At 41.2% G+C, this 56833-nt stretch overlaps 1 protein-coding gene across 1 annotated transcript; it reads right to left on the bottom strand.

The window, feature by feature from the left end:
* Positions 1-9495: 9495 nt before the first annotated feature.
* On the bottom strand, positions 9496-49826 carry C13H11orf53 (chromosome 13 C11orf53 homolog). Its single transcript, XM_031936667.1, has 5 exons — positions 49691-49826; positions 39336-39445; positions 14463-14505; positions 11523-11824; positions 9496-10249 (listed from the first exon to the last, which is right to left on the bottom strand). The coding sequence occupies exons 1-5, from the start codon at positions 49698-49700 to the stop codon at positions 9848-9850; spliced, it is 867 nt and encodes a 288-aa protein (XP_031792527.1). The 5' UTR covers positions 49701-49826; the 3' UTR covers positions 9496-9847.
* Between the last annotated feature and the right edge of the window lie 7007 nt (positions 49827-56833).

Below are 56833 nucleotides of genomic sequence, written 5' to 3'. Positions count from 1 at the left end.
ATTTTGTCCTCCTTCCCACAGATAGAGCAGATGTCCTCAAAGATGCTCTGTATTTCAGCCTTCAGGGCAGCTAGGGAGCCATGAATGACTTAGGCTGCCCTCGCCATGAAAACCAGAGCCAGACTGGCTGACCAGACTGATTCCCGCATCCCCCATCTGTGTTTTGAGGGAAAATCTCAGGTTTTGGGGAGTGAACATGGCAGCTAGTGGGTGTGGCACAGCAAGAAGTTGCTCTGGGCCCAGGTGGGAGGCCAGCGGCCTAGCAGAGGCCTTCGCTCTGCATCTCCTATTTTTCTGACTCCTCCTGGCTACCGGTGGGCTTCCCTACCCCTTTCATCCCGCTCTTTCTGGGCCGGACAGTCTGGGGTTTCAGCTCAGAATGACTGCCCATTAAGACCCTTTGCTCCTCCCCACAGAGCTGGGGATGCCAGGAGCCTCGTCCTTTGGAGACTTTGTGACTCTGGGTTTCACCACTGCACTGTGAAGTGCCCTGTTTGCTTTCTCTCCCTCTAGAGCCACCCCTGCTTTTTTGCTGTGGGAGCACATGTTAGGAAACAGTGACAGGTTTGGCTCCTGCTCATTTTAACTGAAAGGATGTGGACTTGGGTTCAAGCCTTCTTCCCTTGGTGTGAGAAGGGGGAGGGACTTGGAATCAAGCTTCCCCTTGGTCCAGGCCCAAGCCCCTCGCTAATGACTTGGGATTCTACTGGGTCGTCTTCTGTGAGTACTTACTGTGCCTCTTCCATGTGATCTGGAAGGTGAGGGGACAGGAATGGTCCACAGAGGGAGAGGGCGCCAGGCCAAGTCCTCTCATAGCCACCCACCCCCTCCACAGAAGGGGACAGCAAGAGAAGACAGAGAGGCACGGTGGGGTTCCCTTTGCAAATAACCAAGATATTTGCAGGATTCCAGACCAGGCCATGGTTTTTAGGCCTCTGCTCTTTGTTCTCTGAGTTCTCAGAAATGCAAAAAGTGTAGTTTAGCCCCAAATGCCTCTAGAAAAAGATTGGGGTGCCCCCAAAAGTGTCAAGTACAGAGGGAAGCACACAGAGCTTAGGGAAAAGACAACTGAGAATGATGAGACTGATAGGAATTGCTTGGCAGCTGAAGCCACATCTCTAGGGGAGAGGAACAGCCCTGGGAACACCTGAGGTGGCACCTGGCAGTAGAGGGCAGGATGGATGTATTGAAATCTGACAGCTTCCGGAGCTTCTTTCTACAAATGCCCCTGAGCCTGTGTCCTTGGTTTCCCTGATGGACCAGACCTGAGGAGAGGAAGGACAGTGGGAATGGAGATAGCACCTCCCCTCCCTGCATACCTTCTTCCCCGCTGTGCCTGGGCATCACCCCCTCTGAAGGAACAGTGAACCAAGCAGCTTGGAATCTAGGGATGGTCTCTTGTCCTCATAGCTTCTTCTATTACTTCTTTTCTTTGCTGCTCTCCTCCTTTTTGTTATGCTCTTATTTTTCGGTTTGCTTTTAAAAATCTTCTTTTTTTGGTTGCATTTTTGTGTATTTCTTTCCGTATTTCTTTGTCTCTCTTCCTGTCGCTGCTTTCTTCCATTTCTTGTCTGCGCTACTGGTTTACTCCCTGGTTTCACGTGTGTCTGTGTTCCCCTGTGCTGCGGTGTCCTCCCAAGGCTTTCAGGCTTCATCTCCTTCCTAACCTCTCCTTTCATGTGGAGATGGACAAGGATGGCAGGAGCATTGAGTGTCTTGGCAACACCATTGAAGATGATGCTGACGATCGGCTACCCTGTGGAGAAGGCAGGCCAGGCTGGGTATGAGTGGAGTTCCTTGGAAGTCAGGAGATCTGTAGGGACAGCAAAGATCTCTTTGTCCCAACCTCCAGCCGCCTGTCTGGGTGCTTCTTTGTTGACCTTGTTTCTGGGATGGCCATCTCAGTACTGTTGCTGGCTAGCAATTTCAGAAAACTGGATTTGTCTAGGCCTGAGCCCTGTTTGAGAAAGAAGCTTCCTTCTGGTTTGTAGCCCAACATTAATGAGTTTTGGCTCCTGTTGTTTCTATAATTACAAAACTCCAGCACAGGTATTTAAGAGCCAAAGGCCATGCTTGTGGAAGTAAGGGAGAATCTTTCTAAATGGATACTGAGAATCCTCCTTACAGATCTGAGTGGATGATCAGGCCCAGAGCAACCCTGAGACCCCAGGTTCCCACAGCATTGGCTGTTCTTCATAGGACACTTCACAGGAGACCCACTATTGTTTACTGGACATCAGGTGCTATATTGTATACCATTTGCATTCCACAGGTGAGGACAGGCTCAGAGGAATACGTGGCATGCCAAGATCATCGAACATATCAGTAGCAGAATTAGGATTCAGACTTTGATAGGTCTAACTCCAAAGCCCTGGCTTTTTTTTTTTTTTTGAGACAGAATCTCAGTCTGTCACCAGGCTGGAGTGCAGTGGCATGATCTCAGCTCACTGCAACTTCTGCCTCCCGGGTTCAAGTGATTCCTCTGCCTCAGCCTCCTGAGTAGCTGGGACTACAGGCGTGTGCCACCACGCTGAGCTAATTTTTGTATTTTTAGTAGAGTGGAGGTTTCACCATGTTGGCCAGGATGGTCTCGATCTCTTGACCTCGTGATCTGCCCGCCTTGGTCTCCCAAAGTACTAGGATTATAGGCGTGAGCCACTGCGCCCGGCCTTTGCTCTTAACTATTGATATTGTCTTCCTGATCTTTCCTACCAGAAGCTTTTAAACTTTTTGGACTTTAACCTACAATAAGAAATCTATTTTACATGTTCATGTGTATCTATAACAACATTTGTATTTCTAAAGCAGACTTTTCATGAAACAATGTGTACCTATGTATGTGAGACAGTCTGATATTTTCTATTCTAGTCCACCTTTTCCATTTCCGTTCTATTTATGGAAAATATATGTTGGTTGGGAGTCACTAAGTTAATTTAATGACCCACTTATAGGCCGTGAGTGAGTGGCATTGGAAAAATACCTGCTTGTAAGATATGTGAACACACGTTTCAAGGTTGTTTGTGCATGTGGAAATATTTTGGGGTGCTATCTGTTTTACCATCAGTTTGTACGAGGAGACTAAGACAGTGTAGCTTGCTGACTTGAGAATGTTCTGTAAGGACTGGAAACTCTAGAACCTTGAAGAAATGCCTGACTGGAGGTGAGGGTAAGCTGTTAATTACACTGATTACAGTTTGTGCCTCTTAGACTGAGAACTCTTCCCTCTTGCTGGGGGCATTGCTACCTCTAGGATGTTTGCCCTGAAGTCCTGGTAGTCTCTTTGGGGTTTTAATAAATGACTGAAAAAATTGTTGTGGAGTTTCAACAGGCATTCATAGGCACCCTCGCTTGGCAATATAACATAAGGTTTTGATGTTTGGGTGTTGGAAGGGATCTTTGAAGTGCTGAGAGGGACTCAGAGTCTTTTTCCAAAATCTCTGCTTGTGTCTGTCCAGCCTCTGGCTCCATTGCTTGGCTGAGATCCTGGCCCATAGTAGAATCTGTGTAGAGGAAATGAGAGCTCACTATTTGTGAGGCAGCCTATTCCACTATTGGACTGCTTTAAATGTAGTGGTCAGTGATTACGCTATAATCCAATCGTGTATTCATTGGGCACCAACTATGTCCTAGGCATAGTATCAAGTACCAGGAGTACAAAAATAAGTAAGCCTTGATTTCTGCTATCAATTATTCTTTTCTCCTACTTCTGTACTACTGCTTTTCTATTGTGAGTTTGTTTAGTTCATTAATTGGTTCATTCATTCATTCAGCAATCATAAACTGATGAGCTACTCTGACCAGGTCCAGTACTAAGCCTGAAGAAGTTATGCCCATCCCATCTCCACCCCAAGCCTTCTCTTTTTGAGATTCCTCATTCAGTTTCTCTATTTCTTCGCATATCACTGTTTTTCAGATCTCTGACTATCCTTGCCATTGACCTCAGAAATCCTGTATTTGACCTTGACCTTCTTATACTCAGTCGGCACCCAAAGTGATGGGAATAGATTAGATTTCTTTTCAAAGTTTTAAACTGAATATTTTGACTGAAAATTTTGGCAGTCTTTTGTATGCAAATGACACTGCAGAGCATTGTTTCCCCCCAACAATGTAGGAGATTTTATTCAACTTAGGCACATGCATATTAAAAGACTTTCAGTATAAGGAAAAGGAATAGTTTATTCCCTCCAAATTTGACTACAGCTCAAAATTGTCTTTATTAATGCAAAGTTCTTTTGTCGCCTTGACTTTAGGACACTGTTACCAAACTTTGTGGGAAATACCAAGTTCCAGAAGATTGAATACATGCAGGAAACAAATGCTTTTTGGGCCCTAGAGTGAACATTTGGTCCATATGAAAATGACCAGGAAGACTACTAGGTGAAGGTTTTTTAATGATTTGTGCTACATTAGTCTCTTCCCATAAGACATATTCAAAGTTTTAACTTTTCCTTAAGAGGCTTCCATGTGGAGCAAGCATTTGATAATTCATCCTTTAACTAAGAAAAACACCATCATACACTGCTTAAAGAATTCCTCTTCTATTACTTAAAATGTTTTTATTGTGCAACATTTAAGGCATACAAAAACATATAAAGAATACCATGATGAAAGTCTATGACTATATTATGAAGCTTAAGAAATAAAACAGTTGAGTCATCTTTCATTTATGACTAAATTAACTTATTAAAACCATTAACACTTTTGGATTATCCCTCTTAAGATATTTTCTTAGGGGGAAGTTTAGCAGGGACATCTATCAATTTCCTAATCCAAAAGAGCTAATTCCTAGATATTGTATGTTTGGTCCACATTTTTTTCCTCTTGTAACTTCTAACATTTTTTACTGTTCTTCTTTTTTTTAAAATTGTACTAATAAAGACATTGCATATTGCAAATCCACATATATAATTTATCAGAGGTTATAATTAGAGGATACTTCTTTTTTTTCTTTTTTGAGACAGAGTCTCACTCTGTCTCCCAGGCTGGAGTGCAGTGGTGCAATGATGGTTCACTGCAGCCTTGACCTTCTGGGCTTGAGCAAACCTCCCGCCTCGGCCTCCCAAAGTGCTGGGATTACAGGCATCATGAACTACCACACCTTGTCAGAGGATACTTCCATATCAAAAATCAAATATAATATAATGTCATCATTTGCAAATAACTATAGAAGATTTTAATGTTTATTTAGCTTGACCTTTGAGGATTCTAGTTCTTGATTTATTTGTCATACTTGTTTTAATCACACCAGGGATAATGATCAAACACTGAATAACTTTTATTTATAAGATTTCTTATAAACAGATCATAGTACATGTATACAGTAAATGAATATATCAACATTTTTTCTGTGCTATTTCAAAGGTTCAGTAATTTTACTTCATAAAGGAATCTAAGAATACTAACCCAGTCATCTTAAATATATTGCCGCTGAAGCCCAATATCCACCTACTGTCTGAATTTGGAGAGAGTATGTCTAATGTTAGATGCTAAACATTGTGAGAATCCTCTCAGACACTGGTTTCAGATAGCTGTCACCCATAGAACTAAGGGCTAGAAAGTTATTCATCTTTATGGTATAATTTTAGTTCAATCTAAGAAAAATTTACTGAGCGTCTACAATGTTCTGGGCCCTGAGCCAGGTGCTGGGACACAGAGGTGAGCCATTCATTAGTCCTCCCCATGAGTCCCTTTAGCTGGAGAACCACTCTTTGTCTAGAGTATGTGATTTTGCACTTAACCTCTCTAGAGTCTATGGTGTGTGAGATGAACAGTGTAACATTGTTTTGCATAGAAAGGATACCGTAGACAAGAACCCAATGATGGAGCCTTAAGTAAAGAGTATAATTTGAGTGTGGTTGGTAGAATCACTATAATGTAATGTGACTTAAACCTTAGACATCAATCATTATTTTGGTACGTTAAATATAACTGATGTTTTATTCCTTATGACTATGCTATTTAGATATTTAGATTAAATATTGAAAAACTGATCACAAAGATACTATAATACTTTTATACATGTGTATACGTATGTATATATGTATGTATGTATGTCAATGTGTATTTTACTATTGGCATTAGTAATTATTTTCCCTTTGTGCAATTTCTTTTAGAGTACTTCTGTCTTCTCCCCCTACCCCAGCAGTACCATGATATTGTATTATTAACTGAGCTATAGCAAGTCATAATGATCACTTGAAATCATTTGTTAAATACATGAGGTAAAGATGTAGTTTTCTTCTCTCCTTTTTTGGGTTTGTATAATATTGTAAGGGGAATGCAAATGCCTTCAACTACATACTGTGTGTGTTTCATGGCATGATTGTCTATATTGCAGCTTTTGCATGGGCAAATTGTATTCGATTTCTTTTTGGCATTATCATCTAGTCAGCTTTCTTTAGTGGTTTGAACTTGACATACCATCTCTGATTACTTTAAATCTTAAATATATCCTGTGTCCTTACAAGACCTGAAAGAGATGGAGTGTTGAACCAGAGTTCTTTAATTTTCTCTGACTTTCTTGGGAAGGTTGTAAGTCAGTGAAGAGCAGGTTTAAGGAAGGAGAGGGAGGGAGGGAGAGAAGAATGCACCTATTTTTGTATGTTGGCATGGTGCATTGTTATGAAAAGGTGTGGTTAGTCCCCACATGTTGTAGAAAATTGGCTGGGTGTGGTGGCTCACACCTGTAATCCCAGCACTTTGGGAGGCCAACATAGGCGGACTACTTGAGGCTAGGAGTTCTAGACCAGCCTGGCCAACATGGTGAAACCCCATCTCTACTAAAAATACAAAAAATAGCCAGGTATGGTGGTACATGCCTGTAATCCCAGCTATTCAGGTGGCTGAAGCAGGAGAATCGCTTGAACCTGGGAGGCGGAGGTTGCAGTGAGCCAAGATTGTGTCACTGGTCTCCACCCTCCAGCCTGGGTGACAGAGTGAGACTGTCTCAAAAAAAAAAAAGAAAGAAAGAAGGAACAAAAGGAAAGAAAACAGAGAGTACTTGAAAGAAAAATGGGATGGGATAAGGAAATAGAATTAATTTTCCTGTCATAATTTTGTAGCTTGATTTCACCTTTTAACAAAGTATTCCTTGAACAATAAAACAGAATCAAATTAAAAAATATATAATACAGAGACACATGTCTAACTAAGCAGAATTCTTAAAGATCATTTATTATTTGGAATTATTAGCACCAGCCCTACTCTCCCGACCCCTTTTAGACTATATAACTGAAGTGGACACTAGCAGGCATACATGGGCCTGGGTGTGTCTCTTTTTTATAAGTTAATTTAGTCAAATGCTATGAAAGGGATTGGAAGTTTTAAGAAGAATGTAAACATCATCATGCTCCTTGTATTTCCCTGTGTTCCAAGGTCTGGTTGTTGAGCTGTCTTTGTCTGAGAGCCAGTGCATCTTCAAGTTGTTAGGAGATGAAGGAACGCATGAACAAGCAAAATATTCAGTGTCATAAATCACATGAAAGTTAAAGTCATGTGGACTCATATTTATGATTTATACATCCATTACCGTGTTATTGATACCCAGTAACAAATGGTAAGCAGTAGAGGACAAATTATTTTAAACTTTATGACACCAATCTAGGAAAATGACTCTGAGACCCTTGTGAAGACCTCTATACCTGCAGAGAGGGCCACATCTCTTCTTTCTGATGCACAGGCCTGCTCTTCAAGTATGAGTAACTGCTGAATGACAGATGGATCTGCCAAACATATTGGGAACCAGGACTGAGGTTGCAGTCATGCTGGATTTAGGAAAGAACAGTTCCTTTCTTGCACAGTGAACGTTGCCACTTTTCACTGAAGAGCAAACCACTAAGCAAAGCAAAGTTCAGGCTGTCCAAAGGAGCTGGTGGAGGGGAAGGAAGTGGGGCAGGGGTCCTGGCAGTGCTGCCCAGGAGCAGAGGGCCCCATGCGTTCACTCTTGATCTGCTCCCTGAAGAATGCTCTGCCTGGAGGGAGCCGAAAGGATTTCTGGTGGCACTCCATAAACTAGAAGAGTGTTTGCTTAACCAGAAAATACCCTGAAGGCCTGGAAAAAAAGGAATATAAACTATTTGCTTGTAAGTGTGAATTAATCCCCTTATTGGAATGTCTGGGCTTCTACCTTGCTGAGGTAGAGTATGGAACAGTCACAGAGGATGTGATGGACATTGTTTCAGGGGCTTTGGGCAACGAGAGGGAAAATGAAGGCCTTGGCCTCCAGAACATGGAGAGAAATGGCATTGGATCAGGAGGGACCAGAGGGTGGAAAAGATGTGAGAATGAAGTGCAGAAAGACAGGTGGTAGGAACCTTGGAAGAAGGGTGCAGGTACAACCCGGGGGGCCTCCACTCATGCATCTGCAAAGTCTCAGTGTATACCCGGCATGTATGATGAGCTTGGCCACAGATAGGCATGCTGGAATTATGCTGGGAACCCAATTAGCAAAGGAACCCACACCAATCAAATGTGGACAGATTCATGCTTCAGATGTCAATATCTTCATTGACACATAGTAAGAGCCGTACATTTCCGACCAGGAAGCCACCAAATAGGAGGTGCTGTTTGTCAAGCTATTGGCTCACACATGGCGATATGTTCTTCTCCAAAGCCCCTTTGCTTCTTAGTGTTTTGTGGTCTGTTTCTTGCAAACAGCTTAGTCCTATTTTCTGTATTTTCTTTAAAAGGTATGAGTTTGGTTGGTTGTGGTGGCTCATGCCTATAATCCTAACACTTTGGGAGGTCACGGTGGGTGGATAGATTGAAGTCAAGAATTCGAGACTAGCCTGGGCAACATAGTAAGACATTGTCTCTACAAAAACTAAAAAAAAAAGTAAAAAATGAAAACACTAGCTGGGCATGGTGGCATACACGTGGGTCCCAGCTACTTGGGAGGCTGAGGTAGGAGGATTGCTTGAGCCCAGGAGGTTGAGGCTGCAGTGAGCCATGATTGCACCACTACACTCCAGTCTGGGTGACAGTGAGACTCTGTCTCAAAAAAAAAAAAAAAAAAAAAAGCATAAATTTCCATTTGATTACAGAATGCCTATTTTACTCATTCATGCTGATAACTGTAGGTGTACTCCATCAGAGAGACAATGTCTGCTTTAATTAAGGCCATCACTGATCAAATACAATTTTTGGACTTTTTTGGATTGAACTAATTTGGGGACATCCTGGGCTTTAGGATAGACTCAAAAAATAACTTTGTTATTTACAAGGCCGTAGTTTCCTGATCTCCTCCTATTTTATGGACAACAACGTATTTATAGATTGTGCCTTTTTTTTTTTTTTACTGGGCTTTTACAAATCACTACAATAAGGCATAAATATATGTATATAAAACATATACTTCACTCTTTCAAGTCACATGCTATACAATGAGTTTTGTTTTATGTGGTCATATCTATATTATATCCTATCTAGTGTCTTTTACTGACGAATACACATAGTTTATAACTAAGAAACATTTGACAGGAAAATCGGTATTTTTTATGATCTGCATAAACTTTTTAATGTAATTTAGGAAAAAAAAATCAGTGCCAAAAATGATACTTCAAATATAACAGAAGATTCAGAATGTAATGGGTTACAACAGTTCCAAAAAGACCACATTGTAAGGTTATCTTACTAGAATACAGTCTGTGATACATTTAATTAACGTTCTGTTTTATTTCAGTGGGGCTACGGTGGAGAGGATTACAAATAAATGCCCTCGTCCACTAACAAAGGGCGGCATTGTGGCTTATTCTGAAGATCCAGTCCTGAATGAGCTGACACACCTAAAACGATCTTCAGAATATACTTCAAGTTAAAGAAAAACCCAGAAGTCCTTTGGCCCTCCCCCTCAATAAGCTCTGCGGCATTCATATGACCCCCAGGCGATGCTCCCATCTTCTTTCGCCCAAGGGGAAGGGTCTTGGAGGGAACAGGTGTCTGCTTCCTCATCTGGGGAGAGCGGCCCCACCTTGGGTGGTAGGTCGTTTGACACCGTCATGAAAGGGGTGAAGGGGTAAGGAGGTGGGGTGGGGTACCCCGGAGTATGGTGCAGATCTTCCAGAGCATGCAGCGAGTAGGACTGAGCCCCAGCCAGGGAGGTCCCCCAGCTGGAGCCCTTGTGCTGACCGGTACTCCCAAACTCAAGCTGGGAGAGGCAACTCGTGCTGGGTGGCAAGGTCTGCAGGGCATCGGCAGACACAGGGTCGGGCTGGCTGAGACCGTCAGGCAACGTCTGCTCCCATGAGTCCCTCTGAGAATGGAAAGGCCACAGAGGTTATTCTGTAGGTGACACTCTGATGATACATTGCGTGCTGCCAGACTGTGACTTCAGGGCAGCCTTCGTCCCCTCTCTCTGCTGCCTGAAGCCTGGCTCTCAGGCTGCTCTTCTCTCTGGCTTTTGACACTAGCAGTGAAAGTTTTCCTCCTTTCCTACTCTAGAATTAGATTTGCTATAGATATTGAGATTCTTTTTCCCAGAAGACAACATTGAATGAGTGAAATGTGAGACTAACAAAATGCACATCTATGCAACATTTTACTGTGTACAATGCACTCTGTCTTGGATTCTTTTTGAGTCTCCCATTAGTCTGGGTCCTAGAATGCCCTTTACACAGTGGGGAAGGTCAGCGCTTGGCCCACTCCTTGGAGTAGACCTTCAACTCCATGGTGAGCTTTGGAGGGGACTAAGAAGCCCACTCTGTCCTCAGTAAGGCGGGAGGAAAGAGGTAGGAATCCCTTAAGTTTGGAGCTAGAAAGATGTGGATTCATTCATGGCTCCTCTTGACTCTGAGGCCAACATTGCTCATCTGTCAAATGGGGCTTTCATAAATATATCCTGAGTTGTTGCAAGTATTGAATGAACACATCACATTTTCTGGCACAGAGTATACTTAATAATGTGAATTCTCATTCTCTCCCTTTTGTCTAAAATGCTGTCTTTAGAGATTCATTCCTTTGTGGTAGAAACCTTTACGATTCTCTATGAGCATTAGCATTCTTCAGATCTTTATGAACTCACCTGTTTGGAAGGATTGAGAGAGAACAAGGATTTTTAGGCTAAAAATGTGGGGAAGGGGAGGCAGGGGACTTGGAAAGAAAGAGGAGCCCTATGTACCCTCCTTGGGAGATTAGCACCCATCTCATTACTGCCTAGCAGGTCTGAGATGCAGCTTCAGTGTTCCTTCCTTGGGAGCTGCAGGAATGATGATGACTGGCACTAACAGGGTGGGGGAACATCAGACAGTATCCGCAGAACATTAAAAAAATGGATATAAATCCTGCCGTACGTTCCTCCCAGTTCCAAGCCCTGCTTAGATCCTCCTGGCTGTCATGGCTAACAGGGATCCTTGAACAAGGCTCCCTCGGAGGGTGTCCTGGCATCTCCAGGCAGCTGCAAAGCAGCCTCAGGAGTCTCCAGGGTGAGCCAGACCTGGTTTCAACCCAGATGCCAAGCACAGCGGCTGGGCCAGGGGGTGAGCCTCACCCCTCTTTTACTCCCTCACAAGAGGCCTCTGCATACTCACAAATAGGAAGTGAGTGGGGTCTCCGGGGAAGGGCGGCGGCAGGAGCGGCGGCAGGGTGGAGGCGCTGAACAGAGAGCCCGCATTGGGCGTCAGCGCCGGAGGCCGGTAGTCTCCATAGGGCTCCGTGGGGAAGTAGGGCTCCAGGAGGGCCGCATGGCTCTGCCCTGCGGAGGACTCACAGGGAAACGGCTTCCCCACGCTGGAGGTGTAGACGTCATTTGAAAACTGTTTACTGTTGTGGAAGTCTGAGTCAGATAAGAAAGATCTTCTGACACCGTAGTAACCTGACGTGACCGGTGAACCTGTTGCCAAATGAAAAACACATGGGAAGAAAGTTCCTCCCACCCAGGGCAGGCAAGGCCTCAGTTGCAGCTGAGTCTCTGCCTGGAAAATGATGTTACTAACGCGTGCCTGACTCCAGCGCTAACATGGAAATAGAGAAGTGTCCTGAAAAGCGTGAAATATTCCTGCATTAGCCCAAATAACTAATGTTTGAAAACATTATCGCCTTTAGGGGTGAGTTCATTTTAGATAGTACGGTATCTGTTCATTCATTCACACTTACTGAGTACCTTCCAGGTGCCCCGGCGCTGTGCTAGGAAGAGATAAATAAAAGAATCTCTTGGCATTCACATTTTAACCAAGGAAGCATCTTTTTCACAACATCGGAGCTACCTCTCCATATGCATAGAACTGTTAACAAGAGGCTGCTCCTGGCCTGTTATCTGAGATCACCATCTCTGGATAACGTGACACATATAACCCCACCTCAAATCAGAGGCAGGCTGTACTCTGTCTTCTAATTCTTCGCAAATTGACCTTACACTGGGTCGCACACCTGGCAGACATCAATAAATGACTTGCTCTAAAAGGGTTAGATGGCTACACAGAAGCCAGTTTTAGAGGCCTGTAGTTGCAGGGCTTTGATGAGTTTCATGTTATTTGCTGCCCTCTTGTGGCCTCACGGAATCCTTCCCTCAACTCACCAGGACCCTGCAAGTTTAGGAAGACAGTGCCTGGTACAGGAAGTTTCCCTTGGTGGAGCAGGCGCGGTGGCTCACGCCAGTAATCCCGGCACTTTGGGAGGCCCAGGCTGGCGGATCACGAGGTCAAGAGACCGAGACCATCCTGGTCAACATGGTGAAACCGTGTCTCTACTAAAAACAATACTTATCAGCTGGGCCTGTCATCCCAGCTACTGTAGTCCCGGCTACTCGGGAGCCTGAGGCAGGAGAATCGCTTGAACCGGGAGGTGGAGGTTGCGGTGAACCGGGATTGCACCACTGCACTTCAGTCTGGGCGACAGAGCGAGAGTCCATCTCAAGAAGATAAATAAATAAATAAAAAATTTCCCTTGGTGGAGAGAGGAAGGGACAGAAACTGATAAGAGCTTCATTTAAGGTAAGCCCAACAGTGAAATGGTTTCCAAAGAAAAAGATGTGTTTGCTCAGCACTCAATAGCTCAGTTGTAGCAGAAAACACATGACCATTCAGAACATGTTTGAGGGCATAGACTTGAGGTCTATAAAACTTATGGTTTAATTGTTCCAGCTGGCCTTGGGTGTGATCTAATGCTAACACTAACACCATTAGGTCACAGGTCACAAAAAGGCTGAGCTTGGAAGAAGATGTAAGTGCCTGTCTTCCTTACCTTACCCCAACCACAGCAGACCACTTCTGAGCTTCTGACTGTATAGACTCAGAATTCCAGCCCATTCCACAGGACGTGGAACTTTATATTATGCTCATTCCTTTCACCTGAGTCACAATGATCTTTCCAGTCAACCTGCAAGCCCAAGGGGGCAGAGCTCATGCCTTATACATTTTCTTTAAACCTAGTAGTATAACATTGTGTTCAAGAACGGCATGTGAATTTATTCTTCCAGAAGAAGAAATCAAAATTCCCCATCAAAACCTATAGTACGATTCTCCTCACTTCACTTTCATCTTACATTCTATAACTTCTAACCTGCTCATGCATTTGAAAGCTGCAGTTAGGGTTTTCATTATAAGCATAACTCCCTGGGAAAAAAATCTGTGCAACTGAACCTTAATATAAATAAATAAGGTTCTGTTTCATACAATGAATTTATATTTATGAGAGTGGTTAAGGTTGAGAATATGAAAACAAGGTTTCCAGGCTCTCATCTATACTCCCAATTTCCAAATCAAAACAACCACAAAGAAAAAAGCATCTGCTCTCTTTCATGGACTTTCTCTGTACAAAGAGAAAGGATGATTTCTAGATAAAGAGAAGTTTTAGAATTTTTTTTTTTTTTTTTCTGTAGAAGGCAGGAGATGCAACCACATTTCAATGGCAGTATATATGATTGGGAAACAACATACAGGCATTTAAATATTCGGGATCCTCCATTGCTCTTATTCCTTTCCCTTCTCCAGCTTTGAAGGTGATAAAACTATTAGGGACGGTGCCGCTTCTGAGTTGAACTAGATGAGATGGTCTTTGCCTGTGTGTATGTGTATACGAGAATGTCCAACACTATTAGGAATTCTCTTTTTACATCTCCACAGGAGTATTTAATGAGACACAGGCATTGAAATGAATTCAAAATGCTGAACCAAGTGCCTGGCTCCCTCTGCTCGCAGGCTGCTTTCCTCTTTCTGTTTGAAAGCAGATGCTTCATCTCTCAGATCTTGGTGTCAGAACTTCAGATATTTTAAAACTGTATCAAGGGCATAATTTATATTGCCTTTGCCCCAAAAGCTTGGGATCAAAGGGCTGCTTTCAAGACAAAATGAGTTTTAAATTCAGAAATGACTGAATGAGTTCTGTTCTTCGCTGATTTTGTATTTTAGACAAAACTGTTTTAAAGGAGCAGAGTTTTGGAAGTGCTGTAAGGTCGTTATGAGAGAATGGAAGCCCAGATGCTTGATTTAAATTCCAAAGGGAATAATTGCTTATTGAATTGAAGTACTCACCTGGCGTCTGCACAAATGGAGACTGAGAGGAACTGACGCTGCTCTGGAAGGTAAACAGAATTCACGTGTTTTCTTTAGTTGTAAGTTTGATTTTTACAAAAATTAGGAATACCCCTTATAAGCTTGGTTTTATGATATTCAGAAATATTATCTGGGGAGTTGGGTTGACCCTCAGGTCAACTGAAAATAAGAATTCAAGTCCCGTAGAACAAAGTTTTACAAAGGACAAAGAGAAACCACACTTTTACATTTTGATAAACATGCCAGAAAGCACTGACTAGATAAAATGGAATAATTTATCCTCCATTTTCTACTGTTCCAGTTAACATTCCCTCATCAAATATATATTAAGTGACTATATATATGCATATACAGTAGCCTCCCCTTACCCACGAGGGATATATTCCAAGACTCCTCAGTGGGTTCCTAAAACTGAGGATAGTACCACACCTGATTGCCATCAGTCGAAACACGTTTCTGTTCATGTCCTCCACCCACAAACTCAATGCCTTTTCCATCTTAGCTAAGAATTTATCATGCACTGTGGCCACAGTTTTGCAGTTCGAGGTGCAACAGCAAAACTATCATGAATTTCTTTTTCCTTCTTCACAATTTCACAGACAGAAGATTTGTTCTTACCATACTGATGTCTGACCTCGGCATACATTTGTTTTTCTTTCCTTATTAAGTTGAGAACATTTGCCTTTTCATTTAAAGGAAGCACATTCTCGCTTCTCTTTGGCATATCTAAATTGCCAGCATCACTACTCTTGTGCTTTAGGGCCATTGTGCAATACAATAAGGGTGACTTGAACACAAGCACTGCCATACAGTGACAGGTGATCCAATCATTGAGTTGGCTACTGAGACGCTAACGGACAGGTGGTGTAGACAGTGTGGATCGGCTGGACAAAGGTAGGATTCAAGTCCTGGGCAGCATGGAGTGGGACTGAATGAAATTTCATCACACCACTGAGAAAGGCATGCCATTTAAGATTTAGGAATTGTTTATTTTTGGAGGTCTGCATTTAGTGTGTTCAGACTGCAGTTAACCATGAGTAGCTGAAACCTCAGAAAGGGAAACCATGGCTAAGGGGCGCCTACTGTATGTGTGTATGTGCATACACACATGCACTTAGTGTTGGGCTTCGGCACTGAAGGGCCACCTTTTGCTGTCTGAATCCATGTGGAGAAGGAAGCTCCACTAAGTGTAGGCACCTTGACTGGGATGCGCCCTCAGTTCCTAGAACAGGGTGTAGGTCATAATAGACTTAAGAAAAATATATGGAATGAAGACACAATCTTCAAAGAACCCACAGGCTAGAGAGTAGGGGAGGTTGGGGAACATGGTGGGTCGAATTATGTGCCCTCTCCAAAAGATATATATATATATTTTTTGAGATGGAATCTCACTCTGTCACCCATGGCACCATCTCAGCTCACTGCAACCTCCACCTCCCGGATTCAAGTGTTTCTCCTGCCTCAGTCTCCTGAGTATCTGGCATTGCAGGCATGAGCCACCACACCTGGCTAATTTTTGCATTTTTAGTAGAGATGGGTTTCACCATGTTGGCTGGGCTGGTCTTGAACTCCTGACCTCAGGTGATCTACCTGTTTCGGCCTCCCAAAGTGCTGGAATTTCAGGCATGATCCACCCAAAGATATATTGATATATTAATCCCTGATAACCTGTGAATGTGATGGTATTTGCTAATAGGGCTATTAAAGATGTAACTACTTAAATTAAGAGGTCATACTAAATTAGGGTGTGTCCTAAATCTCATGTGACTGATGTCCTTAAAGGAAGAGGGGAGGGACACACAAAGACACAGATGCAGATGGGACAAGGTCATGTGAAGACAAAGGCAGCAGTTTGAGTAATACAACCTCAAGCCAAGGAACATCGAGGATCACCAGCCACAATTGCCAGCTAGGAAGAGGCAAGGAAGGATTCTCCCCAGAGGCTCCAGAGGGAGCATGGTCCTGCTGACACCTTGATTTTGGACTTCTAGCCTCTGGAGCTATGAGATGATACATTTCTGTTGCTGTAAGTCATCCCATTTGTGGTAACTTGTTATTGAAGCCCTAAGAAACCAATACAGGGATGACTGATGACAAAACAGAATATTTGGTGTAGTATGAAAAGTGGCAGGGCCAGGGAAAGATGGGGTGATGGGGGCACCTAAACTGGTGTTAGGAATGGGGTGGGAGACACATCTTGCGGGACACAATGCCTAAGCGGACCTCTGAAGGAAGAGTATCTAGGTGAGTAGAGTCTTAAAATATTCAAATAATGGCTCCAAGATGTCCTGGAGCAAAGGCGAGAGGGTGTAGCTTCTATGGAAGTTAAGAATCCTCAACACCCAGTTTGTTGAATCTGAGTTCTTTTGCAGCGACTCTAATGATTCTATAGACTCTCAAGAGTTGGAAGAAATTTTATAGAGTCTCAATTTAATGATTGAATTCTCTCCATATTACCAACACCAGGTGCATCTAATATCCAGGGACAGAGAACTTAGCACCTTCTGAGGAAACCCATTTCTTCTTTAGGACCCTTTACCAATTACAAAGTTGGCTGGAAAGAATTGTTTTCCTAGTTCTAATCCCTTTGGTCCTTATCGAATAAGTTTAACACTTTTTGCATACACAGCCCTTCAAATATTTGAAGACAAGCCTATGAAAAATACCATACTGGGTGGCTTAAACAACAATTAATTATTTCTCACAGTTCATGAGACTGGAAGTCTGAGATCATGGTGTAGTTTTCAGTGAGGGCCCTCTTTCTGCTTTGCAGAAAGCTGGATTCTCACTGTGTGTTCACATGGCAGGGAGAGAAAGAGAAAGAGAGAAAGAGAAAGAGAAAGAGAAAGAGAGAAAGAGAAAGAGAAAGAGAGAAAGAGAAAGAGAAAGAGAAAAGAAGAGAAGAGGAAGAGAAAGAGAAAGAGAAAGAGAGAGAGAGATAATCTCTCTGATGTCTCTTCTTATAAGGACACTAATCCCATTAGAGAGATTCACCTGCAAGATCTAATTACTTAATTACCTCCCAAAGGCCCCTCCTCCAAATGCCATCACATTGGGGATTAGCACCTCAACATTTGAATTTTAGGGGAATGCAAACATGCAATTGCAATCTGTAGTATCAACCTCGAATTCAAACTTCTCCAGGCAAAATATCCTCCAACAACTCAGAAACAGCATGCTAATTAAGAGTAAAGCCTCTGGAACCAGAATGACTATGTTTGAATCCCAGCTCTACCTCTTACTAGCTGTGGGATCTTGGGCACCTGAAGATTAAATGAGATGATTACATCGAGCACTTAGAATAGTGTCTGCCACAGGGTAAACAGCATACATGCCTTAGTTATTATTACTATTATGCATTTTTTAGTTCCTTCAAATCTGTGGTATATTTCTCCAAACGTTTTGATTTCTGGGTTTTCCTGATTAATACTTTAACACTTTTAAGTGGCAGAAGGGAACTCTTGGGCAGGTAATGGTCAGAAGTGGGTCCCCTAATATTTCTCTGAGAAGGAAAGGGGCAGTGATTAAACCATAGATGCACTTGTATTTGGGCACATATTCCCATGTTGCGGGTGCCCATTTTATCCAGTGTTACCCTCCTGTTTTCAGCTCTGTGGTGTGGCTGGGCCTTTCCTTGAAGACCTGTGCCAACACATATGCCTTCTGGCTTCAGCCTCAGCCTCCTTCCAGGTTAAGTAGGATGTGGCAGGGGGTGGTAGCTGTCCTGGGTACTGCCCACAGAGATGTCCCATTGTTCTTCTCCTACCTTCTCTTCCTGCCTGCTTCCCTTAAACTGCTCTGGCCAAGGCTGGGGCCAGTATCAAGGCACCTGTGAGACACAGCTGCACACCCGCCCAAGCTAATGAGCATCAGCATCAGCACCAGCACCCTATTTGCCCTCAGTATGTTAGCCATTTATCTATCAGCTGAAACGGCTCTGCCTCCTGCCTCTGCCCCAGGAAGGGAGAGAGCCCAGTCTATGTCATTGTGGCTGACAAAACCCCTTCACCTTTTGACATCTCTGCTCTAAAAGTTTTTCTGTCTTTCTCCTCCACTGCCCACAATCTCCAGCATCTTCTAGGATGCCTTCTCCATCTTCTGCCCAGGCTTAATTATTACTGTGGAACTGACAGCACCGACTCCTCCCCGGCCCAATTTTTATACCAGAAGACTCTACAAAGATTTCACATTTAAAGGTCTGGTTGATTTTATTTATTACTGATGAAGCTTTTTGTACTCTTGTCTCCTGTATGATTTTGTTCTCTACCTGCTGTGGAAATTGTACACTCTATTTTCATTCTTTATGATTACCCTTACAATTTTACCATATATATTTAACAAAACCTGCAAACAATATCTTAACCCTGCAATTGAGAGATAAGAACTGTCCCTCTTCTAATTTACGTGTGTGCTATTCTCTTTTCTTTTAGCTTGTTTCTTGTTATTAAGCTGCCACAAATTAGACATCAATGTCATCATTTAATTCAGTAATTCTGTATTAGATTTACTAATTTGAATTAAGGTTCAAGTGTTTACCATTTGCTTTGCTTATTCCTTTCCCAGACTTTCTTTCTAGGTTCATTTCCTTCTTCTGAAGTAATTTTTTTGAAAAATCCCTTAAGTGTCAGTGTTGTTGAAAGTAAACTGTTTCAATTTCTGTTTATCTGAAAATATTATTTCTTTCGACCTTGTACTTGAAAGATAATACCGCTGGATTTACGATTTTAACTTTATAGGTTTTTCTTTTTTTTTTTCTTAGCACTTTGAAGATCTCATATATGTGTGTGTGTGTATATATATATATATATATATATATATATATATTTATAGAGTGTGTGTGATGGAATCTTGCACTGTCACCTGGGCTGGAGTGCAGTGGTGCGATCTTGGCTCACAGCAACCTCCGCCTTCCAGGTTCAAGCGATTCTCCTGCCTCAGCCTCCCGAGTACTACAGGCATGTGCCACCATGTCCAGCTAATTTTTGTAATTTTTTTTTTAAGTAGAGACGGAGTTTCACCATGTTGGCCAGCATGGTCTCGATCTCTTGACCTTGTGATCCAGCCGCCTTGGCCTCCCAAAGTGCTGGGATTGCAGGCGTGAGCCACCATGCCTGGCCAGTGTCTGCTATTGGTCTTTCAGTTATTCTTTGTGACAATCTTTTCTTTATTTCTGACTGTTCCCAATATACTCCCTTGGTCTTTGAGGTTCTTCAAGTTCACCTCATTTTATCTAGAGGTAGATTTCTTTTTATTTATCTTGCTTGATATAGAATGGGCTTCATGTATCTAGGGATTCATGTCTTTCATAAATTCTGAAGAAATGTCAATCATCATCTCTTCAAATATTGTCTTGTCTTTATTATGACTGTTCTCTCCTCCTGGGACTCTGTTTAGATATATGTTAGAACTTTTACTATTATCCTCAAAATCCCTTAACCTCTATTTATTTTTTCTGTGTCTGTGATTCTTTGTTCTATATTTTGGTAGAGATTGGCATAGATTTCTTCAGATGTGTTTTCAGTTCACTAATTCTTTATTCAACTATAGTTAATTTGTTGTTTAACTCACACATTGAGTTTTTATATCCATGATTTTATATTTTTTCATTTCTATAAATTCCATTTGATTTTTAGAATCTATTTGGTAATTTCTGATAGCCTCTTGTTGAGTGCTCATTATGTATTAAGTATTATGTATTTTGTATTTGGTAATTCTAACACATGAAAGTTCTGGGAATTTAAATTTATTGTCTACTGTTTGTGTGGATTCATTCACAGTGGTTTGCTTTCTTATGTGTGGGTGATCTTTGATTGAAACTCAGATCTTATTGACCTAATCTGTGGAGATCTGGGGTCCTGAATTGAGGCTGCTTTCCTCTAGAAGATTTATGTTTATATCTATGGGAGACCGGCTGCCTTCCAGGTTCCCCACATTAATCCTGGAGTCCAAGGTTCAGCCTCCCAATCTTGGCAACAGGTCAAGGACCAGTCTTCACAGGTAAAGCCAATTGAACACCTGTCCTCACGAAACCTGTCTTTTTGGCAGGATCACCTTCTCATCATTCAGTGCTTTACTTTCTGCTCAAACCCTTTTTCAATCTCCTATGCCAACTCCTGCCCCTACCCCCATTGGAGATTTCTCTTACTTTCTGCTAGCTCAACAACTCACTAAAAATTTGTATTGTGCAAGATACAGTTTTGTTGTGGGAGAGCTCTTCTCACCCCCATACCAGAATTGAATCTGTAACTATTGAGCCCAGATGTAGATACCATCCTGGTTTTAACACAGCACAGAAGCTTTGATTTTTCCATGACTTCCAACATTTTCCAGCAGAGATCTAAATTATAACAGAAGTAATTCATAAACACTTACTTATAGTAATTTCATAAACGCACTGTGAGCTATTGCTATGGTCAACTGTGCTATATGTATCATCTCATTTAATTCTCATGACCACCTCAGAAGATCACTAATATTTTTCTCATTTTGCCAATGAGGGAAGCTAAGCATAGAGAGAATAACCTGATTTCCCTTCTAGGAGAGGATTGGTTGTGGCGATGGTAGTAGTGGGTGGAATTAGACAAGAGCCTTTCTGATATCTGAGCCTGTTTCTTAACCACCACACCAGTCTGCTTTGGAAGCATTTTAGTAATTCAACAGTTAAAAATAGAAAAGCATCCTAGTTTGAAAAAATTTAGTGTAATGGAGACTTACGGACATCCAGAGAGATCATATAATTATATAAAAGCTCACAAGGAGGATTGGGTGGTACACTTTCCTGTCTGTCTGTCTATCTGTCTCTCTCTCTCTTTCTTTCACACACACACATACACATCCTTAATCCTTTGAGTGACATTCTACTTTTGAAGGGGTCAGCTTTACTGAGATATAATTTACATATAATAAAATTCACAAAATTTAAGGGTACAATTCAATGAATTTTGGCAAAATTTGATGAACACTTGTGACCTACCACCGCAATCATGATGTAAAACATTCTCATCAGACTAGTCAATTTATAGCTATAATTAGTGCTGCCCACTCTGTGGTGACCTGGGAAATATTTTGATGGATAAACACAAAAGTCAATGATAATGGACCTCTTCAGTTGGTATCACAGACCCTAGAAGACTCCTAAAGGGCCTGCGTGGGGTTGGGAAGAAGGTCACTGGGAAGATATCAGAGCTGCCACTTGCTTCTCCATCCCATTTCCAGATTTCATCAGTCAGGAGAGAAAAGCCTAAACCAGGGTCCTTCAGCATGTGCAGTCATTGTCATTTCCTATGTGAAGGGAAATCTTCCATTTTTTTTCTTAGTTCGATATATTGTATTCACACAGTTGTCTCTTATCCTGCAAATCCTCCAGAAGTAACATTGAAATTAATATTGAAGAGCCCATAACTTTTGACCAAGCGAGATGGTATATAATTTTGATTTTGCATACTGCAAACAACAGGATCCTGCAATGCCAGCTAGCCAAATTTAGAGGTTTATATTTGAATGAAATTTGCCAGCCTGCAACTTCCTGCAGCTAACACGGCAGCCTCACAGCTGCCCCCAAAGCCCCTCCATGAAAATGAGTTAATTTGAACTAATAGGTCACCAAAGTAATAAAGTGATAAGATTAGGAGTTTCCCTTGAGTACATTTATAGTCATTTTATGATCCTATAATATTTTTAGGTGTCAACCTAGTTGAAGGACATATTGAAATGTACTAAGGAGGTGATGTCTGACTAGCATGCCATGTTCATACTGCCGTATACTTTTATTTCTTAATTCAAATTGACATAAAATTTAGTTTAGAAAATGAGTCTTCAAACTTAAAGATATTGCTACTCATGCTTAAGTAACAATAATCATAGCCACTTGTGAATAGGTGATATCTCTCTTTGAGACATTCATAGTATTTTATACATTTACATTTTCATTGTCGTCATTTCTATGGTTGTGAGACAGGTGGAGCTGATGATACTATATTCAACATTCTGACACTACATTTTAATGTCTACATTTAGATCCACCACAGGTCATATGGTTTTCCTCCAACTTTGGAATTAAAGGAAGGTTAATGCTGGCTGTTAACACAGTTAGTCTTTAAATGGGCACTGATGTTATGTTGGAATATCTCGCCAGGAAAAAAATACGGGTATAGAGATTTACATGTCTTAGTTAACAGGAAAAGTGTATGGTAGAACCAGGGGCATTTCGGTTGGTGTGAAATATTGTGTGTCGGCTAAACTATCTCAAACATATTCTAATAAATCTTATTATGTTTGCAAAGTTTGAAACAGGTTTTGATTTATAGGTCACTTACCTGAATTATATATTGTAAATAAGAAAAATAATCTATAATTGTAAAGAATTGTAAAGAAGAAAAATAATCTATAATCAATATCAACTACAGATGTAAGCATCTACTATGCGTCAGAAAAGGGGCAAGTCAATGTGTGGAGGATTTGAATTGGGTGCTGAAGGATGAGAGGATGCAGAGAGGAGAAAGGAAGCTCCCAGGAAGGAGGAATTTTGTGAACCAAACACAAGGTGGGAAAGCACAGCTCTTCTTCAGGAAATAATAAGCAAGTTGGCTTGTCTAGAACAGAAGTTTCATTTCATTCATTCTTTTAAAGTTTATTCTGTGCCTACTCTGCACCAGGATTGTGGTAGTTTCCAGAAATACAAAGAGGAGTAAGACATAGATTCTATTCTTGACAGCACACAGTTTCAGAGCAAAAACAGGTGCATAAATATATATGTAATTAGTGCAATAATAGAAATAAGGGTTGTGGTTGAGAAGACTAGCATTTCCTGGTGCCTACTTCCCGCCGGACTCTGTGTCAGGCACTTTACATATGTTAGTTTGTCTGTGTGATAATTTTTAGTGACAACTAATGTCTGGGTTCTTTATGTACTCTGCAGAGTGTGAGATGATTTGCATGCATTATTTCATTAGATCATCACCATTAACCAATGAGATAGATTGTTATAAGTTATAATCCCTAGCTTATTGATGAGAAAACTAATAGATACTTCTGAAGGATTTGTCCAAAGTCACAAGGCTGCTAAGTGACATAGCCTGAATTCTAAACGTGATTTAGTGCACATATGGGGGTGCGGGCAGGGATGAAGGCCGGGAGGTGATGGGGTGATTTACTGTCTTGGGGGAATGTGATTTAGTACATCAAAACATAGGTGATATCTGAGTCTGGGTTTGAAGTCTAGATATAAGGAAATTAGTTTAAGGGGTATTGTTGCTGGAGAGAGAAACAAAGGCTCAAATGTGAGGAGCTGCATGTCACATACCTGGAAATGCGGGCAGGAAGTGTGACAAGAAAGCTGAAGAGAAGCTGGAGGAAGATGCAGGCACCAGGTTATAAAGTTCTCCTTCTTCCTTCTTCCTTCTTCCTTCTTCCTTCCTCCTCCTCCTCCTCCTCCTCCTCCTCCTCCTCCTCCTCCTCCTCCTTCTTCTTCTTCTTCTTCTTCTTCTTCCTGCTTTCTTCTTCTTCTTCCTCTGCTTCCTCTTCTTTTTCTTCTTCTTCCTCCTCTTCTTCTTCTTCTTTTTTTTTTTTAGACGGAGTTTCACTCTTGTTGCCCAGGCTGGGGTGCAATGGCACAATCTCGGCTCACTGCAACCACCGCCTCCTGGATTCAAGCGATTCTCTGGCCTCAGCCTCCCAAGTAGCTGGGATTATAGGCACCATTAACCATGCCTGGCTAATTTTTTTTTGTATTTAGCAGAGATGGGGTTTCACCATGTTGGTCAGGCTGGTCTCGAACTCCTGACCCTAGGTGATCCACCCACCTTGGCCTCCCAAAGGGCTGGGATTACAGGTGTGAGCCACCGCACCAGGCCTTTTCTGTGCTGGGCACAGTGGTTCATGCTTGTAATCCAAGCACTTTGGGAGGTGGAGGCAGGAGGATCCCTTGAGCCCAGCTCGAGGCACGATCCTGGCTCACTGCAATCTCTGCCTCCCAGGTTCAAGTGATTCTCCCGCCGCAACCTCTTGAGTAACTGGAATTACGGCACCCACCACCACGTCCAACTAATTTTCATATTTTTAGTAGGGACGAGGTTTCACCATGTTGGCCAGGCTGGTCTCAAACTCCTGACCTCAGGTGTTCCACCCGCCTTGGCCTCCCAAAGTGTTGAGATTACAGGCGTGAGCTACCGTGCCCGGCCCAGAACTTTCTTAGCAGTATAGACATGGTGAAAATGATGCTCGAGGGAATTTAATCTGGTGCTAAAATGACAGGTTGGAAATTACTGGTGGGGTGAGCATATGGGCTGTTGTAGGTGAATAGAGCCCAATGATGAGGGTCTGATGGCCCTCAGTAGGGCTGGGATTTCAGAAGGCCAGCAGGTGCCATTTCTATTCACCTCTATTTGGCATCCTTTTAGAGGATTATCAACAAGGGCTGCCACTCTCCCATAGGTGCTGAGGACTGCTGGCCACCTGTCCTGGATGCTGCACAATTTCCGGGGCTCTCTTCCTCTTTTCTTTGTTATCACCAACTTTCCTGCTGATACGTGTATGAGAGGTGGCTGGCAGGTCTTCCTCATACTGACATATTTACAAAGAAAAAACCCTACTTTTTATATGATTTAATTTAATGGGGCATGGTATAGGCCTAATTCTAAGGCCAAGAAGACTTTTTGGCTGAGGAGGGAATATTGAAATATATATCCTCAAACGCATTTACCTGTGTCTACAAAGCCTAGGTCATAGGGGATTTATCTTACAAAGAAAGAGTTCATCTAGTTTTGTGCACCCTGTCTCCATTATCACCAGCCTCAGGGGACAGTAGAGGCTGTTATTGACATAAAAAGATTAAGTGATTTGCTCAAGGCTTTCAAATGTATAGGGGTAAAATGAAGACTAAAAACCATGTTTAAATTCTCTCCCAGGAAGGGATTTCGCCACAAAAACATTAATTTATGCATTTTTGGAATAGTGCATGTAATTATCTAACAAATTTTGATATTTATTAACTTGTTGGTGTGACAACTTAATTTCTCTTTAATAAAATGCCATAGCAAATTTTCTGGAAGAATTTACATGAAACTCACTGGGGTAGCCCTTGGGATGTAGAACAAGAGAACTAGGGAAAGGGAAGACTTTAGCTAGCTTCTGCTTTTCACTTTAACTCTTGTTCTGCCTGACATTTTACATTGAATTTCTTTTGTAATTAAGGCAACTATTTAACACAAATTAATAAATAGACTTTAGGTCATATATTTATTGTAAATCTCAAACCTTTTGAAAACTGTGATGTCAAGTGTCTTCAATTGCGGGGATATAAACTATTTTATGTCATTTGGAAAGGTCAGATGGTTGCAGAATTCCCATTTTCATATAGTTTCTTAAAGTTTTACTGTTAAAACTCTCCTGCTTGGCACAAAATAACGTCCAGGCTGTCTCTGTGAGAAAGTGATTTCTGTTGCCCAAGTTACAAAATGAAACACATTTTTTACCCCCGGATCTTGGCATGCCTTTGGAATGCTATTTGTATTTATGTAGCTAAGTTGGAACAACAGGAGTCACTGAGAGGCACTTTGGTCAGAACAGAATCTGCAGAACTTCAGCCCTGCCAGATGGACTTGCCGCGGCTGTTCCGCTGCAAAAACTGATTATTTTTGCAAGCTGCATGAAAGAATTCACCACCAGGAATTATTTTAAATTTTATGACATTAAAAAAAACCCTGAAGAACCAATAGAGCAGCTGAAAAAATAAGTTGCTTGCAAAAGGTTTGCCTTTATTATTATTTTTAAAATTTCTGTGATTGTGAACGAGCAGGTGGTTGGGTGGGGAACACAGAAAGCACTGGGAATGTGGTTCAGATCTCTAAACAGGGCAGGACAGTGGGCTAATTAAAGTCAGACAATGGGCCATTTAGAACGCCTTAGTAAAGCATTCATTCAAATGAATGCCAAGAATATAGTGTGTACCTCTGTATTCAAACATTGGTGTTTTGAGTTTACTAGACACTGCCCGCTCAGAAAATGTTTCTTTTTTTTTTCTTTTTACATTATTTGTAGGCTTGTGGAGGGGGTTAGCTGGCCATGTTAACAAGCAATATGCAAAGCACTGTGCTAGGAGATGGAGCAAAAGGTATGGGGAGATGTTCCCAGGGCGAGCACGGATTCCCTTTATCAATAACCTTGCAAAATTTCAAATGAGAAATAGATTATTCTGCTGGCATTCATGAAAAAGTAGCAAGGGTAAATAAGATATATTTATTGAAGAAAAATTGCAGTTTCTTAAGAGCCTTAGCAGTCAAACACAAGGAGAACAACAGGTATTTCTAAAAATTTAAGAAAAATAAAGATAATATGGGAAGAAATAAAAAGCTAAGAGAAGATAAGAAAAATAAAGCAGGCCGGGAACGGTGGCTCATGCCTGTAATCCCAGCACTTTGGGAGGCTGAGGCGGGTGGATCACCCAAGGTCAAGAGTTCAAGAACAGCCTGACCAATACGGCAAAACCCCGTCTCTACTAAAAATACAACAAACAAACAAACAAACAAAAAAACATAGCCAGGTGTGATGGCGTGTGCCTGTAGTCCCAGCTACTTGGGAGCCTGAGATAGGAGAATTACTTGAACCCAGGAGGTGGAGGTTGCAGTGGGCCGAGATCGCACCACTGCACTACAGCCTGGGTGACAGAGCAAAACTCTGTCTCAAAAAAAAAAAAAAAAAAAAAAAAAAAAAAAAAAAAAAAAAAAAAAAAGAAAAAAAGAAAGAAAGAGAAAAAAAGAAAAATATAGCAATAACCAATAAAACACACATTGGGCCACCTGATGCCCATTTGCTATGCTCAGGCACACACGACAATCTTACTAAAATCAAAACATGTTGTAGGGTGGGTTCAGGTTATGAGTTGAAGAGGTGAAAAATAATTTCTATGGTAAATTTTAAGAAATCAGAGAAGACCATGAGTATTTCCTGTAATTGCAGCTGTGCCAACTGTTTTGCACTCATGCCTGCAGAGCTCGGGATGCCTCGGTCCAAAGCTTATCCTTTGTCCAACCACAGATTCAATATACTATCCACGTGTTATGTTCTCAGATGTGACAACATGCTGATGGCTGCGGAGGCTGTGATTTCTTCCTTGGATTTATGTATGACCAACTCCTTAATTTTAAGGCCTGTGCATCACTTTTTGCTTTTACTTGTATTTGACTTCTTCTGGCATTTTCATTGTTGTTTAGCACCACCATTAGAATGCCAAAGAGAAGTAGTGTGGTATTAGATTTCTATATTAGTAAAGGGTTCTATCTGTTTCTAGCATGGAATACTAAAAATTGGCTTAGTATATAGGAAATGAGAGCATTGCTGGGCTTCCTCTCCCCATCTTTTCTCAAGCTTTCATAAGAAGGTAAAGCCTTAAGGAAATTATTCTCATCTTTCCTTATCAGCTGTTATATTTATTAAGAATATATGTAAGGTTCCATAGTGTGTATGACTATGAGAGAATTCCAGACACCACAGGGCCTAGGAGATCATTGAAGGGATGGGTCACCAGAGACAGCAGGTGAATTGAGCTGGTAAACTCTGTTTTTCACTGGGTTCAGGAATCTCTTCCAGCCCACAAAAGGGGGCTGATATTGTCTCTGCCTTCTAAGGTGGAAGAAGTGGCATTCTGCATCCAGTCCCATGAGTGAGCCATGGATGCCAGCCTCTCAAATAACTTGGCAATATTCAGAAAAGAAATCCAAAGACATGCCAGGGGAGTAAGCTTCAGGTAAGAAGAAAAGCTCAGAGAGAAATGGGTTGCGAGAGTAGACCCCAGAGGTTCTAGAGAACAGAAAAGAGGCTTCTGCAAGGTCAGGATGGCCCACTCTGACTCCGGTTCAGGAAGCGATTTCCTCTCAAACAGAGAGGGCCAGGTGCCACATAGAGCCCCATGAGGCCAGGGGGTCCAAGAGTGGTGGGGAATGACCAAGAGGGACTATATTCAGTGTTCTCCATGTGATCCCCCCGCTAGGTGCAGCTGTTTCTGGGACAGAAAGCAGGTTCTAGAACAGAACTGGAGGCAAATTCTATAAGGAAATTGAAAACTTCTTGGGTCTAATGTCTTCTAAGATGTCTGAGTATCATAGGAAAGGAAGGTCCTGGTGCTGGTTTGGGCTGGGTATGGCCTCATCTCTTGAACAGTCTACAGGCACATTGTAGGGCCGGCTGGGGAGACAAATGTGTTCCTGAGAGGGAGCAAAAGTCATAACTGGGGCCACACATCACACACGAAATCTGGAGGGTGACTTGAGAGCTGAGCAGGAGGGCCTGAAGCAGAGTGACCACTCCAAAGCTCGCCCTTCTTTGGGCTGGAATCATAATGTAAGAGGGCAGTAGCGTGGGTGAAGTGAAGACCTGGAGTCCCACAAACCTAGTTCCAAATCTAAGCCCCACTAATTTCTACCTGATTCTTATTTTTCTGATCTCAAAAATAGATATGGGTACCACCCTCTGAAAGCTGTCGTGCTTGTGTTGATAAATGAAATATATTTTTAAATAGATCAATGAAATTATTTGTAAAGTTCCTATTTCATAGCCCAGTGGTTAAGTGATAGTTATTGTTATTATTCATTATTATTTATCCCAGAGAGAACTGAACAGGTGGGAAGGGAACTCAGTAATAAACATCAACTCAGTTGTACCCCCCCATGCCCATCTTTGACCCAATATTAACATTAGCATCAGAACTTTTGGAGGCTACACAATCATTCTTCTGCTTTATGTGTTTTTTCTATTCCCTGTATTCCTGGCTAACTCCGATTGCAAAACTTCAGTCAAAGTAGAGAAAAGGGAATTTATCTTTTTCAGATTGCAGAGGGGGTTCAGCTTGGCCTTGGAGGTTGGGGGTAGGGGTGCCAGTGGGTGGGACGCATTCTGAGCTCTGGGAAAATCTACTGAGTCAGGAGGAGACACAGCTGTACCCAGTGGGGGAAACACATGGAGAACACTGAATGCTGACCCTCTCCCATCTGCACCACTCAGAAGATTCTTTTAAATTCAGGAAATGTAGGCTTCAGAAAGTCACATCCCTTGTTCGGTCAGCAAATTGGTGGCAAATCCTGATCAAAATATTCAGACTTTTATTTCTTCCTTCTTGTCATTTGAAGCTGTTTTTTTCAAATGGCAGTTTGTGACAGATAAGCATAATGATAGGTTTGTTGTCCTAGACTGATTGAGTTTTTGGACATTTAGGACTACAGAATGGGAGTAGTTGAAATTATCTTAATGAAATGCACCAGGTTGGAGTTTCAACTCTAGCTTTCTTGACTGGAAGAATGGAGGACAGTGGCATAGCTCAGTCAACATGTCATGAAGGTGGGTGACTATTGCTTCCACTGTTTTGTTTTGTTTCAATTCCTAGGAATAGAGTTTTCAAACGTACAAAAGTTACCCAGTAGTCTTTCTAATGATTTCACTTATTTATATTATATTAAAAGTAGTAGTAGTGATGACGTGAGGATCTAACTTTCGAGGCTGCTATGCAGAGCTCCTCATAATCCAGGGCCTATCTACCTTAGTGTGGCACACCTTTGCTGAAACATTGATCAAGTACTGCTATGTACCAGATACTGTAAAAACCATAAAAGTTGCCATTGGCTGAGCATTTACAGCACGCCATGTGCTGTATCAGGTGCTTTGTAGACATTATCAAATTTCACTCTCACAACACCTTCTGTGGTAGCTAGCACCGTTCCCATTTACATAGGAAGAAACTGAGGCCCAGAGAAGTGAGATCAATTTCACACACAAGAGTCAGAACCTCGATCTGTCTGACTCTGATATTCAGGCACTTAAGTACTTTACCACACTGTTACTCTTCCTGGGCTGGAGGCTCCGAAAGAAACAAACAGAAATAGCAAGATGTTAGCCAGTTGGGCGAGAGATTTAAGAAAACAAGAAGTGACAGTGCAATGTAAGAATATTTTAGCAGAAAAATATGCTGGAGGCTTTGGGAGCAGAGGGGAATGTCTGGGAGACCTTAACAGGCAAGATGAGATCTGAATTTTGAAGGATTGTGCAGACCTCCCAACCTCCTCTTTCACTTCTCTGTCCTCCAGACAAAATTGGTTCACCCACTGCATGTCACAGGGAATGCTTCCTTTCCCCTGCGCCTTTGCCCATTCCGTGTGTTCTGCTTGGATTCTACTCCTGCTTACAGCTCACCTGGGTCATCTTCTTCCTTCAAAGCTTAGCTCGTGGCATACCTTCCTCCAAGAATTCTTTTCTTTCTTTCTTTCTCTCTTTCTCTCTTTTTCTCTCTCTCTTTCTTTCTCTTTCCTTTCTCCTTCCTTCTTTCCTTCCTTCCTTCCATCTTTCCTCCCTTCCTTCCTTCCTTTCTCTCTCTCTTCCCTCCCTCCCTCTCCCCTTCCTTCCTTCCTTCCTTCCTTCCTTCCTTCCTTCCTTCCTTCCTTCCTTCTTTCCTTCCCTCCCTCCCTCCCTCCCTCCCTCCCTCCCTCCTTCCTTCCTTCCTTCTTTCATGAGTCTTGCTCTATCGCCCAGTCTGGAGTGCAGTGGTGAAATCTCGCTTCACTGCAAACTCCACCTCCCAGGTTCAAGTGATTCTTGTGCCTCAGCCTCCTGAGTAGCTGGGATTACAGGCGCACCCCACCATACCTGGCTACTTTTTGTATTTTTAGTAGAGATGGGGTTTCACCATGTTGGCCACGCTGGTGTCAAACTCCTGACCTCAAGTGATCTGCCTGCCTCGGCCTCCCAAAGTGCTGTGATTACAGGCGTGAGCCACCGCACCTGGCCCAATAAGTCTTTTTCTACCTATCTGCTTCATGCTTTGCTCTCCCTCCTCTGAACCTCCCTCATGTTTACGATGGTCACACTCAACTCTTTTGGCACTTGGAGCAAAGCCATCTTTTTATTTTTAATCACTTATAATTTCTTACCCCTAACTAAACAGTACATTTCTTAAGGGCAATGAATTTCTCATATTGTTTTGAATTCTAACAAACATCACTCCTCACATGCAATTGAGTGTTTAATAGCAATGGCATTGATTTAGCACCTACCATGTGCCAACCCCTTGGCAAATATTAAATGTAATCCTTATGATAACCTTGCAAGGTAGATGTTATTATCTTCCTTTAGCAGCAAGGTTAAGTCACTTTACTGTCACCACACAGTTGGCAAATGGCAGAGCTGGGATTTGAATTCAGGTCATCTGGATCTAGAGCCCAAACTCTTTGCTATGCTGTGTTTTCTGTGTCTTAGAATATGAACTTCAGGCTGGGCATAGTGGCTCCCGCCTGTAATCCCAGCACTTTGGGAGGCCGAGGTGGGCAGATCACAAGGTCAGGAGTTCGAGACCAGCCTGGCAAATATGGTGAAATCCCATCTCTACTAAAAATACAAAAATTAGCTGGGCATGGTGGCGCTCGCCTGTATTCTCAGCTACTCAGGAGGTGGGGGCAGAAGAATCGCTTGAACCCAGGAGGCAGAGGTTGCAGTGAGCCAAGATCGCGCCACTGCACTCCAGCCTGGATGACAGAGCGAGACTCTATCTCAAAAAAGAAAAAAAAAAAAAAAATGAACTTCAGTAAACCTAAGTGCTGTAGGTTCCCAGACAACAGAGTAATCTGAAACATCAGCTCAGAGGTGCTTCAAATCAGGTAAAAGCTAGTTGTCTGAGACTCAGGTCTATTTTAAATCCTAAACAATGAGATTAGGATTTAAATATTTAAAGAAATAGGAATATTTGAAGTATGAATAATGAAAATAACAAAGATAAATAAATGGAATAAACATTAAAAAATTTAAGTCTCAAAAATGAATACTGAGGTGTAACTCAGAAGCTACAAAGTAGCTGCTATGTAGGATGAACAAGTGTAGAGATAAAAGGTACAACATGAGGACTACAGTTAATAGAATTGTGTTAGGGATTTTTGTTCAATAAGTAGATTTTAGCAGCTTTTGCCACAAAAAGTAACTAAGTAACAGTAAGTAATAATGATTCAAAAAGCAAATACTTGAGGTTGGAATGAAAAAAAACAGACCACTTGGGAATAGTTAAATTTTGGTCTGTACTTGTATAGTATATATAAATCAAGGCTGATGAGATAGGGGATATATTAATTTGCTTCACTATAGTGGCAATTTTGCTACATATATGCATCCCATAAGGGTCATGTTGCAAACATCAGTTATACACAGTAAAATTTATTTGAAAAAAATAAACACAGAAACTAGAGAAATCTTAGACACGTGGCCCAACTCTCCACTTTTATAGACAGGTGCACTGAGGCTCAGAGAAGAGAAGGGAATTATCCAAGACCATTTGCAGCCAGAAGGAGGGGTTCAAACAGACTAAAGAAGGAGCAGCTTCTCTTTTGGTAGAGGAGAGACGTGTTGCCCAAAGTTTCAGGGAAATCAAAGAAACTTTGAGATGATAGAATATACAGCTTCCAATTGCATGTATTTTTCCCTCCTAATACTTCACAAAAAGTCCAAATGCAAATCCCAGATCTGGACATCACAATGTTTACACTTGGTGGTAACTGAATTGTGCACATGATTGGTATAGCGAAGCAGCAACTGAATGTGGAACTAAACAAAGGTCCAACTAGCAGTCCTGCTGGAAGGACAGATGGTTTTAGGGACTAAGATAGACAGTGCACATCTGTTCTACAGTTAGAGTCTGCCCAACTTTATGGCAATTGCTCTATGTCATAAACACACTGAATGGTGCCTATTCACCTTCTGTTCCTCCAAAATTTCCCATCAAATACATACTATTGTCATACTTCTTTCCATTGCTTGTAATATTAACCCTCCAAAATAATTAGGAAAGATTAGTAACCGAGAAACCCAGCTGACAATATTGCTTTATCCTTTATGCTCTTGGTGTCAAGATTTTAGAAGCAAATTTAAATGTAAGAATTTAGGATAATGTACAGAAAGAAAATAACTGTAAGTCATTCTGATTTGAAAAGCAAAAACTTGAGATCGGCATGCAAGAGTCACGCTGTGTGGCAATAGTTCACTTTTGGTTTCTATATGTAGAGCGTGTAAAAATCAAGGCTGTTATAATCCAAATCTATTTCTCACTTGGGATATTTCTCCTTAACATTCTCCTCAATTCAGACCTTATAAAAACAGAGGCAGAAATCTTCATTTATTTTTCCTTAGGTTTATGTAGGATATTAACTTGAAGGAACTTTCATGTCTATTTTCTTATTGTTCCTGGCTATAGCATTTTGATGAATGAGCAGAGCGAGAGAGCTGTTAGTTTATCCATAAATCAACAAAATAAATGGAACACCAAACCCTGATTCCTAGGCTCAATCTGAACCTCCCCTATACCACACGGCACTTCCCCATCTCCCCAACAGTTTCAATTCCAAGCTGATTTCCTTTTCTACATAGCAGGTTTTACGTGTTTTCCCCTCATGCTAGCTGATGTATATTCAACAATTTTAAATAAATCCATAAGATAGCTTAAGAAAAACTTGATCAAAAGGAACGATGGTCTGAAAATCACTCACCAACTTTCGAAACAAAGCTGAAAAATTGTGGCTATTAGGCTTATTGCTTTTTTTTCTACATATAATAAAGAGGTTATTGAATTTTATGATGTTATTTGAATATAATTCAATGATTAGCTTTTATAGAACTCAATTGAAATGGGTTAGTTGAAAAAATGCAGCAATCAGAACTTTGTGTGTGTGTGTGTGTGTGTGTGTATTTGGCACTAGATGGTGGTGAATGGCTCACATTTATATATCTTAGTAGAAGATCTAGTAGTGTGGTAAAGAATAACAGAAAAATTCAAGAAAGAAGAAAGAAAAGCCATTATTTAAAAATAGACACACATAGCAATAGTTGTGAAACCACAGAATTATAGCTAAAATGTATAGAAGTGGTTTTAATTTCTATTTTTTGGTGAAAGTCTCTTTTGATGCAGGGATATTTTTTCTTGTTCCTACTGCAAAGATGTGAGAAACATTTCATGGTATCAAAAACAGATGTTCATGAGGGAAACTGCGGTAAAAATGGATCAACAGAGTCTTGTATATGTTTATCAGTGTCGTCACAAATAAAAGAGCAGCAATTTGGGCATCAAATAGATACCTCCTGAAGTACGCCTATCCAGCGGGGTGGGGGACATAGTTTTCAGAATATGTGAGTATTAGTTTTCTAGGACTGCTGTAACAAATTATCACAAGCAGGATGGATTAAAACTAGCAACATTGATTCTCTCATAATTCTGGAATTCTGTCCAAAATCAAGGTGTTAGCAGGGCTGTGAGCCCATCAGACTCTACAGGAGAATTTGCCTTTGCCTTTTCAAGCTTCTGGTGGCTGCTGGTAGATATTCCTTGACTGTGGCCTCATCACTCCAATCTCTGCTTAAGTGGTCACATTGCCTCCTCTTCCTTTGTGTATCTTCTCCCTGGTGTGTGTTTCTCTCTCAAAACTCCCCCTTGTGAGGGAGGATATTTGTGGATGCATGTGATTATACTGAGAACTCACTTAAATAATGCCAGATAAGGGCCTCTTCTAAAGATACTTCACTTAACCACAAATTCTGCCATATAAAGCAGAACCCACTGGTCCCAGGGATTTGACATGGGATCTTTGGGGCTCCATTTTTTAACCTACCACAATGTGCTTATGGTAAACCATATGGTAGGGCCTCTGACTGGTCATTACTCATGCTGTTAGCTACAAATTTTGAGCATGTCTAATGAATAACTTCTCTGACTGAACTTACTCGAGATATGAGAATCATTGTGTCCTAGTGCATTGGTGTGAAAGAGAGGAGGTGGTCTCAGTATGAGCCATCGAATCAGAGCCCCACAGTGTCTCCTATAACATGATGTTCCGTGATTCTTTCTTATTGGGTTGCATTTGCAACAGGGACAGAAGTAGGCCCTCAAGAGTGGATGACTAATGCATATGATATCCTTGAGATTTACAGATATTCTAGAGTAGTGGTTGAGAGGATGAAACATCAGTAAGTGGACAGTAAGGGCAATTCATGCAAATGTCTAAAGTCCAAATAACCGCATTTTGGGACTTTATGCATTTAATTATTTGAATTAAAAAAGTCAGTGAAGTGAGGATGAGTGTAAGCTACTAGTGTTGAGATGCTGGATAATATGATGGGGACAGGAAGTTAAGGGTGAGTTCATACCATCTATGCACTTGATGCCTGAGAATAACTACCATGGTTAGAGCCAGTGCGTACTTTTGTTGTTCTAGAAGTTGTCTCTACATGGTATATTTTCTTTTTAAAAAATCCCTTTGTTTGCATGTATCAGAGATTATTCTACTCTAGTCCCCACTGGCCATTCCCTTTAAATATGGAATGTGGGCAGGGTGCGGTGGCTCACACCTGTAATCCCAGCACTTTGGGAGGCCAAGGTGGGTGGATTACCTGAGGTCAGGATTTCGAGACCAGCTTGGCCAACATGGTGAAACCCCGTCTCCACTGAAAATACAAAAATTAGCCTGGTGTGGTGGCACACGCCTGTAATCCCAGCTAATTGGGAGGCTGAGGCAGGAGAATTGCTTGAGTCCAGGAGGTGGAGGTTACAGTGAGCTGAGATCGTGCCACTGCACTCCAGCCTGGCCAACAGAGTGAGACTCTGTCTCAGAAAAAAAAAAAAAGGAATGTGGAATTAGGAGTCATCTGCTACTTGTAAATTGTGCAGCTTTGAAATAATTACTTCCCTTCTCTTGTTTTCAATGCACTCATCTGTAAACTGGGAAACTGTGTAAATATCAATCCGAGGGTTAAGTGTGTCTATCAAATGCAACAACACATGAGAAAGTGCACTTTAAACTGTCCTTACATAAATGTTATTATAGTCATCATATTATATGGCTATGCTGCCTGGTATTTTGTCTTCGGCATTCAGTCTAGGGCTTGGTTGCTAAGTTCTTGTATTTTTCAAATATGTAAGTATTTTTTCTTTCCACCAGGTTATTTGGTGTTCAGTGGCATGAACTATGTATTATATATGTTTCTTGTATCCACTTTCTCTGTAAGAGACCCAGTGTCACTGGGTCAATGCAAGAGCTCAGCAAGTTCTTATCTGAAGAGAGAGAAAAACCTTGGCTGTGACATGTGAGACTTAGACACTTGCTCTTTACTCTATGGTAAAGTTCTCAAACAATGATGTGCAAAGGTCATACCCAAGGAGCTTGTAAAAAAATGATACAATGACCATGGCTTGGCTTCAACCCAATAATAGTAGACATGGGACAGGTCCAGGGATCTGTATTTTAAAACGAAATAAAATAGTATGGTTTATTATTAATTATGTTTAGAGTGTCTCATTTTATAAAAAGTAAAAACTCACCAAAAAATAAAGAAAGGAAACAAAACCTGTGACTTGATAGCCACCGATCTTGAGCAAGAAGTCATATTAGGTAAATTTTAAAGAATAAAAGTATGTCCATCATTTGGATATATGCCTTCATGCCCCTTAATGGAAATTTTCTTTTTCTGTAACTCTGGTATAGTGCCTTATCATTTGTATATAGGCATTGATAATGATACAAGGTGTGAATTACACACTCATTCATCCTGGGCAGATACCATGTTTGTTCCTTGATGGTGGATATTACCCTTATGTGCAACTCTTGTCTTTCCAATTGACAGTTTGCCTGAAACTTTCATCAACTTTCATAATTTAGTTGCTGTCTCATGTTAGTTGCAGTTATTGTGGTCAAGTAACCCATATGATTCCACTTGAAGCTGTGGTTCATTTTAAGTAGATTCTGAATTCCTTCTCTCTCTCTTTCAAGAGACTAGATTTGGATTGATATTTTATTTTTATTATTATTACTGTTTTTGAGACAGAGTCTCACTGTGTTGCCCAGGCTGGAGTGCAATGACATGAACTCAGCTCACTGCAACCTCTGCCTCCCAGGTTCAAATGATTCTCCCACCTCAGCCTCCTGAGCAGCTGACATCACAGGCACGAACCACTACACCCAGCTAATTTCTGTATTTTTAGTAGAGATGGGGTTTCACCATGTTGGCCAGGCTGGTCTGGAACTCCTGACCTCAAGTGATCTGCCTGCCTCAATCTCCCAAAGTGCTGGGATTACAGGTATGAGACACTGTGCCCTGCTGTATTGATATTTTTATCACACACCCCAGGTGATTCTGAGCAGGCATTGTGAGAAGCACTGAACTAGGAGCAGACAAGGAGCCAATTTTTCAGATTTCTCTGTAGCAGATAAGCTCCATTTGTTTAACTAGAAGAGAGGTGGTGACTTAAAAGAAAGGATAATGGCCAGACGTGGTGGGTCACGCCTCTAATCCCAGCACTTTGAGAGGCTGAGGCAGGCGGATCACAAGGTCAGAAGTTTGATACCAGCCTGGGCAACAGAGTGAAACCCCGTCTCTACTAAAAATACAAAAAAACAAAATTAGCCGGACGTGATGGCAGGCGCCTGTAATCCCAGCTACTTGGGAGGCTGAGGCAGAATCGCTTGAATCGCTTGACCCTGGAAGGCGGCGGTTGCAGTGAGCCGAGATTGCACCACGGCACACCAGCCTGGGCAACAGCATGAGACTCCGTCTCAAAAAAAAAAAAAAAAAAAAAAAAGAAAGAAAGGATAAGGATAACATAAAGTATGCAATAAAAGCTGTTCCTGGATGGGAGGAAATTGAACGTTCATTTGAAGCATGTCCCAGGAGTTTGATTTTGGAGCAGAGTTGAACATGGTGCCAACATTCTCAGCAGACATGCTGGAAGATCCAGTACCTGCTGTGTATCAGCCCCTGCACTAGGTACTGGACATGGTTGCCTCATTTATTTCTGGTCATCGGCTCTCATGCCCTGCACCCAGCTGGTGCCAACAGATGCCTGACATTCATGTGATTGATTATATTTTACTTGATAGAATAGGTGTTTATATGTTGATCTTGGTAACCAAATGATATTGCCATTCTAAAATCATTTCTGAGATCTGATGTAACTACTTAAACATTTGGGGTATACAGTAGAACTATTTATAAAGACACGGATGGCAGATAAAGATTTTAGACTCAGAACGTCTCCTACTAGGATTTTAAAATCTGATTTTGCATGTTACAGAGAAGATTATTTTTTAAGTTATCTCTGTTGGGTTTAGAATAACAATTATGTGGATGAAGGTGAGTATTATTCCCACCAACCAAGCCCTTGGTAATCCATGGCTTGGGGAAATGAAAAAGTCAGGACACACCATCTTTTAATTGCCGTGAACCACAGTAGCCAGCCAGTAAGATCACAGAGCTCCTGGTGCTTCTGCTGGCTGCTAACAGACATGCCATAATTTTAATAACAGTTAGAGATATTTATAGCTGGAAGGGACCCCGGAGGTCATTTTGCCTAACTCATTTCATATTGGGCCCAGAAGAGTAAAGTGACTTTCCCACGGCCACATGACTGGTTCGCGGCAAGGGCCAGGGCCCCTCTCTACTGGTGTTCCTCCACTCCACAGGCTTCTCAGTCAGGAGGAGCACCAGCATTTATTGACTGTGATTTATGTGACATCCAGTTATAAGGGAATAGGAATTCTGTTTCCAAGGGCATATAGTCAATAGCAGATGAATAAAGACATGAAAACTCTTTCAAAAAGGGCATGAAAACCAGCATAAAGTAGACTAGGATGAGATTGAAGTAAAGGGAGTGTAAGTTAAGGTGTAAATGCTGGCACCACTAAGTGAGAGAGAGATCGTCAGTCATGGGGTGATTCTGTACTGCATGCCAGTTAAAGGAAGGCTTTGCTTTGAGAATATCAGACTCAGAAAGTGGGGGATTGGTGTGTGGATAAAGGGAGAGGAGAGAGAACCTGCAAGCACCTCAGAATGTGTTAAATTGGAACTTACATTAAGTCTTGAGTTACTTGTCTGCCTGGATCGTTTTTCAGCCAGGAGATCTTTGACTGTATGCTTCACTCTCACGCCTTGATACACTCGTTTGCTGTGGTCTCCTGGGACTTAAGCAAATGGAATAGTCACAACAAATGTGGATGGAATCATTAGGTTAACCTCCCATAGGACGTATTTAGGGGCTGATCATTGTGATGTCATTTTCTTGACAGAATGCTAGAATTCTTGGATTTGAAGTGGCTTTGATAGAGTGGCTTCAATGGAGCCCAGTCTCCTAATCTTTGATAGAGACTCATCTAAGCTCTACAAGTGACAGAAACACCGTTCCATCATCTACACAACAGCTCTTCAAAGTCCCTTCCTTGAACTCTGATTTGTCAAGATTTACTCTGTCAAGGTTTACAATTTATGCTTTAATCACAAGACCAAGGATTGGCTGCAACTTGGAATGATGCTTCTAAATGCATGAGGTAGAAGTTAGATTTGTATGAGTCAGGTTACAGCATAACAGTATTCTTGCCCTACTATACCTGCTGGGAGTGAGCAGGTCAACAGGAGTTTTAAGAAGATAATGTTCTTAGGAAGAAAGTTGTTTGTTATTGGTTTACTGCACGAAATAAATATGTTTTGTTTTTGAAAATCGATGATTCAACATGAGGAGTTACTGCTTTGAAATAAGGCAGAGGATAAATAAGGAATCATTCATTCATTTAACAGATATTTATTGAGCACTTACTATATTCACTTACTGAAGACATTGTAGTGCTTGGTAATTTACATGTATTACTTCATCTGATCTGTTTTACAGATGAGGAAACTGAGGTCTGGGACTAAATTATTTGCAAGGTCTCATAGCTGCTTATGAGCAATAGAGCTGGAATCCAGACTTAGGTCAGTTTGTAGTATCAACAACCAGAAAAATTTGCTGTTTTCATCATGAGGGAATTACAGAGAGATAACAGACTATAGAGAAAAACATTTCTCCAAAGTTCTAAAATTGATAGCATTGCTTCTAGGCATAGTGAGAACCTTATTACTGAGGATGGTGAGGAAATAATAAGAGAATCTTTTGTTTGGCCTATTCTAGAAAATGTTTATGCACCGAATTAGTGGTTCTACTAGAGGAATTCTAAGATGTTTTCTAACTCTATAATTGTTGTTCTGTAGTAGGTTAGATAACTTCCATTTAATTAAAATTAAATCCATTATAGTTGAGGTGTTGCTGGCTTACCAGCAAATTCAGCTGGTGCAGAACTCAGTATCAGTGTATGTGGCAGAATATAAAAACAAATGTATGTATGAGGCACATAACCAAAATTAATCTCTAATCTGGTTGAATTTGTAGATAGTCTAGAATGTATTTCATTTATAAGTCAAATTGCATTGTAAAAAGAATGAAAGGAAGGAAGAAAGGAAATGAAAGCTACAACCAGAAGTAGTATGGTGCATTGGAGGAAAGAGGTTGCTGGTAATCACAACTACACATTAGTCACTAGCTTGGAACAATAATAATCTCTCAGTTCCATTTTCCTCATGTGTAAAATGGGTATGATCACCTCTTCTTAGCTGTCTTCAGAGGATCAGAAGGCAAAAATAGGACATACATGTGAAAATTCCTTGAAAACTAACAAGCTTCATACAAAACACCAATACAAAATGAAGAAGAAAAATCCAGGTTCCAAGACAATGTATTATTTAATTCAAGTAAAGCCACATGCAGCCTTATTTCAGCAAAACAAAGTTATTTGAATCATCATTTGGGTCTAATTTTGACAGGATTTGATCTATATATGTTATAATTAAAGAAGCTTGAAATACTTCTTTGAAATCAGCTTCAAATTTAAAGCTTACTGACCTTATGATTGTTCCAAAGGAATCTAAATGTTGCTTCCAGAATTGTGTGTGATGCTCTACTTTTGGAAAATCCTAAGGCCACATTGTTTTATCGATTATTTATTGAGTGTTTTCTGTGTGTCAGAACTGGGGATACAAAAGAACATGGCTATCTAGTGGGGAGAGAAATACTTTAAAATAAAATAATTGTGATGCAGACGTGCTAACTGCAAGAACAGAAATATACCTAGGATAGTCAGAGAAACCCAGAACGTATCACTTCCTTGTAGAGGGGAGAGAGACTCAGGGAAGGCAAGGTGATACCTGAGTTGGGGTTTAAAGTCAGGTAGGGTGTGTGTGGTGATGGCAAAATAGGCAGGAAGACAGCACAGGCAAAGTCCTGGAGGCAAGGACAGAAAGAGGAAGTGGCAGGAAGTGAGGCTGGGGAAATGAGTAGGGGTCAATTATGATGTTTCTGGTATAGGGAAAAGTTTGGAATGCATCCTGTAGGCAATGCGCCATTGGGGGCTTTTAAGAAAGAGAGTGATGTTGGTTTCATTTGCATTTTAGATCGACTTTTCTGGCAGCTGAGAGGAAGGTGGTTTTGAGAATCACAAAGCTGCAGGAAGATCAGTCAGGAGCGTTCTAGAAAAATCCAGACAAGAGCTAATGGGGTCTGAGTAGTGGTGGATGGGAGGGCAAGGATCAGACAGGTTTGAACATTATTTAAACATGAGAGAGAAGAAGATTCAAAGGTGAAGCTCAAGTTTGCACCATGGAATTGCTCTCAGTACGTAAGTTTCAGAACCATCGTGATGTGGATGTAATGAAACCAAGAAAGAGGATGAAATCCCTTAGGGGAGTGATTGAAAAATAAAGTCACATGGTGGCACACATAGAAAAGAATAATGAGTACCTGGCATACTGGGGTAAACAGGCCAGTCTACTTCCAAGAGCTGAGAGGATCAGTATCTTTGTAATGCCTATAACACTGATTTCCAACACACAGGTTTGGAAGCTCTGGACTAAATGATTAAAGATGGAAGCCTGGGGAACAGTCACATTTGAATGGTTGTCAGAGGAGGAGAGGAGAACCCTATGAAGAAGATATGGGAAGACTAATTGGAGAAGAAACAGGAAAAACCAGGGGCATAAGGCATCCTAGAAATCTGGGGAAGAGATTTCAAGAAAGAAATAAAAAATAGTCAGAGGCAACAGAGTAGTTCAGGAAGATAAGGACAGAAAAACATCTCTTGCTTTCATTTCAGTGGTTGGCATTGAGCTTACCAAGAGAAATTCAGAAGTGTGGGGTGGCTGGAAGGCAGATAATGATGTCAATGGAGGAGGTAGACACAGGAAGGGGAGACTATTTCTTGAAGTTTGAATGAAAAAGGAAAACAAGAGATTGAGTGATAATTAGAGAGAATTATGGTGTCAAGGAGAGGTTTGCTTATGTTCTTATATCTATTTATGCACTTATGAGTGGGAGAGAGTTGAAAATATTTGAACAGGACAGAGGGAAGGCTAAAGGCTTAGAAGAGAGGGACAAAATGATGGAAAGAGGTCTTGAAAAGGCAGAAAGAAATTAAGGCCAAGGGCACAAATTGACCCTCAACTTCTGAGACTGAAGTACAGAAAGTCAGGGTGTGGGTGGGATGGTGGTACGGCCAGTGACTATGACGGCTCTAGTGCATACCAAGCAGACTGGTGTAGGAGAGCAACTCCAAACCAGGCAGAACCAGGCAGAACCAGGCAGGGGTCAAAGCCAGACAGACAAGTCAAAGAATATACATTGGTCATTCTCAAATGTGATCCCTGGACCAGCAGCATCAGCATTGACTAGGAACTTGCTAGAAACGCAAATTCTCAGACCCTACTCCAAATGTACCGAATCAGAAACCCTAGGGTGGGGCCTAGCCTTCCAGGTGATTCTGATGCTCTCTGACATTGGAGAACCACAGATATACATATGAGTAAGGCCTTTAGAAGGTTCCTGTGGAGGTGGGGTGGTCAACTCTAATCTACACAGTCCTGGCTGAGCAAGGTGGGGAGTATCTGACTTACTAAGGTCGGTGTGGACTTAGCTCTGGGAAGGAGGAGGGCCTGGGAGTTGAGGAGGTACAGGCTGGATCCTTTGTGTATTTGCAGACTGTCTCTGCTTTAGTTTTTTTTTTTTTTTTTTTAAGTGCTTTTTAATTGATGATTTTAATCTGAATTAGCAATCTATACTTTATGTGTATGCCAAAAAGCCTAGGGGAAATACACCTATTCTAAATAAGTTTAACAAATAACCACATGGTGATTAATAGAGGAATAAAGTTCATGAGATGGCAAATATCCAGATGAAAACTTCTGAAGTTTTGTCATAAAACAATCAGTCTTATGTACCAGTTGGCACCGACTTAGTGCAAAGCATGGGGCTATATGCCACAGGGGATGCAAAATAACTTTAGAACATATAGCAGATGTCCTCAAAGAGATCTTATTTTAGTGAGAGAAATCAGACATTCACGTGTGAAAGAGCAGGGGAGGGGGAAGAGTACACTTTGGATTGTTGATGAAAGTTTTGTGGGAAGGGATGCGACAGGCTGGATTGAGAAGCATGTGGACAGGTTAGGAGGAAGAACAGCCTTGTAGACAGCAGGCATCTGTGAGCAAGAACAAAGAGGCAGAAAGCAGAAATGATGTGTGCAGGGGTAAGGAATGAGTACAGTTGGAGATACTAGATTTAAGTGCCATATAGATGTAATTGCATTTCAAATGGGTATCTCCAGCCCAGACGCAGACTTTAGTCTTGGATATCCATCTATGCTTGGATGTCTAGTAGACATCTCAAACTCCACACGTCCAAATATGAACTCCATTCTTCCTTTCCACATTTGTTTTATCTGAAACTTTTCCTGTCTCAGTTGATGGCAGCCCGTCTTTGGAGTCACTCAGTCCCAAAGCTATAGAGTCATTCTAAGCTCCTCTCTCTCATCTTTCACAGTCTATTCTTTAGCAATTCCTGATGGTGCTACCTACAAAATATATCTGGAGTCTGCTGACTTTTCTTTACTCCTCCGCTAATATCCAGGCTCCATCCACTGCAATTTCTATAATAATGCAGCAGCCTTCCAACTGGTTTTCCTGCTTCCACCTTCACCCTGCCCTGGTCTAGTTGCAACACAGTAGACAGGGTGATCCTTGGAAAAAGCAAGTTCAACTGTGTCACTGCTCTGCTCTAAACCCTACAGTGGTCCACCATGACACTCACAGGAAGAACCGAAGTCCTCATAATGACTTTACATGACCCTGTTCCCTGAAACAGGGTTTCATCTCCTAAGACTCATCTCCTTGCTTACTGTACCCCAGCGTTTCCGAAGTGCCCCAAGCACACTTCTGCCTTAAGACTTTTGCACTGGCTGTCTCTACGGTCTGGAGTACTCTTTTCCCCATTATCCACATGGTTAAATGCTTTTGTCTCCTTCAAGTCTTGGCTCAAATGTCATCTTCTCAAGGAGAACATACTTGAAGTTGCATCCTCCCCAGAAAATGTTACTGATCCCCTTACTCTACTCTAGTTTTTCTGTCTATGCTGCACTTGCCACTCTATTATGTCCTATGTCGTTTCCTTATGGAGTACATTTATTATTGTGTGTCTGCTTCTTGCTAGAATGTAAGCTCCACAAAGTGGGGGCTTTGCCTGTTTTTACTCATGGATGCATCCCAAGTGCTAGTGCCTGGAACACAGGAAGCTTTCAGTAAATATGTGTTGAAAACGTTTGTTTTTGGTTGAAAATAATGGACATCTTAAAGGTCTAAAAAGTTGGCTGCAAAAATTTACAGTTTATGTTGTAAGGTATGGAAACCACTAAATTTTTTGGACAGAAGAGTATTATGGCTCTTATATCTTTTAGAAGTTCAGTCTGAGGGTAGATTCAAGAATGGGCTGGGGATGAGAAAACCGAGAGGGTGGGAAATGGTAAAATGGAGGTTAGCCAGAAACACTGGAAATGACAAGGAAAGGACATATTTAAGAGACCTTTCAAGGGAAAAGACACACGCACACGCACACACACCACACACACGCACACACACCATGCACGCAAACACACACACACGCACACAAACCACACACACGCACACACACCACGCATGCAAACACACGCACACACACGCACGCGCACACACCACACACGCGCACACACACGCACGTGCACACACCACACATGCACACACATGAACACACACGCACACACGCACACACCATGCACGCAAACACACACATGCAAACACACACACACACGCACACACATGAACACACACACAGGCACACACACCATGCGCGCACACACATGCAAACACACACATGCACACACACATGCATCCACACACCACACACACACGTGCACACACCACACGCACACACACGAACACACACATGCACACACATGCACACGCCTATGCACACGCACGCACACATGCGCACACACGCACATGCATGCTCACACACATGCATGCGCACACACGTGTACGTGCGCACACGTGCATACACACGCACACACATGCACACCCACATGCACATATGCGCACACACGCGCACACACATGCGTGTACACACACGCACGTGCAGACACATGCACACATGTGCACACACGTGCGCACACGCACGCATATGCATGTGCACACACTCGCACACATGCACACACACATGCGCGCACACACACACCAAAAAACAGTGCTATGATGAATAACAGAAGTCAAGAAGGTCGGGGAAAGAGTCAGTTTTGACGGGGGAAGAAGAATGCAGTTTTTAGTATGGTGACTTTGAGGTTGTGGTGACATGAAAAAATAAAAAATGAAAATATCCTGGAGGTATGAGAACCTGGACCTGGTAAAAACTGTACATCTAAGAAGCATCTTTAGAATTATGGTAATTGAAGCTAAGAAAGTAAAGTTCTCCAAGGAAGACTTTGTAGCAAGAGAAGAGTAGAAATTCAAGCCTGAAGCCTTGGGAAATGCTACCATTCTGCTACCCAGGGGAAGAGGGGACAGAGAAACTTCAAGGGGGAGGCGTGCAGGGAGGAGAGACCAGAAATGTAGAAATGTACCAGAGTAGTAGCATCAGGAAAATGAGAGAAAGAGCGTTAGAGAGAAAGGAATAATCAGTGGTGTCAAGTATCTGGTATTTAGTAGGTGCTCAATAAATACTTATGAAATAAAATAAATGCCTTAGAGAAGTTGAGGAAAACAAAGGTAAGAAAGACTGTGGAGTCTGGAAAGGTGAAGGTCTTTAGAAAAATGGGAAAGAGCAGTTTCCTAAGAGGTGAGGGTGAAATCTTTCTCTGGGATTTCATGGGAGTTCGGGTAGTAACAAACCAGGACTGATGGGATAACCGAGCTCTGAAGCAGGGGTACAGGCAAGTGAGTGCTTACATTTTGCAGCAGCACAAAAGGTGAATTAAAGTAAATTCGAACAAAGCAATGGAAACTGGTACAAATTCTTTAAAATATGTTGAGTATTCTTCATATTTTTGAGAATTCTGAAAGTTTCATAATCTATCCTACCTCCCACCTTTTTTTTTTTTTTTTTTTTTTTTTTTTTTTGGAGAGGAATGATATTTAGAGTTTAAAAATTTCACCAGGATTCCTACTTCGAAACATTTTTTCCCTTGTGCATTGTGTCTATTTAAAGAATCCACACCTGCATACACCAGGAGAGCTTAAGAGTTTTTATTCAAATACTCTAGATACAAACTTACATTCAGGTCAGTTGTTAAGAAAACAAAGACATGTGCTTCCGGAAAGAAAACACAGGCAAATTTAATAGGAATCAACTCATCCTTTAGAATTTGGAAAAAGATGTTTTTGTTTTTGTTTTTTTTTTGCACTGTAGGACTGTGTTTGTGTCCATGCAACAAATTGTCTCAGTCACGTCATGTCCTTCTTCTCATTTACTTTAATGATGAAGAATTTGGTCCATAGTAGATTTAATGGTGATGTTACCTTAAGATTGTTTTTCAAAATTAAACATTTTCTCCATCAAATCAAACACATATTCTGAAATCAATTTATCATTTAAAATGCAGGTGATTTTTAAACTGTTTTAGTTATTAATTATCAAATACACTTATGGCACTTAAGTCACCTTCTTATTTTACTATTTTTGATGACATTCTCTGAGGTACCTGTTACTGTTTTTAAATTATTTAATGTTTTTAAGCAGGTGTTTGTGACTTTATGTAAGGGAATAAAGAGATAGTTCAAACAAAGAAAAAGAAAGAAAAAGCAAAATCATCCCATAACTTTAGAAATAAAGAATTTATATTCTGAGTTACGTGATGGACAATGACACAATTAAGATGGTAGAGAATGTCTCTCTGAATTATAGTCCCTCGTGACACTGGAATGTAGCTACACTGTCATTCAAGACAGAGTAGAATTAAAATCCTGAATGGGTCATTGGTGGATGGATCTATGTTTGACCATTCTCTGCCTGTCAGGGAAATGCCAAGAATCAGGTCCTGGACAGTGCAATGGCAATATAGTGTGTTGGGTCAGCGTCTGGCTCAGGTACCAGCTCTGGTGCTGGGGGCATCCCTTATTAAGCAGAAAATAATACACATTATGAAACCTTTTGTTTTGTTTTGTTTTGTTTTGAGATGGAGTCTCGCTCTGTCACCAGGCTGGAGTGCAGTGGCACGATCTCAGCTCACTGCAACCTCCACCTCCTGGGTTCAAGCGATTCTCCTGCCTCAGCCTCCGGAGTAGCTGTAGGCATGTGCCACCACACCTAATTTTTGTGTTTTTAGTAGAGATGGCGTTTCACCATGTTGGCCAGGATGTTTTCGATCTCTTGACCTCACGATCTGCTCACCTCAGCCTCCCAAAGTGCTGAGATTACAGGCATGAGCCACTGCACCTGGCCTATTTATGAAGTCTTAAACTTAAAATAAAGACCAACTTTTAAAGATGCAAGGTCAAATCAGTTAACATATTAGGATTTTTTGACGTTTGATTTGCCCACACCATAGGTATCCACAAACCCCTCCCAATGTACCTTCATAGTTGAATCCAATACCCAAAGAAGGTGTGATTAACACCTTGTAAAAAAAGCTGTACTCCAATGTTCATTGCAGCATTATTCACAATAACGAAGATACGGAGACAACCTAAACAGCCATCTGTTGATGGATGAATAAAGAAATATGATGTCTCTGTGTGTGTGTGTGTGTGTGTGTGTGTGTGTGTGTATGAATATATAAAATTCAGACTTAAAAAGAAGGAGATCCTGCCATGTGCCACAACTTGGTTGGAAGTGGAGGACATTATGCTGAGTGAAACAAGCCAGACACGGAAAGAAAAATATTGCATGTGCAATCTAGGGGAACAAAAGGTCAAATATATAAAGAATAAAACTGGTCACCATAGGTAGGATTGGGGTTGGGGAGGAAATGAGATATAGATCAGAAAATACAAAGTAGCCAATATATAGGATGAAAGTCTAGAGATTTAATGTACAACACAAGGACTATCGTTAAGAACATTGCAGTGCATTAGGGATTTTTGTAAGTAAGTAGATTTTAGATGCTCTTGTCACAAAAAAGTAACTAAGTGACATGATAGATGTATTCATCTGTTTCACTGTAGTAACCATCTTTACTATCTGTATGTATATAATAACATGCTGTGAATCTCAAGTATACACAATATAATTTATTAATTTTAAAAATTGCCACAGTTATGCTGCAGAAGATAGATGCTCTTAGGGCTCTTTCTATCTTCTTATCTTTTGAGTTCAGACTTTGAAGAATTATGGCATTTAAAAATATTAATTTTTCTTTTAAGGTACTTTACAAGGCATATTTGAAATGTTCCCGCTGTCATCATTTGTTAACATTTAAAGTGATGACTTTTTCAATCTTAGATTTGTTCCTGAACAGGTGGGCTTTGCTCACTGTTGACCATTCACATTTGTATCCCAGAATGAACAACTGGGGAAAGATCTATATGCAGTTTGAATTCATGAAATAACAGCTCAGACTCTTCCTTATCATATGTAAATAGAATGACCTTGCTTCTTAGCCTTAAAAGTCGAAAGCAAGATGCATGAATAAAAGATGTTTCAGGTTCTATATGAATGTGAATTCTTCTTCTGCACTTTCTCTATAGTTGAGAGCTTACTGAAAATTGTTAACATAAAATTTCACTATATATTGAAAAGAATGCTTTGATATTCAAGTCCTCATTTTATGAAAATAATGTTCAATTGAGTTGATCTTTCAGAATATCTCTGTAAACTCTATGAAGCAAAACAAAATCTAACAGTTAGTAATTAAATGTAACTAGAATTAGGAAAATGTTACCAAGAGTTCTAAATAGCTAGTCCTTGATCTATGTTTTATATTTTTATATGTTCTAGGCCAGAGTTAGGAGATTTCTCCTTAATCTTTGTTTTATGTTATGACTTTGTGTTATCAAAAATAAAAATTAGGATTAAAGTTTTTTAAAATTATGATAATTTGACGTTGACTTACCACTTTCCATTCTGGATGTTTCTGGTGGATTTTCTTCTTACAGCAGTGCAGAATTTCTTGTGAGTGGTGTTCACTCCTTGGTAAGGGGTCCTGGTCTCCTAGAAAGCTCAGCCTGACCCTGGTGGGAAAGCCTTCTACACACGGTAGTGATACTTCTGAAATGTCTTGCTCTAGATTTGATTAAATGCAAATCCTTTGGTGTGTGTTTCTCTACAATTTGCATCCTCAATGTAGATGATATATGAAGGTAGTTTTCCCCTTCCATGAAGATTTTGATTCCCCACGAACGAGTTTCCATTAGGAACAAACTCTCTTAAAAGTTTATTATGAAAACAAGGAATCTCTTATTTCTTTTATGATTAACAGTGGAATTTTCCATCCTCTTTAATTTGGAGTTAGATTTTAAAAATAATATGTATGTGTATATGTATGTATGCAAAAGCCTATATTTGCCAGTAGATACTATGCCTGTAATACTTAGGTTATGGGTACATGATTTTATCTTTCAGGTGGAGATGAAAATTCTAGGAAAATGTTTTCAATTAGGAATAGGAATGACAATTAATGTCACTTTAATACAATTAGTTTGCCTTTTTATTATGTCTAAAACATACATACATGATGTATAGCTGAGGTCCCTAATCCTATTAGTACATCAGAATCAATTGTGAAACTGGTTAATAATACCTTTGTCCAGCTCCTGCTGCTGTGGAATTCAGAATCTTTTGAAGTAGGACCTGAATAGTTATGTTTCAAAACAAGCTTTCTCATTTTTAAAAAAAGAGTCTTTCTGATACATAGTCAGTGTTGTCAGCTCTCCTGGAGCAAAAAATTTTTAAAAACCAATTTTTAGGTACTTTCTGACATTCCTCTCATTCATCTTCAACTACTCACAATTGCTGCTTAACCTAATTTTGGTTCTACCTCCCAGTCCTAAATAGAGTTAGAGTTCCTGGACATGTTCCTAGGCATTCTAGATTTGTACAACACGTGGCATTTCAGGACTTCCAGTGGGTATCATCTAGTGGTTCTCAAGCTTAGCTGTGCCTCTGGTACTCTTGCCCTATGTCAGACCAATGGACTCTAGAATCAAAATATGTTCTAGAGACTCTAGAGTCTTGGAGACTGGTTGAGGGGTTTTGGAAAAGTCCAAACTATTTTCACAATAAAAGTAGTTGGTCATTTGCCTTCTATTCTCCCATTCTCTCATGAAGGTACAGGGGAGTTTTCTAGAGAAAACTCAGCGATATCACAACAGATTGTGATATCTGATATTGGAGAAGCAGATATGAAAATCCAGCTGTTTTCTATGAAGTTAGTCATTAAGAAAGTTTGCAAAAATGCAAAGCAGTTCAACTCTTCTCATTCAATCTTTGTTTTGGTTTTGTAAAACATATTTTTAAAATAAAAGTTTATTTATGTTAAAATGTAATGATTTATTATTGTTTTTAAATGAATCGTTTTAAAATTCTTAGTTTTGATTTTTATTAAATAATGTGGCTATAACTCATATTAAGTAAAAAAGCTCTTGGGGTCCTCAATAATTTATAGGAGAGTAAAGGAGTCCTGAAACAGGAATGTTTGAGAACTGCTTCTCAAGAAGAACATCTGTAGTTTAAATGAACTTCTAGGGCATTCTAATGCACAAATCTGAAGGTGTGTGCACTTCTCTTTCTAATGCACAAATCTGAAGGTGTCTGCACTTGTGGTTTCCGCATTTATACAAGAATACCAAAATACATTTGTCTCAATTTCCCAGCTTCCTGTACCTGTTTCCCTCACTCCTTTAAGCAAATGAGAAGAAAAGGAAAGTGTGGTCACGCTGACCCGGCAGCCACCAAGATTTGTATTTTTTTCCAAGCAGGGGAGCCCCAACAGTTCTTGCTAACTCTTCATACCAAGAGCTCTATATTCAAATGAAACATAACATGATTAAGTGAACTAGTTGCAGTTGCTTTGTAGATACCTAGGAACCATGTGGATTCTTCTAAACACTGTGCTTTTAAAAGAGGTTAGAACTTTTTAAACCTTTCAAGCAGCAAAGGAAACCATTTAAAAACAGATATGACTCCCCCTTGCTGATAGAATAAAGGCGAACCTTCACAGCATGGCACCTAAGGCTCTCTGTGACCTGGTCCCATCTTACCTTTCTACCTCATCTGTGCTTGCTTCCTTCCAGGCAGCCTGTGCCCTGGTGCAGGTTTTTCGTAGTGTGGTCTTGGGCCACCTGCCTCAGAATCACCTGCAATGCTTATAAAATTCAGTCTATCCCAGATTGACCGAATCAGAATATCTGGTTATCACACCAGATAACGTGTTTCAAGCAAGTCAGATTAGTGGCAAGATTAAAGCACTACACATCTTTCAAGATTCAGCACAACTACCTTCTCCACGTAGATTGTCATTTGCTTGTATATTCACCAAGATTGAGTTAATAGCCCATTTCACGGTGCTCCTTGGGTGAATCTCTGTGATGGAACTGATTTCATGCTGCTTCCCATTCTTGTCAGTGGTTTGCATATCCATCCCCCAGCTCCAACTGTATTGTCCCTTTCTCTCTTTTCTTCTCTATAGTCCCACAACACTTCAATATGTTTATGGTGCTGTGCACATAGTAGGGCCCCAGTGAGGGCCAGCCATGCCGAACCCTCCGCAGAATGCATCAGAGATGATGGTTTCTGGGTAAGCAGCAATATATAAATGATAAAGTATATCAAGGAGGAGTCCATTATTTTTCGCGGTAAAGAAACACAACCATGAGAACAGTAGGCCCACCTTATCCACAGGGGATATGTTCCAAGACCCCCAGTGGATTCCTGAAACCATAGATGGTACCAAATCCCATATACACTATTTTTTTTTCTTATACATATATGTCTATGGTGAAGTTGAATTGACAAATTAGGCACAGTAAGAGATTAACAATAATAAGTGATTATAGCAATGTACTATAATAAAAGTTATATGAATGTGGTCTCCATCTCTCTTTCAAAATATAATGTTTTTGGACTGCAGTTGACTATGGGTAACTGAAATCTTGGAAAGCCAAACTGTGGATAAGGAGGAATTACTGCATAATATTTGTCTTTCCACAAACCAAACGGAGCACTGAAGAGTTTATACCCATCTCCCTGTGGGTGGACTATGTCTGAAATTCAAAGACGTAGTGAAGTTTGATGTAGAAATATTTAGTGCCCCTTAGAAGCATTTGAGAGATGAGATGTCATTGGAAGAGCTGAAGTGCATTGAAACTGAGAAATTGATTTGCAATAAACACTTGCCTGTTCTTCAAAATACCCTCTAACACATGTGCTACATTTGCTTAGATGCAATTACTTACTCCAAATTGATTACACACAATTAAATATATTTCTTAAAGATTGTTTTCTTATATCAAGGACACAAGTCTTCCACAGGACTAGGGGGATGGTTTCTGCTGGATGCATGTGGCTTTGGCTGTTTACTTCAGTTGCTGAGGGATTCAAAAGCCTGGTACCTGTGTTATCAGGTGGGTTGCCGGGTCATAGCAAGGTCTGATGATGGTCTGGGGCACCCTGTTAAGAAGGAGGGAAAACAAGGGTAAGTTTGGGTAGAATAAACACAGATCTACAGAGCAGAGAAATGATTGGTAGTTTCCCCTTTATCTTGTATTGGGAACACCCCTCAGATACTCCAAACCACAACGTTTCTGTATCAGCCTCCTTATTCATTCCAGGACTGGGCACCTGCTCTGTGGGTTGGGTAGCTCCTGATGACTTGGCAGGGGTTTTGTCGACAAGTTTGCTAAAAGGCAGATACAATGAAGGTAAAAGTGTGGAGGGCAGGTGTGAGGGACCCTGAAGCAGGCACACCAAGGTGGGAACCAAGGCACCTTCTGTTTCCCTTATCCTGCCTTTGTTCTAAGGCTTCCCTATTTCCCAGGCCTATCTATACGGGCAGTGGAAGGAGCAGGTAGGGCTGCTCAGTGGTGTGGGCTGATGCTATGCTCCACTGGCACAGTGCATGGGGGCCCAGGTGCAGGTGAGACAGGATCCATGAGGAGGCAGAGGAGAAATGTACTGGCGACACAAGAGATGCCCCCAAATGGAAAACAGAATGGGCATGAAAAAGTACATGCCCACCGGGCCTAATGGGATCCTCACATGCAGATGCAAGTTTTTCTCCTCCCTACACTGGAGAGATGTGGAGAGTTGCTTGACTCAGGCACCCCCGAAGAGGTTGCTGTGTCTGCTCCAGTGACGCAAACTCAAGTTTCTGGGTCTGCTCTGTTGACCACATGCTTCTTTGGGGGGTTGCACAGTGACCTCTGGTGAAGCATGAGCAGAGAGAATAGGCTTGTCCACCACGGTTTGCATGGAAAAGTTAAGATGGCTTGAGGACAGAGCCACTGGCTGACCTGGGGTACAGCAAAGGGCAGGAAAGGTGCCAGAGAGGTTACTCCAGGCCAACTAAACTGTTACTTAAAGGAATCTGCCCTGGGATTTGGAATGGGATGATCTGGGCACTTACCATCTGGATCTTTCTACGTGTGGTCAGTTTTGTGGCCACAAGCTTTCCCTTGAATCTGGAAACAGCTATCTTGCAAATACTATGGCATCTGGGCATATGGAAGCTCAGTTGGAGAATATAATATGGATGAGAGACTGTTTCCACTGGAAGGGGCACTCGAGATCCGACAACTTATATTCCTCGGTTTACATGGGAGAAAACCCAGTCCTAGTTCTGCTGGATCAGAGTAAATCACCAACACTGGGGAAATGGTTAAATTGACCCTGGCATTTTGTTTGGTTACATTGGAGCTACAGACATTCGGGGGTCTAGAGGCCCCAGCTGAGGGGTATGGCTTTGGTGGTAAGATATGCTCCAGGGAGTGGCTGGCCCATAACCATGGGTGAGGATGGATGAAATGGGCTGGGGAAGCCTTTGGGATGCAGTTATTCTACTTCTCAGGCTGCACCATTTTGTGACACCCAATGTGCCCTCCAGAAAGCAATGAGAGTGCTGAAACTATTTATTTGGGACAGGGAAGAAGGCTGGATTTATTTCTGAGCAGTGTGTAGGGCCTTGGTCCATCAGCCTCACACTTAGAGAAATCAGTCAGTTCCCCAAGCCTATTCCCAGAATTCAGGAGAGAAGGAGTTTTAGAGATTGGTGAAAAAGCTGAGTGAGCTGGGCTAGTGGTCTTAAAGGTGAATGCCTGCCTGGTCATTTCTCTCTCGACTCTAATATTTCTTCCTTTGGTAAAGGCTCTGCCTCTGGGTCCTTTAACTACGGTGACATGAGGGAAAGAAGTAGAGATACTAGGGACAAAAATAAACCCTCTTTCCAACTATAAGTTAGTCCTGGATTATCAAAAATACCAGGATTTTAGAATCATAAGTTTCCTATATATTCAGTTATACATACATATATACACATACACATATGTATACACACATAAATGTATATACGACATATGGGTACATGTGTGTATGTGTATATATGTATAACTGTATATAATATGCATAGTGTACATACATATACACATGTATATATGTATAATTTAATACGACAGTTGAAGATTTTGACTCTGTAAGTCAAGAAACAGGTTTAAGTAGTTTTATTGAAATAGGATTTTGGGCTGGGCATGGTGGCTCATGCCTGTAATCCTAGCACTTTGAGAGACCGAGACGGGCGGATCACTTGAGCCAGGAGTCGAGACCAGCCTGACCAACATGGTGAAAACCTGTCTCTGCTAAAAATACAAAAATTAGCTGGGCGTGGTGGTGCACACCTGTAGTCCCAGCTACTCAGGAGGCTGAGGCAGGAGAATAGCTTGAACCTAGGTGGTGGAGGTTGCAGTGAGCCGAGATCACACCATTGCATTCCAGCCTGGGTGACAGAGCGAGACTCTGTCTCAAAACAACAACAACAGTAAAATAGCAACAACAACGACGACGACAAAACAAACAAAGTAGGGATTTTCTTTCACATATGAGGTGCATTTTTGATAATCCAGGACTAGCTCATATGAGGTGCAGGGCAGCAAGCTGGCCAAAGGGTAGGAGACCCTGGCCAGATGTGTTGTGCTCACCCACTCTGCAACAATGTGACATTGTAAATAGCTGACCCCTTGTGTCCACAAACTTCTCATCACTCCACAATTGCAGAGTGACTGTGTTTGTTAGTGTCATTATTATGTAACCTATGGGCAATGGTACTGGTGGTGTAACATGAAATAGTACCAAGGTCCCAGATGTTAGATTCAAATGTTATGGCTTGCTAAAGACAGCTTTTACAATCTTTTAATTCTGCTAGAGTTTTAGCAAACATGTCTGGGTAAAAGAGCTAGCCAAGTCCATTCAGGGATTCTTGCTTTCTGGCTGGAGGCTTGGCTTGAAGCCTGACTTGAGCACATCTCCAAGAAGAACTGAGGGGATGTGATAAAACCACCTTCAAAAATCATCTCTATCCAGATACAGCGGGTATGCATTGATGAGAAGGGTTCTTTCTCATTGATCTAGACAAAATATGGTATCTCTTTGAAGCTAAGGTGCCACTGATTGTTAGATACACTGTGACCTCATGTGTCACTGAGAAAGAAGGAAAAAGCTGCTTTAGCTTATGCCATAATGCCTAGCAATAGCCCTGAAACATAGATTAGTCACAGAGCCTCTCCTTACTTTGGAGGATTTTTTCTAATTTTAAAAAATTTTTTAATCAATTTTGAGGGACTTGGCAAATTCTCCTGCTTTCAGTTGCCTTGTCTGTCATTTAAAAGGCAACTCTTTTGCATATTTCCTATCAAAATGATGTAACCCACCTTTGGATGCCTGTAAGTATTTACTTAAGGTTCCATGAATACTAGGTGTTTGCTTTGTAAGAAAACACGGAACTGTGCCCATTCCTCCAAAAATGAATATTTGTTTTACGATTACCAAATGTATGTCCATGGTCGTTTCTGTGCTTTTTGTGGATGTGGTCATTTCCAATTTAAATGCTTATCATAGTGCACTCTTTTTGAAGACGTTTTGAATGACATTTCAATCCATCGTAGGCAGTACTAACATGGCACCTCATCTGTCCACATTTGCCTGTGACAGTCTAGGTTTGCTCTTGTCATGGCATCCCATCTGGTTAGTGTCCCTTTTCATTCTCAAAAGA

Source organism: Piliocolobus tephrosceles, chromosome 13 (genome assembly GCF_002776525.5).
Source record: "Piliocolobus tephrosceles isolate RC106 chromosome 13, ASM277652v3, whole genome shotgun sequence".
Lineage (NCBI taxonomy): Eukaryota > Metazoa > Chordata > Mammalia > Primates > Cercopithecidae > Piliocolobus > Piliocolobus tephrosceles.
Note: the sequence above shows the minus strand (reverse complement) of the source record. Positions and strands in the feature narration are given on the sequence as shown.

Excerpts from the sequence above, each read along its gene's own strand:
- C13H11orf53 (XM_031936667.1), bottom strand. Across the intron at positions 14,506-39,335 it reads CAAGTAACTCAAGACTTAAT|AGCAGCGTCAGTTCCTCTCA; the intron begins GTAAGTTCCAAT and ends TTTACCTTCCAG. Across the intron at positions 10,250-11,522 it reads ACCCCACTCACTTCCTATTT|AGGGACTCATGGGAGCAGAC; the intron begins GTGAGTATGCAG and ends TTCCATTCTCAG.